Source organism: Cervus canadensis, chromosome 2 (genome assembly GCF_019320065.1).
Source record: "Cervus canadensis isolate Bull #8, Minnesota chromosome 2, ASM1932006v1, whole genome shotgun sequence".
NCBI lineage: Eukaryota > Metazoa > Chordata > Mammalia > Artiodactyla > Cervidae > Cervus > Cervus canadensis.
Window position 1 is genome coordinate 32,087,244 of NC_057387.1, and position 60,948 is coordinate 32,148,191.

The 60,948-nt window shown below is 51.5% G+C and overlaps 1 protein-coding gene across 2 annotated transcripts; it reads right to left on the minus strand.

Moving 5' to 3' along the window:
* Positions 1 to 6,244: 6,244 nt before the first annotated feature.
* On the minus strand, positions 6,245 to 60,647 carry SLC6A17 (solute carrier family 6 member 17). Of its 2 annotated transcripts, none has more exons than XM_043460382.1 (12): positions 60,234 to 60,647; positions 44,259 to 44,632; positions 39,188 to 39,345; positions 37,411 to 37,537; positions 36,252 to 36,433; positions 34,503 to 34,613; positions 15,270 to 15,511; positions 14,797 to 14,989; positions 12,729 to 12,921; positions 12,008 to 12,167; positions 10,631 to 10,793; positions 6,245 to 10,138 (listed from the first exon to the last, which is right to left on the minus strand). In XM_043460382.1, the coding sequence occupies exons 2-12, from the start codon at positions 44,542 to 44,544 to the stop codon at positions 9,770 to 9,772; spliced, it is 2,184 nt and encodes a 727-aa protein (XP_043316317.1). In that variant the 5' UTR covers positions 44,545 to 44,632; positions 60,234 to 60,647; the 3' UTR covers positions 6,245 to 9,769. The 2 variants fall into 2 exon arrangements, with proteins under 2 accessions (XP_043316317.1, XP_043316318.1); XM_043460383.1 differs by lacking the exon at positions 60,234 to 60,647 and adding an exon at positions 59,926 to 60,108.
* Between the last annotated feature and the right edge of the window lie 301 nt (positions 60,648 to 60,948).

The following is a 60,948-nucleotide window of genomic DNA, read 5'->3' on the forward strand; positions in this document are numbered from 1 at the left end:
TGCCAGCATCCCACTCCTAAGTCACTTGTTCATTCAATAAATATTTCTTGAATATCGACTATGTCCCAGAAGCTATTCCAGGCACTGGAAATCAATGAACAAAACATAGACCCTCCAACCTTGCCCCGGTACATCTCTGCTCTCTTGGTGTTTCCACACTGCAGGGTGTGTAGATGGTGAGAAGCCTGTGGGGAGATGGGTGGAGGAAGAAAGCTACCAGAGAAAAAGGAGGCCTGGAGATCAGAAAACTGGGGTGGGGGTAGGGAAACCCAGAAGAACCGAAAACAGAGGGCCTAGCCTGAGAGAGGCAGTGGGGAGAAAGAGAACTGGGTGGAGGGCCTCTGTCGCAGCATACCGCCCAGCTCCTGGAGTAGGGGACTCTGCCTCAGGCCAGAGGCCTCCAGAGAAGACCTCGCCACTTGCTTAAGGTTTTATCCTAGAGCTCTGGGCTAATCTGTTACCTGAGCCTCTCTGAAATTTTCTGGAGAATTCAGTATGTGGCAGTTGGCCTCATAGGGCTTGTCTCCCTTTATTCTGTGTTTATGAGGACCTCCTATTTCCTCAGAGCTCAGAATCCAGGAAGGAGAGAGCCCCCTGCTCAACCCACCACGTGACCACATGCTGTGGATGGGTAGGTGCTGCCCCCTGGTGGTGCTAGGATGCCATGCTCCAGACCTCACTTGGCTGTGGCCCTGGGAGAAAAAGGGGCCATCAATTCCAGGACCTCAGGTTCTCTTTCCCATCTGGGACTCAGCTTGCTCTCTCCCTTTTCCTTTGCTCCAAGACCTTGATAACCAACAGTTTTCAGCAAGACCACAAAGCAGTCACAGTTGGAAATTCTCAATTCCACAAACTTCTTTCCCTTCATTACCACCTTTTCTCCACTTTCCTTCCCGGGATGCTCAGGTTTCTTCTGGCTATCTGGAAATGACATCCATCTGGGAGCCAGTTCATGCTTAAGTGTCAGCCACCGTGTGTTTTCCTCAGTAGAAATAAAGGTATGGTAAATAAAAAGAAAAGAGAGTAGTGTTTGATCCCAGAGTGGCCTGGATGAGGGGTGTCGGCTCTGGAATGGCCCCTCAAATAAGGCCTTTCCTCTCCTAGGGCTGAAGCTGATCCAGAAGGCTTGAAAGCCTGACATCAAAGCTATTTACACTTCCGGATTTCCTACTTGGTGCAGGACTCAACCACTTTGGGATGACATGAGACACCCAGTCTCCTCTCCATTTTTTTCTTTGGACTCTGCTTGTTTTGAGGGGCTCCAGACCTAGCAACAGGCCTGTGGGTTCCAAGCCAAGGGCCTAACCATTGCTATTCACTTATCTCTATTTTGGTATTCCAGCTCTAGCCAAGGACTGACCTCTCTTCCCTCAGATACAGGTCAAGGAGCCAGCATCCTCTCCCAGCCTTCCCTGCTTTCAGACTGGTTAATTGAATTGCTTTATCAGCCATCATCACTGAGGCAGAGGGTGATAGAGCTTTTCCCCTTGTGGAGGGAGAGTAGGGCGGACGAGTGGAGGCTGAAACCTCCTCTGTGCTTATCGCTTCACTTTATCCTGCCTCCCACCCCCACCCCCAAGCAGCCTGCAGAGACTTGCAGGCTCCAAATCAAATGCTGATAGCCTTCCCAGGAGGGATCTGGGAAGAACCTAGACATTAGGACAGCCCACCAGGCCTTGCAGAGGTCAACTGGAAGGGCTCTGCACAAGGGCTGAAGACAGGGCTGGGTTGCAGTGAAAATCCTAATGAAGGTGTATCTGGGGCCCCAGGGGAATTCCAAAGATGGCCTTTTGGTGGCCCAGCTCTTAAAGGGAAAGGACCAGAAGGGTGTAGACTACAAGCTCAGTCCTAGCCAGGACTGAGAGTATCATAAACCATGAACTTGGAGTCAAAAGGCTGGAAGGGACCTGGGTGTCAACTCACAGGCATATTCTCCTTGAGAGATTCCAGGCCTGAGGAGCAGCAGTGATTGCTGGGAGACTGCACTGGGTCTGGGGTTGCGCCAAGGGTCAAGAAGGACCTGGGGTCCATGTGGCTTCTGCAGGCAGAACAGTGTTCATGGGAAGCACAGGATCGGAAGCTAAGTGGACCCCCAGAGCCCTCCTGGCTCAAGGATGCTGAGGTAGAGACCTAGCCTGGGGGTGGACAGCGAGAGTGCCCATGCACACACAGGAGCTCAGGGCCCAGCTGGTAAGACTCCTTGGCACTCAGCGCTTCTCCATCTAGAAGAGTACAGATTATTCCCCCTTGGGCCGAATTCCAGCAAAACTGGTTTATTCCATTAGTGTATTCATTAGTCCTGATGGGCCCGGTCCCCTCTAGCAGGGTCTTGGGGAAAGGAAAGCGGTGTCTGGAGAGGCAGAAAAAACTTTGGCTCCTCTTGGATGCTCATGAAGCCTAGGGGTCCTTCCCTGCTTGGTCAGCTCTGGGAAGAGCAGATAGACCTAGAAGGCAGCCAGCTCTGAATCAGGGAGCCAAGGGCGGAGGGGCACCATGGCTCACATGGAGTAATCCTAATAATGGCTGGGTGCTTGTTGAGTGACAGACATGGTCTTCTCCCCATTTCCCAGGGTTTATTCCCACTATGTAAGTAAATGCAGGAGAGTCCCTAGCACTGGTGAATATAACAGGGACAGGACATGCCAAGTCAGATTATTATTGCTTCTACAAAGCAGGGACCCCTGCCTGATCCTTCTTTGTATATACTCAGTGCTTAGCACAGTCCCAGGTGCTCAGAACATTTGGTTTATGTTTGATGGATGGAATTAAAGAGGCAGTGGGATGAGGGTAGGAGAGGCCGGAGCCCTCCCTGTCAGCATCTTGCTATCCTGGAGGGTGCACTGGATTGGGAGAAACCCAGTCTTTGGCCTCAGTTTTGCCCCCACTTGATTGGCACTCGGGTCCCTTTCAGCCCTTTGACTAACTCCATGGTTCATGAGGCTCTGATTTCCGGGCTCTGAATTCTCTGATTGCTGGGCCTCCGTTTCCCTGACTGTTCTATGAGAAAGTTGGGCCAGATCAGCACTAAGGTTCATACTCTGGTTACTATTGCTGTGAAACAAATTACCCAGATTTCATGGTGTAAATCCAACAAGCTTTGTATTTTGCTCATGATTTTATGGGTCAGGAGTTAGGAAAGACTGTTGGACAGCCCTTGCTTAGAGCTCCTCATACAGCCGCAAGCAGATGTGTCAGTCAGGGCTGCAGACATCTGAAGCTCAGCTGGGCTGGATGTTCACCACGATGCGTCCATGTGGCTGGCAGTTGATGCTGGCTGTTGGCTGGGAGCTTGGCTGAAGCTGTCAACAGAACACCTGCAAACACATGTCCTCTCTGGCACAGGCTGGTCTCAGGATAGTTGCACTTCTTAGAAGGTGGCTGGGTTTCCCCAGAACTCCCAGTGGGAGTGGCATAACCTATTCTAATCTAGACTCAGAAGTCATGTAACATCACTTCCACCATATTCTATTGGTCAAAGGAAGACTTTGCCCACCAGATTCCAGGGGTGGAGCATAGACTCCACTCCCTTGAAGTGTTAAAGAATTTGAGGCCTTAAAAAAAAACATGCCACCACATGCCTATGGTCTGTAGAAGCCTTCTCCTTCTGTCCAAGGCCCTGGGGGTGGGGCTGGGTGAGGCTGTATGGCTGGTTATGATTGTTGGGGGGCAGGAAGGTGTGTGGGATTGGTGAGACCTCCACACTTTGATACTCCCTTTCCTTCAAATGATGCCTTCTCTCCCCTCCTTCCTTGATTTCATTGAGTTTTAGGCTGAGATTGGCCTTTCTGAATAGCTCTGGGAGAATGACTCGCTGCAAGGGGGACGGGGGCCCTGGAATGAAGCAGGCCCATGAATGTACTCTGGTCGCAAGAAGAAAGGAAGCTAATATTTAATGAACTCCGATTCTATTCCAGTTTAGAAAGAATTCTATACTGGATTCCGGCAGGTTTACTACGAGGAGTTCATCTTCCCTTCCCCATGTCTCTGTGAGGAAGGGATGGTCTCCCCGCTTCAGAAAGCGGAGGTCTGGGGGCTCAGGGACTTGCCGCGTGCAGCAGGGTTGACGGCAGAGCCATGGCTCAGACCCACCTCACGCCGCCCGCCCGGGCAAACGCGCGGCGAAAGAAGCTGTCTCCCATGGCCCCTGCCCGCCTGCTCCCGCATCCTCCCTGTCTGCTCCCAGGGCAGGGCCCGAGCTTAACCATTCACCTCCCTGTGAGGACTCACTTGTTTGTGCCCCACTCAGATGCCAATGACTGAAGATCTCCGCATCCTGCACTAGGCCACGAATCCTTTGGTTCCCCTCCCATCAACTGGCGAGGTCTGTATGCCCTTCCACTAACTCGGGGCAGATGCTGTGGCCCACGGAGGACAGCTGAAGCGACACTGTGCCATTTTCCAGGCCCAGGCCTTCAGAATTGGCAGCTTCCACCTCCTGTCTCTTGAAATGGTCTCTCTGGGTAACCTGAGCCATCGCAGACAAGTCTGGCCACCCGGGTGTGAACTGTGCTGTGGAGTCTAGTTGTCTGGGGCGTGCGTGAGCTTAGCCTGCCAACCGTTCTCACTGAGGCACCAGTCATTTGAATGAATGTGAGTGAGCCTGCCTTGGGCCCTCTGGACCAGCTCACCTGCTAGTTGAATACCACTGAGCAACCTCAGTTGCCACCAGAAGAGCCACACAGGTAAGCCCTGCCTGAATTCCTCACCCAAAAAACCACGCGATGTAATAAAATGGTTGTTTCAAGCCACTGAGCTTTGGAGTAAATTGATACATAACAACATGTTATCTCATTCAATCCATTCATTATTACCTATCTTACAGACTAAAATTAAAGCTCAGAGAGGTTAAATAACTTGCTCTAGTTATTCTCTCAGGAAGCAGAAGGTCTCGTTGGCATTTGAACTTGAACTTGGGAAGTCTGACTGCAACTCCCTAAAACTCAAGTATTTGTGATATTGCTTCTTAGTGAATCAATGTGTCCTTTAGGGTTGGCATTTCAACCCCAAACATTACCTCCAAACAAAGAATTGAATTAATTTTCAAGGAGTGATATTTTTAGCACCAAGACATTCCCCTGTTTGAGAGAGATTTGGAGATGGTGGGTGGGAGAGGAGGGCTCCTTTCTCCAAACTCAGGACAGTCGGTGCGTATTTATTTATCTTTGTGTATCCATAGCTGGCACAGAGTCTGTTCATGGTGGACACTTAATAAATGATTGCTCAAGAACAAATTAGCCCACCAAGGAATGAGAGATGGAGTTGGAGAAACGTTAAGTGGACTAAGGGCTGGAGAGCGATGTTGTTATGCCATCTGGTGGCTGTTCTTGGAACAACACTTTCTTCTCTGTGGCAGGAAAAGGAAATGGAAGGCTCCTTGGGGGACTTAGGCTGTGTCAGGGATCAGGCAGCCTCATTCTAGACTGGAGTGGGGTGCTGTGGGGTGGGGCCTCCCCCAGGAGCCACACCTTTTGCTTCTTCCAATGTCTGTGCTCCTTGAGAGTGAGCAAAGTAGTGCTTCCCCTACCCGCCAGCTCATTCTGTTCTTCAGAGCCGAGCATTCAGTAGATGCTCAGTAAATACTTGAGACTGAACTTTGAGAAAACAAGCAATGTACAGTCTCATATTTCATCTCCACCTTCTAATGAAGTTTGCGCAAGAGACAGCTACCCTGAAGAGATGAGCCATTCCCTCAGACTTTACACCACGGCCTGCTCCTGGAGAACTCTCCAGGCCCCTGCTGCCCCTACCTGACTCCCAGGCCTCCGGACACTGGCACCTTCCCACCCCCAGCCCTCCCCACCTCCGCCCTGGCAGAGCTGACCGGCTTTCTTCCCAGCAGTAAAGCAGGGCAAGAATTTCCCCTATGACACCTTGTACACAGACACGGAACACCATCAGATGGAGCCTCATTTCCCTCACTTGGAAAAACCTGGACAACGGTGCATTTCTGAGCTGTTACTCTGTGATCACAGGAGGTTAGACGTGTGAACTACTTGGAATCCATAAGGCCTGCTGCCAGTGTATGTGCTGTCAACCATTCTGGATAATTCCTAGGGAAATGAATGCATGCCCTTCCTCATGCCCCTGGCTCCTCAACTGGACAGCCAGGCAGCTTCCAGACTCCCACAGTGGTCCTCGCCCACCCCACCCCAAATCCAGGCATTCACCCCAAAGCTGTCCTCAGGATCTGTGACCTCCCCCACCCCCTCTCCCTGATCCCGGAGCAGGTCAGAAAGGCGAGGGGTTTGGTAAGAACAGACACTTTATTGTACACCATGTGGGGAGCAGAGAGGAAGGAGGGGCTTCAGGGGTGACAATGCCTCATCCCCTCCCCTGGCCGAGTGTCCTTGACCCAGGGTTCTGACCAGTGTGGGACATGTGGACTGGAATCACTCTGAACTTAAGCCAGACTGAAAGGGCTGCTGGCCGTGTGTGCTTGGGTCTGTACAAAGCAGTGCCTGCGATGAGAAGGGACTCTGGGCCCTCCTTCTCCACCCCTAGTCACTAGGCTCCAGTGAAGGTGCAGCAGGCCCGTTTCGGGGCCAGGTGGGGGCTCAGGGTGTCAAACGTGTCCCAACCTGTATTCCGGTGGCAAGGGATGGGGGTAGTGAGGCTGAGAAGAAGGGCAGAGGGCAGCCCCCTGCCTGTAACACTGCAGGCCTGCTCGGGCCCGGGACCATGCAGGTTCTGACCCCTAGCCTCACATCCTATAGGCTGACTTGAGGGATCTCTTCCTGGTACTAGGAAAGCAGCAGTCCCCACGGACTTGTTGCTCAAGGGCACAAGTCAGTCTGGTGGGCATCAACCTGTGTGCCCACCCGTCCACCCCACATGGGTCTCACTCAGGCTTCAGGTTGCCTCAGCGGAGGGGGCTCCCTGAGCAAGAAGCTGGTGATGGGGGCTGGGGGCCAAGCAGAGGTGGGACCAGGGACCAGGGACTCCTTCAGGGACACCCCTGCCCCACCCCGCCCCACCCTGCCCAGGAGTCTGCTCTGTTCCCTGTGGACGCTGCATGGACAGCACCAAAGTGAGCCACCTGGGGACTCTGTGCAGGAACACAGGGGCCCGGCCCTCTCTGGCCACCTCCTGCTCCTCCAGAGAATGTAGGGCTGGCTCTTACCTGTCAGATGCCCCACTTACTCTTGACCCCACTGGGCCTGCCCACTCCCAGCTCCCCGAGAGTGAGCACAGAGGTGTATGTGTCAGAAACACAGAGGAAGGGCAGGCGTCTTCTCTGAGCACTGTCAGGGATGTCTCAAGGGCAAACACAGGACAGAGGCGCTCTGAGATGATGCCCTCTTGGGGCCTCAGCATCTTCAGAAACCCAGCACTTTCCCCGGGGATGAAGAGCTTGTGACGCCAGTGGGCACAGCCAGAAGTCTGGCTGGAAAATAAATGTGCAGGCTTCTCCCACCCCTTAAGACCCCTCATTTCCTGTTTCTGGCAAGCCTGATGGTGTGAAGGCAGTAAGTCACCAGCAAGAGGCATATGCTTTTCTCACAGGCTTCCCACAAGACTCTACCCTGAGGCCTTGCCTAACGTAGCTGAGAGGAGGAGGCAGCGTGGTCTTCAGGAACGTGAACACTAGGAGTCATAGATCAGCACCCTACGCACACCCACATATGTGCACACACATACACACGCACACACACACACACACACCAAGCTCCGGGCCTTATGTCTAATGGCAGAGACACAACAGGATGGGCCCAGCCTACGGCAGCAGCTATAAGCACTACCAAGCCCACAGGACCAAGCAGACGGCCCCAGCTCAGCCACCCTGTCACAGGCTGGCACGATAGGGCCTGGTCCAGCCACACGCTACAAAATTAAAAATATATCAAATATACAATGAAAATAGATCTGTACAGCACTGAGGATGAAAATAGTCCACCAGCCACAGTATAATATTGGGTTTGTCATTTAACAGCATTTACACCCACATGTACAGATTGAATATACAATAGAAATAGAATATATAGAAGAGTATATATAGTAGTGTCTCTCCTGGGGCTTTGCTTTTCCTGTTGCTATTTCTGCTCAGGGTTAGGCACAGGGCCAGGTAGGAGGTGCTGTCAGGTGAGGGGGTGCCTAAGGCGGGATGTTGTGCCCCCAAAGCTCATGTCTTTGTGTAGATGTGGATCCCCCCTCCCTTCATACTCTCAGGAAGGACAGGTGGGGCTGAGAAGGCTAGAAATGGGAGCATGTGTGGGGAAGGGATGAGGAAGAGAGATGGCGAGTGGACCCCAAGTGGGATGGGGGAAGCCAATCTGGGGCTACTGTGCCCCTCCCAGTGCTGAGAGCACTCAGAGGCACAAGAGTGACTCAGGCCAAGCACCATGGCCTGTCCCTGCCGTGCGCACCACGGCTCTCAGAGATGGAGGTCTGCTGTCCCAGCCAGTCTTGCTCCCTCCCTCTGTCCCTTCTCTCCCTCCTTCCATCCATCCATCCTTGCATCCTTTCATCAGTCCATTCATCGCTCTGCACACTTCTGACCTCTGATCAGATCCTAATCCTCTTAACCTACACTCTGAGGACAGCCCTATCCTGGGGGAGTGAAGGTAAGCGTGGGTGGGGATGCTTCAAGGCTGGGACCCAGGACAGAGTCCAGGCCCCCGCCCTGGGCAGCTTCCGTGTCCCCAGCGCTGCATGCGGCCCTCCCTGCCACTGGCCAGGCAGCCTGGGAAAGGCTTCTGAGGTGTCCACACATGCCGGGTGGCTGTGCTTATCCAAGGAGAGTGGCGGTGGCCTGGAGGGACAGTGAAATTACCACTTTCTCCGGGTGTGAGCCCCTGAACTCCAGGGACCCCTGTTCCAGGAGAGAAGCTGCCACTAGCAAGAGAGTCAGGCCCTGGGCGAGAGGGGAGGGGTGTGCTTCACAATTGTGCTCCAGATCATCTGAATTGTGCTGTGAACCATCAGGTGTGCCCTGGAAACCTCTCCTCTCCGAGGGCAGAGGCAGAGGCACCACGCTGGGCTCCAGGACAGGGGTGGGAGGGGGGGCAGGCTCAGCCCTAAGGGAGGTGGGAATGGTTCTGGGGCCAACCATCGCCCTCTCAGGCAGGATGTGGGAGCACTCCCCACACACCCCAGGCAAGGCCGAGGACACTGGAGGGTCCATCTTGAGCTGGGTGCTAAGGTGCCAAGGAGCCCGCTCATCTCACCACGTCTGCTGCCATGGTTCACGCTCAAACCAGAGGAAGCCATCTGCCTCACCAAACCGAGCTTGGGGATTTCTGCAGACTCCATCCCCAAGTCAGAGCCCTGAGTCCTGGCACCTCTGTCCCATCACTAACCTTCAGTCGGGCATCTCTGGGACAGGACACCCTGCCCAACCCGTCCCGATGCCTCTCGCCAGAGCCACGACCTGGCAGCACAGACCTCAGGGGCCCCGAGACCTAAGAGCTGCAGGTACAGGAGGAGTGGGAAGGAGGAACCAACTCCAGAGTAGCCACTTGGAGACTCCCCTGTGCCAGGAATCGGGACTGCTGGGTGGTTCCAGTTACTCAGCTGCAATTTGGTAAGATGATCTCGGAAGGTTAGCTGGGTTGGGGGCTTAGTTCAGGGGACAGAGCTTCTCCCAACCCCCACTCAGATCTACGGAGCAGAAGTCGGCTGGGACGGGGTGGGGGATGAGACAGGGCAGAGCCCCACTCCTTGGGCCTTGGGCCTGGCCTGGAAGGAGAGGCCAGATGGGGACACGTGGGCTGGCTGGGTGTGTGTGTGTGTGTGTGTGGCAGGGAGTGAGGTGGGCAGGGCAGGGCAGTGGTCACAGCTCCGACTCAGGGGTGCCGGCCAGGAGGTAGCCGCTTCCGTAGCGTCCATTGGGGTTGCCGCTGGTCTCTAAGGGTGATGTGCTGCCAGGCCCTAGATAGGAGCGGTGAGTGGGCATGGGGGAGGGCGCCTCACTGGGCACCTTGCTGAGGATGAAGCGGGTCTCATCGTTCTCCTCCAGGTTGGAGATGTCCTTCATCATGCGGCCCTTCTTGTAGGACACGGAGAGGGTGTTGGAGCCGTCGGAGAGCAGGTGGAAGTGCCGCAGGACGAATACCACGGGGATGGGCAGGACGGCCACGACAATGAGCGTGATCAGGATGGCCATGGCCCAGTTGGGGAAATACAGGTAGCGCTCGGCAGCCTAGGGGCGCACACAGGTGAGCCCTGCTGCCTGCCTCGCTCTGCAGCAGCCTCACCCTCTCAGGCTCCTCCTGCCCACTCCCATCCCCCACCCCCCGCCACTGCCCAGGCACTGGCAGAATTGGGGTCATCAGGCGCTGATCCTCGGGTCCGCTGGTCCCCTTGGCTAAGGGCTGAGGCTCACCAGATCTCAGTTTCTACACTTGTATAAAGCTGGGCTGGTAACAGAGTCATCCGCAGGGAGGGGAAACATGGCTTAGAAAGACTGGACGAGTGCATTCACCTTTCTGCCTGTTTTCCCATTTGTGTGATAGCAATAAAACCACCTCTCTCTTTGGGCTGTTGAAAAGGTTACAGATCAGATGTGCAGAGCCCCTAGTGGGGTCTGACACCAAGTAGTTGCCCTGTAAGGGTTCATTTCTATTACTTGTTGTATTAAGGGCCTGGGAAGATGCCACCCCAGATCCCTGGGGTTTCGGGTCCCCACTCTCACCTCCTCCCTGATCCAGGCGCTGTAGCCCGGGGGCGTGACCCCAAGCTGGATGATGCTGGCCGTGGTGAGCACAGCCATGCACAGCGGAGACACGAACTTCCACATGTAGAAATAGAAGCGGTAGGGCTGGAAGCCCAGCATCTCCGTCAGCTCCTGCATGAACCTGCCAGGAGCAGCAGAGAGTGCAGAAGTTGGCACCCCCACAGCACTTGCCCAATGCCCCCAGACTCCTCCTCCAAAGCCTTCACTCACCAGTCCCTTCTGTCCAGGCTCTTCCATTCTTCACATTCAGTACATTATTCTGTGGCCCTGCTGGCCTCTGAAAAGCCTCTGCTGACCTCCTCTAGCTTACTCTGACTATGTCACATCACATCTCACGCAGGGAAAGGGTACAGGCCACAGGACCCGCCCTGGTCGTGTGGATAGGCTCCAGAGGGCTTTCCTGGGCACCCAACCCCACTCACACTGACCTGGCTCGAGACTCCCCCTGCTGGAAGGGAGGTAGAAGTACCTGTCCCTAGCGTCCTAAGGCAGAAGGGGTTTCTAACCATTGGGCCCATGGCTGGAATTCGGGAGACTGGCAGACTATGTACATGAATGGCATTTAAAAAATCATCTTTACCTCAGTAACACCTAACTGAACTCTTGTGTTTCTTTCTATTACAAGTGCAAGCAATGACAGCAGTATTATCAAGTACCCATGAGGCTGTAAGGAATTGATTAAATCACAGATATTTTATCACATTACAATTGAGATACCTACAAACATCATTTATGCTCATCACTACTTAGAAATTACCATTGTTATTAGACCCACAGCTAGATCTTGTAACTTAATGCAGTAAGAATAAAGCACACATGTATTACTATATCACAGATTTAAAATATTATTTTGCTAATATTCAGTATAAATTTTAGGGGTTCTCTGGCGGCTCAGTGGTTAAGAATCCGCCTGCCAATGCAGGAGACACGAGTTCGGTCCCTGGTCCGGGAAGATCCCACATGTCTCAGGGCAACTAAGCCCATACAACACAATTGCTAAGCCTGTGCTCTAGAGCCTGAGAACCACAACCACTGAGCCTGCATGCCTAGAGCCCATGCTCTGCCACAAAAGAAGCCACTGCAATGAGAAACCCATGCACCGCAACTAGAAAGTGGTCTTCACTCCAGCCCAGTGGCCTTGGGCAATCGTGTCCTCTCTGAGACTTGGTTTCCCTGAATGATCTGTAGGGGGGCACTTTCTGGCTAACATTCTAACTCTGTGACCTCCTGCCTAAATCACAAGCAGCCCTGGAAACACAGCACTCTCCAGGGAGTCATGAGGGGACGGACCTCTCCTCCTGTTCCCTACCTCTCCCCACGCCCCCTCCCCCTTACTTCTTGGTCCCATAGATCCAGGCCACCGCGACATTCTCGAGGATGACGATGACGGTGAGCGGCAGGGTGGCCGAGTAGTCATCAAACATGGTGACGAAATAGTTTCCGGAGCGCTGGACGAACAACAGCCCCACGAAGAATGCAAAGACACAGCAGCCCACTACAGAGAGCCGGAGGCCAGTGTGGGGGCAAAGGCGCAGGGTGGGCAGGGCCTGGGGTGTCTTCAGGGCTCCCCGGTTCCTCCCATCCCAGCCCTCTCCCACGCAGGCCTGCAGCTCACCCTCCAGAAGGCCCAGCCCTGCATGGAGTGGGGGAGGGGGTCCAGATGCCCAGGTTCTGAGCTCCCACTCTACTAGGTGGGGAGCACCCTGGAGCTGGGAGCGATCAGGATGAAACAGGATGCAGGGTTGACAAGGAGGGAGGCCATCCTGCCCAGACACCTCAGCAGGCCCTTGGGGAGAGGGGTGAGTGAACCAAGAAAGAGGCCTATCTCCCAGCCCAGGTTTGACACAGATTCCCAAATAGCCTTCTCCCTTCTGGCTCTGAAGTGCTCTTCTTGAGGTGGTTCCAGCTGCATCCCGGGTTAAGCTTTCTAAGTATGGAGTCATGAATAACCCAGTGGGAACCCAATCTTTCTAAAGTCAGAGCCACCACCTGACCGCTTCCCCCCGCCCTCCTGGGGCAGCCCACAAGGCCAGTGGGGACCGCTGGGAGGAGTTACCTGTGAACATCTCCTTGGGCACCTTGAAAGTGTCAATGATGGGTGTGGTGATGCCCGCCATGGTGCCAATCATACTGCCCAGGCCCAGGTTGATGAGCATCAGGAAGAACATGACAGACCAGAATGGGGAGGCGGGGAAGTGCGTCATGGCCTCGGTGAACGCAATGAAGGCCAGGCCTGTGCCCTGCACAGACTGGGGGGGGGGGGGCGGAGGTGGGGGCTCAGTGGGGGCCGTGCCCCCCTGGGAGCCTCCTGCTTCCTTCTCTTTGCCCTTGGAGCTTTAGGAATAACGGTTCCCTCTTTTCCAGTGATCCCTGCCCACCACCTAAATTCTCTTGTTTCTGGCCAGTGGGTCTCAAACTTGAGTGGGCATCAGAATACACCCCAGGGAGTAAAACACTAATTCAGCACTTCACCTGTGAGACCTGGAATCTACACATTGTCCAAGGACCCCCAGCGATTCACATGAAGATGCTCTCTTTTAGAAACAGCCAGTTCAAGACTCTCCTCTGAGCAGTGCAGCCACCCCCAGCTCTGAATACCAGACCTTACCGTAGTGGTCTCAGCCTTTGCTGCCCAGTGGACTCACACTGGAGCCTTTAAAAAACACTGATGCCTGAGTCTCTCCCCAAGGGCAATGATCTTCTTGGCTTAGGGGTAAAGCTGGATATTAAGGTTTTATAAAGCCCCCAGGGGGACTCTGATGGGCAGCCAAGGTAGAGAACCACTGCTGCAACGTTGGGGCCCCTGCTCGTGGGGAACTGACCACACACTGTCCACTGACATCACTTCTGTGCTCTCCTCATAGTGTCGGGGTTCGGTCAGGGAACACCCACCCCAACTGTGTGAGAGTAGCTCTTGTCATTTGGTTGTTATCAAGATTGTATTATATTAAAAAGAATCCTACTTCTATCCAGAGAACCAGGCCCCACCTGTGAGAATGGGGCAGGGTTTCAAGGAAGGGGACCGACTGTCCTTTATACTGTCTGTTATCTGTGGAAGAAACCAGGGCAGGGGAGCCTAGACAGGGCCTTTTAGCTCTTGGTCACATGGGAAGAGGTCACAGGGGACTCAGTCCCTGAGCATTAGGTTGGTGCCAGTAGAATGCAGCTAACTTTTAAACTATTCATGGGGTTCTTGATGTTTGAACAAACTCCAGGAGATAGTGAAGGACAGGGAAGCCCGGCGTGCTGCAGGCAGGGTTGCAAAGAGTCAGATGTGACTGAGCAATTGAAAAATGACTTTTTAACAAGCAGGGGAAGCTTCACCATGCCTGGCTCCATGGAGAAGGGCAGGGTTGGCAGAGGCTGACAGACGGGAGCTGGTGCAGCCCCCGCTGAGGCCTGGCATGAGCTGGGATCCCAGGACCCCATGGCATGTCTGTCTCCTGTCACCCCTCCTCACAGAACAGTCACTTTGAAAGTCTCGGCTGTGCAAACGGGGACAGAAGCAGAGTGTCTAAGCTTGGGCCTGCTTGTCAATGAAGGGCAGCATATCCCTGCCCTCCCCAGGGGCTAAAGGTCATTGTGGCCATGGGAGTGGGGCAGGGGCAGAAGCATCAAGACTTGAACCCTGGCTCCCCAACTTCCTAGCTGTGAGATCTCGAGCAGGGTCCCAACGTAAAGGCTGCTCGCCTGTAAAATAGGAGACAGCGTTAACACTCAGCTCACAGCACTGTCATGAGGGCCCGGAGGGACAGGCAGCAAAGGGCAGATGCTAATGTAAACACTCACCTTCTATGTGCCGTGTCTAAGGCACAGTTCCCAGTGTGCAATGATGGGTGCACAGGAAACCCATTCAGGACACAGGAGAGCTGTCCCGTTCCCTGTGATTTTGGGGATGTGTGTGTCTGTCTTGTCTTCTCAGTGAAACTCAGCGTGCCTCAGGGCAGGGGTTTTGGCCAGTACCTTTCTCTCTGGGCACATAGTAGATCCTCACTCATCAAGCAAAAGAAGGAGTCGCTGGTGGCTTTCTGCAGCCAAGCTCCAGGCACCCATAGCCTATCTCTGGGCTCTGCACTCCCACATCTGCCTTCCTGCCTGTCCTGGAAGGACAGCCTCCCCCATACCTTATCTAGCTCGTCCTCCAGAAGGCAGGGATCGAGGCCCAGTGCTGAGAAATGGTCCTCCTTCACGGTCTTGATGACCTTGTACATCTCTGCATAGTCCTTGGTGGTGAGGTGGGAGAAGTTGACGTGGGGAGGGATGAGGGCCCGGCTCAGGACGTCGTTGTTGAGGTACCCCAGGATTTTCTCAGCATTCCTGGAGCACGAAAGAGAGAGCAAAGTAAAAACATTAAAAAAAAAAGTTTAAAAAAAAGTGCAGGTAAAAAGGCAGGACTGGGCCCCAACCAGGGTACCTCGCAGACACCCAGGGAGGTCACTGAAGACCATGGTCCCAGACATCTCTGAAGCTGGCCCTGTGGTCCAGGGCTGAGGACAGAGAGCTGCTCTGACCTCCATCCCCCAGCCCGGGTGGAGGGGGGATCTCCCAGGGGAAGGTGGACTGGAGCAGAGAGGACAGGAGGAGAGGTGCCACCTACTCGACCACACACTTCTCGTTCATGATGTTGGCCTTGAAGCCCAGCACAGCGAACACCACAAGGGTGGCCAGCACCGAGGTGAAGAAGTTGATGAAGGACACCAGGGCAGCGTCAAAGTGGCAGTTGTTGTCCTGCTTGTTGTAGCTGGAGAAGGCTATGACGCCCCCGAAGCCCAGCCCCAGAGCGAAGAAGACCTGTGTGGCTGCCTCCCGCCACACCTGGGGGTCCAACATCTTGTCCAGCTGCCGTAGGGGAGAGGGAGCCATGCAGGGCAAAGAAAAGAGACACAGAGATATCGGCTTTAGCGAATGCCCTGGCAGCCCAGTGATCAGGACTCGGCACTTCCACTGCCGTGGCCTGGCTTCCGTTCCTGATGGGGGAACTAAGATCCCACAAGCCGCGTGGGGCAGCCAGAAAAAGAAAAAAAGAGCTTTATTCACCTGCAGTAGAATTTCCACCACACCCCCTCTCCTCAACCTCACAGAGGCAGCGTGGCACAGTGGTAAAGAACTGTGGTTGTGTGACCTCAGGCAACTCCCCTGACCCCCTGAGCCTCAGGTTCCCCACAGGTAAACACAGAAAACAAGAGTGTCAGGAATCTAAACAAATACAATGAACTGGTGAATATTACAAAAAAGAAACAGACTCACAGACACAGAAAACAAAGTAGTGGTTACCAGTGGGGAGAAGGAGGTGGGGAAGGGCAACATAGGAGTAGGGTATGAAGAGGTACAAACTGTTAGGTTTCAAATAAACTGCAAGGATATATTGTACCTCACAGGGAACACAGCCAATGTTTTATAATAACTATAAATGGAGTATAACCTTTAAACATTGTGAATTACTATATTGTACTCCTGTAAATTTAATAATATTGTACGAAAACTATGTGTGTGCATGTGTGTGTGTGTGCCCGTGCGTGTGCTCAGTCATGTCCAGCTCTTTGTGACCCCATGAACTGTAGCCTGCCAGGCTCCTCTGTCCATGGAATTTTCCAGGCAAGAATCCTGGAGCAGGTGGCCATTTCCTCCTCCAGGGGATCTTCCTGACCCAGGATTGAACTCGCATCTCTTGCATCTTCTGCATTGGCTGGCAGATTCTTAACCACTGAGCCACCTGGGAAGTCTATACATCAACTACTATACTTTAAAAAAAAAATAGTATCAACTTCAGATGATTGCTGGGAGGCCTAGGTAAGATAAAATAAATGCTGTGTGCTTAATAAAGATAAAATAAATGCTGTGTGCTTAATAAAGATAAAATAAATGCTGTGTGCTTAATAAAGATAAAATAAATGCTGTGTGCTTAAATAGTAAGTTCCAAGTTAATTTTAACTGCTATCACTGCTTACCATGGAGCTATCATATCAAGGAACACCTTCAAGGGTATCAGCAGTGATGTGTAGGGCAAACTCTAGGGAGTGTCACTCCCTTAGACTACAGTGTGAGTGGTGCCTCCTGGGGCCGGGCAGCATGTAGCCTGCACAATAGGACAAGACAAGTAAGAACACCGGTATCTCCCTGATACCTCCTCCGCCTCCAACCATGAAAAAGACACCAACTTCTCCCTCATGCTCACCTGAACTCCCTTTTCCAAAAAAGACCTAAAGTTCATCTGCACACGTCCTAGATCACAGGAGAACCACTCCCTCAGCTCACCCAACTTGAAGCACAGAACTCAGACACTTCTTAGAGAGGGGATCCCTTGCCGGACCCTCCATTTGTCCTCAGACGCGAGAGGAGCCAGGACCTCCTCAGCATCGAGAGGGCACGGGGTAACTTCCAAACGCTTTTCATGTCTGTTTTCCTTTTACTGTTTGTTCCTCAAGGCAGGGACTAGGGCTTGGGCCCAGCGTAGGATTTTAGAGTCAGACAGACCCAGATCTAAGTCTGACTCCCTCTTGAAATTGTTGAGAAGACTTAGGCAAGTGACAGTGCCTGTTTTATGAGCTTCTGTTTTCTCAGCTGAAAAATGGGAATAATAATAAAGTCTTCCTCCCAAAAGGCCAAAGAATGTTCTACCATACGACTGCACTCATTTCACATGCTACCAAGGTAATGCTCAAAATCCTTCAAGTTAGGCTTTAATAGTACATGAACCAAGAACTTCCAGATGTACAAGCTGGATTTTAAAAAGGCAGAGGAACCAGAGACCAAATTGCCAACATCTGTGGGATCATAGAAAAAGCAAGGGAATTCCACAAAAACATCTACTTCTGCTTCATTACCATGCTACAGCTTTTGACTGTGTTGATCACAACAAACTGTGGAAAGTTCTTAAGGAGATGGGAATACCAGATCACCTTACCTGTCTCCTGAGAAACATATCCAGGTCACAAAGCAACAGTCAGAATGAGACATGAAACAACAGACTGGTTCAAAGTTGGGAAAGGAGTATGTCAAGGCTATATATTATCACCTGTTATTTAACTTATGCAGAGTACATCATGTGAAATGCCAGGCTGGATGAATCATAAGCTGGAATCAAGATTGCTGGGAGAAATATCAAGAACCTCAGATATGCAGATGATACCACTCTCCTGACAGAAAGCAAAGAGGAACTAAAGACCCTCTTGATGAGGGTGAAAGAGGAAAGTGAAAAAGCTGACTTAAAACTCAACATTCAAAAAACAAAGATCATGGCATCTGGTCCTATCACTTCATTGCAAATAGATGGGGGAAAAGTGGAAACAATGGCAGATTTTATTTTCCTGGGCTCCAAAATCACTGTGGACGATGACTGCAGCCATGAAATTAAAACACACTTGCTCCTTGGAAGAAAAGGTATGACAAACCTAGACAGCATGTTAAAAAGCAGAGACAATCACTTTGCTGACAAAGGTCCATATAGCCAAAGCTATGATTTTTCCATTAAGCATGTACGGACATGAGAGTTAGACCATAAAGAAGGCCGAGTGCCAAAGAATTGATGCTTTTGAACTGCGGTGTTGGAGAAGACTCTTGAGAGTCCCTTGGACAGCAAGAAGACCAAACCAGTCAATCCTAAAGAAAATCAAACCTGAATGTTCGTTGGAAGGACTGATGCTGAAGCTGAAGCTCCAATACTTTGGCCACCTGATGTGAAAAGATGACTCAATGGAAAAGACCCTGATGCTGGGAAAGATTGAGGGCAGGAGGAGAAGGGGATGGCAGAGGATGAGATGGTTGGATGGCATCACCGACTCAATGGACATGAATTTGAGCAAGCTCCAGGACACAGTGAAGGACAGGGAAGCCTGGCCTGCTGCAGTCCACAGGGTTGCAGAGTTGGACACGACTTAGCGACTGAACAACAACTCCCTCCCAAAGTGATTGTGAAGATCAAATGTACAGTCTCAAGCAGTGCCTTGTGCAGAGGATCATTTAATCCTGACAAGATGCCTCTGACCAAGTCAGGCCAGGGGTGGGCTTTCGGTTTTTGCGGGTGTTTGGGGGAAATTTTTTGATGGAGGGGAAGGAGTTGTTATTCATATTTGGAAAGAGTAAACTAAGAACAAAGATGAAATAACTCACTCAAGGTACTGGAGCCAGCCCACTGAGACTCAGGAGTTATTAAATACAGATTGTCTGACACGAGGCAGCGGCATCCTCCCAGCTCCATCTCCTGACACAGCTGGCCTGCAGCTACACTCCTCTGACCACTTTCCCCTTGGACCTCTGCTGCTGAGGCTGACCAAAGTGACTTCACTCCAGACAGATGAGGAAGGCAAGGAGCGAACTAGGAAATCTGCCTCTCCTGTGGGGACAGCCCCGCATGGTCCTGGGCCGGCTGCCCCTTGCTGCGTGCCTGTGAGGGAGTCTGTTCCTTGTGCACACAGTAAAGTGATGGGCTTGGGTTCTTCCAGCTCTGATATTTCAGCCCTAACACTGAGGGCAGAAGCTCAGCATCGCAGCAGCTTCCCAGGCATGTCTGAGCATCAGGAGTCCCTCCCCAGCTGAGAAGGTGGCGGCATGCTTGGAGGCCAGCAGAATGATGGGCTCAGGAAGGAGGAGGGGGAGGAAGAGGGAGAGGAGGAAGGTGACAGTAGAGCTTTCTGGCTTCGGGTCCTGTACACAGGTGGAGGCCCAGGAGCACTGCCTCGCTGGCTAGTATTCGAATTCCAGGGAGATTGCAGTCCCCCACCCTGTGCAGAAGAGGTAAAGCCATCTTTGGCCCACCAAGAAAGCCCAGAGTGCAGCCCTTAAGTAGCCAAGAGCCCCTCGGCACACATGAGGAGGTGACATCCTCCCACCCCCTCTCTCGCTGTACTCTCAACAGCTATAGCTGGGGGCTCCCTGTGGATACGACAGGCAGCCACTCACTCAGCAAACCCTGTGGACCAGGCCTGGTCCACAGCAGGTAAGCTCCCAGCTCTCGTGGAGCTGACGTTCTAGTTGGAGAGACGGACATTGGTCAGATGAGCCCATAAACAGATGCTAAGTTCCTAAAGTGACAAGGGCTGAGAAAGCCAAGTACCTAATTCTAGGAGAGCATGTGATGGGGGATTTGAGTTAAGTCAGGGAAGGCTTCCAGAGGAAGAGACCTTTTTTTAAAACTAATTTATTTTTGGTTGCACTGGGTCTTCATTGCTGCGCTAGGGCTTTCTCGGATCGCAGCAGGTGGGGGGTTCCTCTTTGTGGCAGTGCACAGGCTTTCTCAGTACGGTAGCCTCTCTTGTTGTGAAGCATGGGCTCTAGGTGCACAGGCCTCAGCAGTTGCAGCACGCAGGCTCAGTAGCTGTGGCACGTGGTGGCATGTGGAATCTACCCAGACCAGGGATTGAACCCGTGTCTCCTGCACTGGCGGACCGATTCTTATCCACTGTGCCACCAGGGAGTCCAGGAAGGGATGTTTGAGCTGCCCTCACTAACGGGAGGGAAGAGCACTCAGACAGAGAGGTACAGAGTGTGCAGAGGCCCTGGGTGGGGGGGGCGGGGGAAGGAAGGACACCCTTTTCACACGGGGTGTGTGAAAGGAGGGAAGTGGAGGAGGCCAGCCTGATTGGAGTGCTGAGGACAAGGCGGGAGTGGAACAGGAGAGGCTGGGAGAGTCAGAGGAGTCTGAGCAAAGGAACGTGAGGATCCTGTCTTGATCCTAAAAAAGCACTTAACAGGGAAAGCAGTAAAGGGTGTGAAAGAGGAGGGAAACAATCAGGTGGGCATTTCTAGAAGAAGCCAGTGAATGCAGCAGACCTGCAAGGAAACACTTTCCGGGGCCCAGGTGGGAGATTATGGTGGCATTGTCTGGGGTCAGCGAGGCACAGATGGAGAGACTATAGCAGGAAAAACCAAGCCTACGTTAGCGACGGACTGCCGATGGGGGGCGCTGGAGGGAGAGATGCCAGGGTGACGGCCACATCTCTGGCCTGCAGACCCTAGTGGGTGGAGATGGAAACAGTGGAAGAGAAGCAGGACTCGATGGGGTCTGAACAGGGAAGATCCAAACATCCCTTCTAGAAATGTTGAGTTTAATGTGTCCTTAAGATCTCTACAAGGAGATATCAAGCCAGCAGTCAGACAAACGAGTCTGGAGCTTCGAGGGGAGCACAGAGCTGGAGGTATGATGTGTGAGGAGCAGATGGATCAGCAGGGACTGCAGCTGAGGCTGTGGGTAGAGCGAGAAAGAGGCAAGAGCCTGGGGCCAAGTCAAGGTCTGCAAGTTTAAAACAGGAAAGAGGGGACGTCCCTGGTCCAGGAGTTAGGAGTTACCTGCCAGTGCAGGGGACACGGGTTCAATCCCTGGTCTGGGAAGATCCCACATGACGCAGGGCAACTAAACCTGTGTGCCACAACTACTGAGCCCGTGTTCCAGAGCCTGTGCTCTGTAACGGGAGAAGCCACCGCTATGAGAAGCCCACGCACCGCAACTAGGGAGTAGCCCCTGCCCACCGCAACTAGTGTAGCCAAAAAAACAAGCAGGGAAGAAGCTCAGACAAGGGAAGGAGAGGAGCGGCAGCAGTGGAGGCAGGAGGAAAAGCAACAGAGGATCATGGAGGCCGTGGGGAGAAAGCCCAGCAGAGACCAGGGGGACCCGTGCCACGGAGTGGAAGATGCTATGGCCACGGGAGCATGGGTGAGCATGGGTGCAGTGGAGATGTTCAGGGAGTCATGAGGCCAGAAGACAAGTAGGAATGAGGAGAACTGAGAAACAGAGGGGAAGAAAAGGTGGACACTCGGTGGGGAAGCTAGGCTGGGAATGAAAGACAGAGCAGTAGCGGGGGAAGGCTAAGAAATCACTGGAGGATCGCTTTTAGATGTGTTGTTTCGTTTTTGTTTTTAATGCAGGGACTTGACAGCTGATGGAGAGCAGGGGATCTAGAGGAGAGAAGGGGAGCTGTCATCCATAGGAGATGAGGGAAGCAGGACAGCGTGGGGCAGCTGTGGATAAGCTTGTATATCCCGCTTCTGTCTCTGTCATCTAAGGGAGTTGCTGTCTTGGTGGCCCCTGTTTTTCCCATAAAGCAGGAGGCCAAATCATCTGTTGGGGGTGAGGTGTAGTAGGAAGAGAGGTCAGAAGGTTCAGACAGTGGAAGCGGTTTAAAATGTTCACCATGGAACCCGGGAGAGAAAGATGGCCAGAGAAAGGGCACAGGGTCATCCCACACTGTTGAGGGCCTGCTCTGCTTGCCGGGTCACCTTCTTCACAAAGGTAATACAGACCTGCATCTTCTCATCTAAAAACTTTAAGGCCACACTGGTTTGGGAAGTCAGGCTTTGTTTCTAATTTTATTTTAGAAGGGTAATATGGTGTGTATACCACATAATTGCATGACACCCCCTGTAGGGTCTGAGGCAGCACCCTTAATCAGATACATTTGTATTTCTGAAGCAGAATATGAAAATTCACACCAAGTGAATAAAGACTATAAATAGCCTCGCATCTGTTCAGGTCATTTACTGCCAAATGAGTTATGGGAGAAAGAATAAACATTTTTTCTGTATTTCAGGGCAATTCAGATTTTGGCATTGTGAGTAAAGACATAGGAACCTATACATGCTCCTAACAGAAATTTGGAGATTATTTTTAAAATAAAATAATCATAGTCTCAGTGGGAAAGAGCTTGGGTACCTCCCTTCTCCTGCATGGCTTTTTTTTTTTTTTTTTTTAATGATCCTCTCAGCCTGACTCTTTGCAACGCCATGGACTATAGCCTGCCAAGCTTCTCCATCCATGGGATTCTTCAGGCAAGGATACTGGAGTGGGTAGCCACTCCCTTCTCCAGGGGATCCTCCTGACCCAGCATCTGAACCTGGGTCTCCTGCATCGCAGGCAGATTTTTTATCATCTAGTACACCAGGGAAGCCCGGTGGGTGGATTACCTATGCTCAGAAGGCATGCCGTCTAAGTTCATGGGTGTCAGTCATGACTGTCCTACCAAGCTGCTTGAGCCTCAGGCTAGAAACCAAGATGGAATGGGAGGGCTCTGGGTAGTTCGGACAGTTCCAACCAGGAAGGAGCACACAATTTTGTAAGACAGGACCAGTTGAGACAGACACAGCTCTGGTCATGTCATTTGCATGTTGAAGTATCTTTAACAGTTCCCCGCTATCTGCTGGGGTTTTCCTGGTGGCTCATTGGGTGAAGAATCCCCCTGCAACGCAGGAGATGTGGGAGATGAGTGTTCGATCCCTGGATCAGGAAGATCCCCTGGAGGAGGGCATGGCAGCCCGCTCCAGTACTCTAGCCTGAAAAATCCCACGGATGGAGGAGCCTGGCAGGCTACAGTCCATGGAGTCACAAAGAGAGGGACACGACCAAGCAAGATGGTCAAGCGGCAGCAATGTCTGCTGGAAATCTGTTTCCATCCTATGTTCTGAACCTACGAAGTACTCTTCAAAAGCATCATGACCTTATAGTCTGGTCTTTGCCCGGGCTGTTTCCTCTGCCTGGAATTCCCTTGCACCTATTCACTTTCTGGTGAACACCCATTTCTCTCTCAAAACCCAGTACAAATATCACCTGCTCTTTAAGCTTTTCCTGACTGCCTCTGGCAGAGCTAGTCGTGGTCCCCAGGCTCTCACAGCTCGTGTCAACAGCCCCATGACAGGTTTATGTGCCTGTCTTCCTTTCCACACTCTGTGCTTCTTAGGGGTGGAGCCCATCTCCTGTTCATCTTTGTGTGAGCAGTGCCTGGCACACGGGAGAGAAGGGAAAAGTGGATGGAGGGCGAGAAAGAGACAGACAGAGGCTGACCTGTATCCTGGAGGTAAGCTGAGCAGGAAGGACCAGATCAGGGGCTATGAAGTGCCAGCCCTTTGGTGCTAAGATCCAGTCTTCTAGGACAAGAAGATCCTTAGGATTTAAATTTCTACTTTATAAAACAAGGCTATTTCCAAGCTGGCTTCCTTTCATTCTCTTTACTCCTCTCTCTTTCTAAAGTAATTCTTTCCTTTTTGATCTAGTTCAGTCATTACTAGGTTTCCCTGGTGGCCCAGCAGTAAAGAATCTGCTTGCCAATGCAGGAGACTCGGGTTTGATTCCTGGGTTGGGAAGATCCCCTGGAGGAGGAAATGGCAACCCACTCCAGTATTCTTGCCTGGAGAATCCTATGGACAGAGGAGCCTGAAGGGCTACAGTCCATGGGGTTGCAAAGAGATGGACAAGATTTAGCAACTGAACAACAACAGTCATTACTAAAGTTTTTACAAAAAGGTCTGGGCCATGTGTGAGACCTAAACACATGTCATCATTAGGATTTTCACCATCCCCTAAGCCTAAAACTAAGATGTGGATAAATTCCTAGGCCACCATCAGGGCCAACTCTCAAAAAGGGAGGCAGCCACCTAGAGGAGGACACCATCATCCCAAACTACCAACAGAGCTGGCTCTATGGTGTGTGGGATTTCTCGGAGGAGGTATAAAGAAACTGTCTGCCAATGCAGGAGACACAAGAGGTGCGGGTTTGATCCCTGGGTCGGGAAGATGCCCTGGAGTAGGAAATGGCAACCCACTCCAGTATTCTTGCCTGGAAAACCCAATGGACAGAGGAGCACGGCAGGCTGCAGTCTATCGGGTCGCAAAGAGTCAGATGTGACAGCATGCGCACACACGAGGTAGGTCTGTCTTGCATGCAAGGATTTTGGATAGAAACAAAAACTGGTTTGTGTTTGTTTTGTATATTAAGATTGTATCTATTTGCTGTTCTTATTCCATTTTTAAAAACTATGAGACATTGATTATATAATGCACAAAAGTGGAAAGGATAGTGTCATGAACTGCTATGTACCTATCGCCCAGCTTCAGCGATTATCAACACATGGCCACTCTTGCTTCCTCTGTATCCCAACCCTCCCTCCTCCCCCTCCCACCTCTAGATTACTCTGAAGTACAGTAGTGGATCCAAATCTGACATTAATAAGCCCCCCAGGAAAGCAGCCGAGAGAGCCAAAGCTTGGCCTCTGTGTGAGTGGTCCCTGGGCATCCCTGCTACCAGCCTGCAGCATGGAGGGGCACTCTTGCCAGTGGAGATGGCCAGATGCCCAGTGCTCATCTGGGGATAAACAGGCACCTTCGCCATTGAATGCCTGTGTTCCTTGAATTTAAAGGTGCTCTTTCAGGATTTCAGGGATCATGATGCCTGATTTCAACAAGGTCCTGATCATACTGTTCGGAAGATGAGCTCACAGCCAGAGCTCAGAAAGCCCAGTGTCCTTTCCAGACGTCAGGACGTGACTGCAAGAGGAGAGGTGGGAAAAGGGCTTTCCTCACTGAAATCAAGGCTCGAACCTGCCTCTGGGTGCCCTCCCTGAAACAGAGGACAGCTTCCTACTGTTTGCTAGGCACACAGCTGAGTCACTTCCTGGTGCAGGGAGCAAGGTGCTCCACGGCTTTTGACTCAGCGGCATGAAGATGCTTTTTGAATCGACAAGCAGCTGATGAGCCCTCGCCTGGACTGGTGCAAGAGAGAAGCGCGTGCCCTTGCTTCAGCACAGATGGGCCCACAGACACCAGATGGCACCGAGGCACTGGGTTCCCGCTGCCCAAGAACAGTGTCACCTTCACGATGGACGAGAAGAAATACTAGCTAACGCTCACCACACCGCCTCTGCACCCCGGGACAGTCCTACATGCTCTCCTGGTGGTGCTGTGAGCAAGCTGCCATGGATCCCCCTATCTAGCAGCTGAGGAAACTGAGGCCCCAAGGGGACAAGGAACTAGTCTTCCCATGACTGAGTGATAAGCTGGGCTTGGAACCAGACGGTCCGACTCCAAAGCCCACCCCTGGGAGCAAGGCTGCCTTACCATCCTGCTCAGAAGTCTGACTCTAATTGTGGGGATCACCAAGTTCCTCCACGAACTGCTATGCCTGGGCCTTTGCAGGGAACCCACTTCTCTTCTCTAGGGGTTACCATACACCCTTGACCCTGCGGCCCATCCTCATCAGGCAGAACCGTTCACTCGTCTCGTCCAGAGGCCACAAAGCAGATGCCCGAAGCTCCTGCCTGGCTCAGGTTGAGCCAGGCCACAGCCCTTAAAAACTGGTGCGGCTTCTGTCATGACTGATTAATAGGTAAAGGGGTTACATGGTTTGAAACGGAAAAGGCACAAAAGGGTATTCACCCCTGTATTCCAGACACCTAACTCCTCTTCCCTAAGTGTAACCACGGTACCAGTCTCTTGCCTACCTTTTCAGTGATATTTCATGTGTATATCAATGACATATATTGAGTTGCCCAAAAAGTTCATTCAGGTTTTTTTGATAAAGATGTTATGGAAAAAGCCAAATGAACTTTTGTCCAACTATTAAGGGGCTTCCCTGGTGGGTCAGCAGTAAAGAATCCACCTGCAATGCAGAAGACTCAGGTTCAATCCCTGGGTTGGGAAGATCCCCAAGGAAATGGCAACCCGCTATAGTATTCTTGCCTGGAGAATCCCATGGACAGAGGAGCCTGGCGGGTTACAGTCCCAAAGAGTCAGACACAACTTAGCAACTACACTACCATCACCATAAATATTATACACACACACCACACACATGCATATGTATTGTTTTTCTCCCCATATTTTCCCTACTGTCCACTGGAGATGTCACCCCCAATTTCAACACTCTCCCATCCTGCAGAGTTGGGAATCCACAGGGTTCCAGGGCTCCTGCCAAGCTGCCCCTTCTACCCCTGCCCGCTCGTGCCCTCATCCCCACAGTCAGACTCTGAAACCACCAGGCCAGGTCCTTGGTCCCAGGGCCCAGTTTAGCTCGGCTGCTGCAAGATGCCCATGACTCCTGGGTCATTCTTCACAGAGACTTCAACCCCGGGGTGGCCAGGTCTGAGCCTGCTCTGACTAGAGCCTCCATGCCCACCTCCAACTGCCTGCACCCTACCACCGGGCCCTGTCATCAGCACAGTCCCCCACTGCTGCAACCCATCTCTGGACGTTCTCTTCACCTTCAGCAGCTCAGAGCAGAATCATTTGGGGAGCCCTGACAATCTGCTTCCATCTGGACCCCACCCCCAGCAATCCTGAGCAACGAGTCTGCTTGCTGGATTCTGGTTAGCCAGGGTGGGCCTGAGCACTGGTAGCTCTGCCTGGTTCTTACAGCTCCCAGGGGAGCCTGATACGCAGGGAAGGGCTGAGCACATGACCCTAAGGCCGAGGTGGCCCCGGCAGCCTCTCAGGTGAAGGCTGTTTTCTCGCACCTTTGGGACCCCTGGGCCTGGGTGGACAGGGTGCTGCCCGCTCTCCTGTCCACTCCCCCACATTCCCCTGCACACTGCCTCTCCTCCCAACACTATTGCAGCCATCATCTGAGTGAGTTCCGTATCTCCATCAATGTCTCCTCCAACAACCTGCCCCTGGGTCCCTTTTCCTCCTCCCTTCTGAGACAGGAGGGAAGGGGGCAGGCACAGCCATTAAGAGAATGACAGAGCTGTTGAGGATACAACAAAAACTGGTTAGAGCCAGTTAGGCCCAAGATGGCTGGAGATTTCACTTTCAGTGGACCTTGAACCTCCTTATATGCTCACTGTAATATATTAGCTACATGACATATACCCACAGACACCAGGACAGTTCCCAGACAGCACGAAAGACCAAAAGTGGGTGATGACCTCATTTCTCAAAATCCCCACCCTCTTCCCCAAAATAGTTGCCTATGAGATTACCCAGCCCATAAAAACTAACCACCCTCTATTTGGGGGCCACTTGAACTTTCCATTCCCTGGGTCTGCTCTTGCCTCTGACACAGACTGCATTCTACCTTTGTGTAACTTAATAAACCTGCTTTCACTTACTCATTCATGGCTCATTCTTGAATTCTTCCTGAGGGAAGCCAAGAACCCTAACTTGGTAGTCCATCAGAGGGACTCACCTGAGATCTGGAACATAACCATCCTCTGGCATCCCATTTTCCCGCAACCTTCCCCCACTCTTGTCCTTCCCCCCACTTCTATAGTCACACCATGGCCTTTGTCATGACTAGCAGCTGTGCTCCAGGTAAACCTTAATTTTAAGGATCCCATCTTCCAAAGCACCCAGGTTTTTCGCTCACCTCTAGTATCTAGACTCTACAACATTCTTCAGCCTTGCTGGGAACTCCAGCCCTTTGGCCTCCCTCCATTTCACTGCCCTTCACCCTGTTTGGATCCTAACTTCCCTTCATCACTGGCTTAGTCAATGTCCACCCTTTTCCTACTCCTTCCTCACAGTCTCACCTGCTCAGCCATCTCTCCATTGTCACCCTGATAAGCTTCTGACCCGGGTGATGTCCAGCCTCCCTCTACTCTGGGCCGTCCCCAGGCAGCAGTGCTGGACACAATGTAAACCTTGGGCCCTGACACACCAGACCTTGGACTCACTATTTAACTTCTCTGTGCTTCAGTTTCCCCAGCTGGAAAACAGGGATAACAATAATACTTTGGGACCTTGCTAGCAGTCCGGTGGTTAAAACTCTGCACTGCCAGTGCGGGGGGAGTGGGGTTGATGCCTGGTCAGGGAACTCAGATCCCACATGTTGTGTGGCGAGGCAAAAAAGATTTTTTAAAAAATCTTTTTAACAATAAAACTTTTAGAATCATTATGAATTTAAATGAGTTAATATACATAAGATGCCTCACATAGTAAATACTGTCTGCTGGAAAACATGATTGGTTTAACTGCTTCACTGTAGCAGCAGCCTGCCTTCAGAGCTGGTAAAATGTGAATAGCTGTCCACCATGGAACTGGAACCACACTTGCTATCTTCACCGCGGCGCTTGACCCTTAACCTCCATCGTCCCCCACCCACCCTGCATGAACACACTCCCCATCTCGTGCACAATTACATCACACTCACCCCTCCTTAGGCCTCCAACCCCATGCCCCCCCACCATCTCTCCTCTCAGCTGATGACCTTGCTGCCCACTTCACATCAAAAAATGACCCAATGAGAAGAGAGTTCCCACACTGAGCAGCTTCTGGCCAGCGCTTCTCAGCTGACAGCATCTGTGCCTTAGGCTGGCTGGCCGGCCCGACGCTCCTGCTTCTGGGGGACAACGTCTGCTCTGAGCTAAGACCAACCCCTCCACCTGGGCGCTGGGTCCCATATCTCCTGCTTATTCAAGGACTTGTTCCCTCCTCTCCCATAGCATCAATTTCCCTTTTTTTATTTTTTATTTTCAAAAAAGCACACAATACAATGGTTTTTAGTGTATCACAGGACTGCACAACCATTCCCACAATCAATTTTAGAACATCATCACTCCAAAAAGAACGCCCATATCCATTAACCATTGCTCTCCATTTGCCCTCCAACCTGCCAGAAGCCCAGTCCTAAGCGACCACTTGTCTGTTTTCAGTCTCTATAGAGTCCCCTATTCTGGACATTTTGTACAAATAGATTCACATAATAAGTGGTCTTTTGTGACTGGCTTCTTTCCCTCAGCATAATGTCTTCAAGGATGAAATCATCCATGCTGTGGCACGTACTTCACTCCTTTGTATGGCCAGCCAATATTCCATTGTATGAATATACTACCTTTTACTTTTCCATTCATCAGTTGATGGACATTTGGGTTCTGTCTACTTCTGGCTATTATGAATAATGCTGCTAGGAACACTTGTGCACAAGTTTTTGAACATATGTTTTCAGTTCTCTTGGACATGTGCCTAGGAGTGGAATTGCTTGGGTCACATGCTAACTCTGTCTAACCTTCTGAGGAACTGCCAGACTGTTTTCCAAAGCGGCTACACTATTTTACATTCCCACTAGTAATATATGAGGGGTTATTTTTATCATCAGAATTCATAACATTCTGAAATAACACCTTTGATCTCACAGTTCTCTTCTGGTTACCACTGCATTTTCCATTCCTCTGCTCCCCTTACAGCAAAACTCCTGAAAATAACTGGTCTTTATTACTTGTCTCCAGTTCCTCCCCTCCTACTTTCCCTTGAACCCACTGATACTAGACTTTGCCCCCAACACGCCACCAAAACAGCTCTTGTCAAAGCACTAGTGATCCTGCTGCTGCCAAATGCCTTGGCCATTTCTCAGTCCTCATCATCTGACCTTTCAGCAGCTTTGGACTTGATCCTCCTTCTTAAAGCACTTTCTCCACTTGGATGGAATTCTCTCCATCTCTCTCTCTCTCTCTCTGTGTGTCTCTATCTCCCTCTCTTCTCCGCCTCCCTCATTGACTATCTCTCCCCCAACCTCTACAAGCTGGGACCCCACTGTTCAGTGTTCAGTCCTTTTCTCTATGTTGGCTCTCCAAGTGACTATGACCAGTCACAACTTTAAATTCTCTAACTCCCAAATTTATACTTCTGCCATGTTCCAAAAGTACTCTCAGAGAATCAAACCTGCTCTCCCCACCATCTTCCCCCATATATATAAATGTCAACCCCCTCCTTCTAGTTGGTCAGGCAAAAGGCTTTGCAGTTTTCCTTGTCGTCCCTCTCTCTCACACCTCACATCCAATCCAGCAGCAAATACTGACGACTCTACTTTCTAAATATATCCTCAATCTGACTACTTCTCATCACTTCCATTGATGTCACCTGGGCTCCCTCCATAGTCACCTCCCATCTGGATGAATTCTGGCACCTGGATGGAGCCTTCTAGCAGGTCTTCCTATTTTACCCTTGCCCCCTCAGACGTCTATGGCAATCAGAATGACTCTAGGAAGATGGAAGCCAGATCATGTCACTACTCTGCTCAGAACTTTCCAATAGGCCCCACGACACCCTGAGTAAACAGCAGAGTCCTCACCTGGCCTGGCTCCTCATTGCCCCCCTTGACCGGTCCTATCTCTCTCCCCTCCCACTCCAGCCACAACAGCCTCCCTCAGAATGCCAGACTTGTCCAATCTCAAGGGCTTTTCATTTACTGTTTTATCTTGGAATGGAATGTGCTCCTTCCAAATATCCACATGCTCTGCTCCCTCACCTCCAACAGGTCTTCACTCAAATGTCACTTTCTCAGGGAGGCCTTCCTTGAGCTCACTAGCTATGCAGCCCTCTCCCCAGTGCCCCGAATCTTTCTTTCTCTGCTTTTTCTTTTTCTCCTTAGCAACATCACCCAACAACTCTTTTATCTTGTATTAGCTATCTCCCTTCACTAAAATATAAGCTCCTTCAGGGCCAGAAAGTTTATCTGTTTTGTTCACTGCTGGATCACAGGACCCACAACAGTGCCCAGAACATAACAAGAATTCAGTGAACAGTTGTAATTTTGATAAACATTCCCTGGAGGTTTTGGTGGTTAGATAATCTATTCTAATCCATTGTATATTGGGCAACTCACATAATTTAATGTATGGTACCCCATACTGACTTGGGTTTTTAACTGGATGGAGAGAAGCAGCCCAAAGAGTTCAAGAAGTTCATTAGCCACTAACATGAGGGACTGTTCCATCAAAGGTGCTAGTGGCTCATCATGGTATCCTGGCTACGCTGCATTCATCACACCCAGTAACAGCTTGAAAACGTGGATTGAAAGTCCAGGTCCTCTAGCTTGGATTATTTCTGATGTTGGAAGACTGTATAGGAGGGGGCATCCTCCTGATTATTCAGTACACCCATGGAGGGCCTATGCTTTGTTAAGGTTGATTCTGAGATGCCCTGGCCAGAAATCTTGGACTCGCCCACCACTGCCAGATGGCATAACCCTTGGTGATGTCATTTACACTGTGCTTGATCTGCATGAAGCAGTGGACAGACGGGGCAGCTGTGTGCAGCCACCCTGGCACTCTATAGCACTCTACTAGAGCAAGGACTTGAAATGCCTTCCAGTTCCCCATATCTCACCAGGCCCATGCTGAAATAGTCCCAGACGTGCAACAGCAGTTTGCCATGTACAGACAGACATTTGTGTCTGAGCACGGGTCCACATTTTTTGCAGATGGTTGGAAAGTTTTGTAATAAATAGGAACTTCACCCCAGCTATCACCAGTGAGCCTCACTTGCCTAAAACAAATGATGGCACAGACTTTGAAGGAGATCCTTGATCCTTTGACCTCTGAGGCCCTCAAGCCTCCCCTTCCCTGCTCAATTCATCCCTCCAGTGTCAAAGGTAGGAGCTTCCTGCTCAAGGTCTCTAGATGCACCGCCCCCCAGGTTCTGTGCATACTTGAAACTCCCAAGAGCTAGATGGACCAGGTCCAACACCTGCTGGTTCTTGACCTGGTTCCTCTAGAGCCTTTCAGATTGTATTTCTTTAAGCTTCACCTCATGAAGACTCTGGGCCTCTACAAATGCTAAAGTGGGACCACACTGTTCTCTGAATATCCCAGAAAAGCTGTGGGAAAGGAGCACTCCTAGTATTCAAAGTGCACATCAACTTTTTGCATCCATCTGATTGGCAAAACTCAGATGTACACTGCAATTGGCCAAAATTGCAGCGTAACAAATGTGGAGCAACTGGGACTCCCATATACAACTGGTGGGAGTGATAATAGATGCAACCACTTTGGACAGCAATTCAGCCAACATCCAATAAAATTGAAGACACGCATACCCTCTGAGACATCAATTCTATTGCAAAACATATACACCCTAGAGAAACGTGTACTCATGAACATCTGTGTCATATGTTTACTAACATTAGTAGCAATGGTGAGAATTGAAAACAACTTAAATGATCATCAACTGGTCATGTAATGAATAAATTCATTACAGTGAATACAATAAAGTCATGAAAATGGATACATGTAATGGAGTTACATGTATCAATACAGCTAAAATCTCAAAAAAGAGTATTTTGCAAAAATAAAAGCAAGCTGCAGAAGGTTGTATATAATGCATTTTATACAAAAATTTAAAGTATGCACATATGTTATATTTTGTTTAAGGATACACATATATATATTACAAAATTTTAAAAATGAATTAGTAGACTAAACCCCAAATTCAAGATAGTGGTTATTTCAGGGAAAGGGAAACGAATGGGAAGAGAATGGATACTTGCTATTGTTTCTGTAGAGTTGCTAAGCTGTGTCTGACACTTTTGCAATCCCATGGACAGCTGCCCACCAGGGGGCTTCCCAGGCAAGAATACTGGAGTGGGCTGCTATTTCCTTCTCCAGGGGCACTTTTATGGCATCTGTAATGTTTCATTTAAGAATGTTTATTACATTATTATATGTGTGTTTATATGTCTGAGATGTTTCACTTAAAAAGATGTTTTAAAGAGTGCTAAATCAGTGAATCAGAAGGGAACAGTATTGTATGTGTTGGGCCTGGTAGCTAATCTTATGAATCGGTTCCACTGGCTTTCGGAGTTAAGTCCCAGGCTCTCCTACCACCACCCAGGGGCCCATTAGACCTGTGTGAATCTCCACATTTATGATCATCTCCAGAGTATATAATTTTCTCATAAAATTCAACAAAGTATAACGGAAAGTCTCAAGTGAACACAGTAGACTGATCACGATTCTAGAAATACAGTTGAATTCATTCATAAAAACCACTGACTTTCTTCTCACGGCTGTTTTCCCCCAAAGAACCCAGGTTTGCATTTTTCTCTTCTTTGTCAGACATCACATGTTCACAACAACATACCCCAGCCAGGTGGCTCCAGAGTCACACTCACGCCTCAGGAGATTCACTAAGCGCTTCATAGAGCAGACCTCTGTGCTCGTTCACACAGAAATCTCAGATGTTACATCCAAGAATGCCGAGGGCCAGTCATTCCTGTCTGATGAATATAGAAGGGTGTGTGTCCTGCATCTTGTTACCCACCCCCAAACATCAGCAGTTTGGAGCTTCAGAGCAGGAGAACTGGGAGGGAATGGGGCTTTCAGACTCCACTAGATCTGGGTTCTTCTCCCTGTCATTTGTACGGACCGCCTGTGTAATCATTCGTGTGTGTGTGTTTACCCAAACACATGTGTGAGACAGCACTATTACGGGACAAAGTCAAGGCACAGGACTGGACACGGTCCGGTCTGCAGGCACAGGGCCAGAGCCCTGCCAGGCCAGACTGAAGCTTCACCAGGCCCCTGATATTGCTACTGATCAGCTGGCATTTGGAACTGAACTTTCTAGCCTGCCCACCAGGGCAACTAATGTACTTCATGCCCTTGAAGGGCATGCCAATCTGCATTTGAAATTCTCTTATTCCTCAGTGGACCGGTGCATGCCAGCTGTGCCTAGTGGTCTGAAGAGCAACAGAGAGACAGGGCCACCTGGTGGGCAGAGACCATGCTTAGGAAACTGGGTGTCCACCTTCAGAACATTTATGCCCCTGAGGCAGCCCTGGGAGCCATGCACCATGATCCTGCTCTTCCCTCACTGGGCTATCGGGAGGAATAAATGAGAGAGACGTGGCTGGCTTCAGTAAGGGTAAAATCATGATTCACGTGGTCTTTTACCTTTAATAAAATAGTAACCCCATTCCCCTGATTTGGGTACAAGCTGGGATTCTCAGGGAGCTTTCTTCTCTTAGGCATCTTCTTGGTACCTACTGTCAACAGATTCACTCAATGAACCCCCACCCCCACCCCCACAGTCCGGCCAAACCTGACTCTCCCCTCTGGCCTTAAGCATGTCCAGTGTCTTTCCACACTCGTGCATATAGCTCCGTTGAAATCCTATCTGCTCCCCGAGGCTGTTTCAGACGTCACCTCCTCCCTGAAGCTTCGGATTTCACCCATACTGAGGCGCCGTCTCTCTCCTTGGAGCCGTGCATGCCGGGCCCGTGCTCCCTTCCCTGGTGCCTCCGTCCAGCAACCGACAGAGAGCCCGCCACCCAGCGGGCCCGCAGCGAGTGTTACACTGCATGGAACAGATGAGGCCCAGCAGAGCGGTCCATGTTCCCCAGGAGCCTGCGACCCTTACCTTGGGAGTGAACATATGTAGGATGCCGTCGATGGCCCCCCGCAGCAGCAGCCCCCGGACCAGGAAGCAGGCCAGCACCACGTAGGGGAAGAGGGAGCTGAAGTACATCACCTGCAGAGAGAACAGGGACCCACTGTGGGGCACAGCCCCTCCTGCAGCTGGCAACCCCTCCCTGCTCCCAGCTGGGGTGCACGAGCCGCCTCTGATGGCGGCAGAAAGCAGAGCCCCAGGACCCCCCGGGCATGCTGCCAAACCCACTGCATGTCTGGCGCTGAGCCACGGCAGAAGCAGGCACACAGACAGGCTGGAGTCAGCATGGCTGTGCCTGAGGCTTGTTTTTCCCTTTCAAGGGTTGGGGGGGCTGGGCCCGCAGCCTCGCCACCCCCAAGGGCTGCCACTGGGGTGAGGAACCCTTTGCTCTTCCCTCTTCATTTTTTTAATGTCTTCATGTCAGCTTTTCTGTCCCTGACTCCAGGGGACTCCCTAAGGATCTCCCCTGTCCTTGGAGCTCCTCTGACAGAAAGCATCCAGGAGGGTACAGGCACGGCTTCCAAACAAAAGCATCAGAAGAAGGTCCTGCCTCTTGTGATTATAAAGTATATGTTATTTTCTAGCACATGCATTTCTTGAACATTTCTATATCCCCATGTGCCTGGCACAGAGCCACCCACAAAGGAGATGCTTACAAAAAGTTTACTGTGCTGAAACAAACCATGAGGGCTGTTTGGGGAGGATGGTGTAAAGGTTAAAAGAACGCATCTCCAGAGTTAGACCACCTGAGTTCTGATCCCAGTTCTACCATTTTCCAACCATGTGACCTTGAGCTATTTATTTAAACTTGGGGTGCCTCCATTTCTTCATCTATAAAATGGGTATAATGATTCCTAACTCCAAAGGTTGTTGTGGTCCAAATGCACTCATAAATGTGGCAGTGTGTGATCAGTGACATGAAGTGCTAGCTACTAGTCTGGCCTTTGGAGAGAAAAGAGGCAGTGGCTGAGATAACATTACCTTTCCAGGGCTTAGCTTCCCTGCTCATCATATCCACCGAAGAACCTGAAGCCTTAGACAGACAAACAAGGTTCTAGTTTGAGCCCTGGGGCTGACTAGCTGGCTGTCTGATCATGGGTGAGATTTTTTTTCCCTTTTCCAAGCCTCAGTTTCCTCATTTGTAAAATGGGTAGGTTGAGCTATAGGATTTCTAACATCTTTTCCAGCCCTGGAAGTCCATGAATATTGATACATGACAAGAAAGGGTCCTTATTTGAAGGGAAAATGACCTGCTGGGAGAAGGTGTGTGGGGTTGTGCTGGTCTGCATCCTCAGAGGCTCTCAAAGTCCCCTTCACTCAGAGCACCCACCTATTCACAGAGCCCATTAGTTAGATATACAGTGAACTGTTAGTTTTCACCAAAAATTATTGAGTAGGCTTTTCTAGGATTTTTGCTAGGGAAGCTGAGGGGCAAGGGTCTAGCCAAACATTCTAGTTCAATACTCCTGGTTTTTTTTTTTCCTTAAAGTTTGCAGAGCAGTCCTGAGTTATCTGAGCATGAAGGCAGCTGGGGTCATGGCAATGATCTTCCACAAACCCACGTGGTGGGCTGGCCACAGGGACCAATACTACAGCAGTGACACTCCCATCTCGGACCTTTCACGGGCGACCCAGAGTTCTCCGCCCCTGCATTCCACACTTTTTTGCAGCACCCTCTCCCCGAGTAAGTGTGGGTGCCCCGGCCCCCTGGCCACTCACCTTCCCCGAGGACTGGATGCCCTTGACGACAGCCATGCCCACGATGCTCCAGGCCACGAGGAGGCAGAGAGTCATCTTCCAGTTGAGGCCCCCGCTCTCCGAGATGGAGTTGGAGATGTCCAAGGCCTCTCGGTACCAGAAGTAGGTAGTGGCTGAGCTCTTCTCACACTCTGCCTCCACCACTGAAATGGCAGCAAAGGCCACAAGGGGCCTGTGGGACCACCTCCTCGGCTGGACCCCCAATCCAGCGCAGCTGAGCATGGTAGCAGGAAGGGATTGTATTGTTCTGGGCTAGCCAGGATCTGGCAGATCCTGAGGACTCCTGGGCTCCTGAGGGGCCTGGGAGGCTTTAGGACACACTGATCTAACTGAACTCCCACTCATGCCATCCTCCTGCCCATGTCCATCAATGGAGAGCAGGAAGGATTAGGCAGAACTGGCCTCAAGTTCCTTGGGAAAGGTCCTGACCTAGGAGCCAGACACCTGGGTTCTCATCCTAGATCCTTAGCGAAATCAGTGGTGTGACCATGGGAAAGTTGTTTCTGAGCCTCAGTTTACCCATTTATGAGGTGGCATAAATCATCCAGCCCTTTATAGGACTGGCATGTAAATATAGATTGTTTCCAGACAGAACAGTGCTAGAGTAACATGGGGTAGTTAATAATAACTAAACAAAACTCACAATTTCCAGAGTTACTCCTACACTCACTATTTCATTCAACCCCTATAAGAACTCTGTGGGACAGGCTGGCAAGAGATCATCATAAGGGGACATGAGGGGACTTCCATGGTGGTCTAATGGTCAAGACTCCATGCTTCCAATGCAGGGGGGAAGGGTTCAATCCCTGGGTGGGGAAACAGATCCCACATGCTGCATGGCCGAAAGAAAAAGAAAGTGGGAGAGATGAGGATCAGAGAGGGTAGGTGGCTTATCCAAGGTGGCATAGCAAGTCAACGAAATCCCAAAATCTGCAGGGAAGGAATGGAGACTCAGATGTAGAAAATGGATTTGTGGACACAGTGGGGGAAGGAGCGAGTGGGATGAATGGAGAAAGTAGCATCAACAGCCTAAGCCTCCCCTCTTAGGCTCTGTGGATTCCTTCCTGGGACAGAGCTAGCTGGCATCCCCAGGTGGGTTCCTCAAAAGAACCATACTTGCCTGCCACGGTCCCATTCCTGGAGACAGGGCACTCACTCCAGGGCAGTGGGTACTGGAAAGACTTGAAGAAGTAGAAGATGCTCCACCCGATGATCACATTATAGTACAGCCCCACAAAGAGGCAGACCTGCAGACGGGGTCCACGGGCATCACAGAGGCTGCAGGCAGCTCCGCCCCTTCCCCTCCCCCATGCACAGCCTTGAAGGAGGAAGAGGAGAGCCGGGCTGGTGGCCACAGAGGGCCTGCTCCCAATCCTCCGCTCATCTGTTATTTGGGGAATCCACAAAGGAATGCTTCAGATATTAAAGTTCTCTCCTTTAAGCAACGAAGTCTTAAAATGTTAATCCTTTCCAGTTTGAAATTCCTCTAAGATGCTTGAAGCACTTCCCCATCATTTCCTGATGACTCAGGATTATAATTGCAGAACTGCCCTATGGGGCTATGGAGGCATGCCCAGTTATCGCTGCCACAGTAAATGGCCCCAGACAGCTGTGCTTATTGAGGTTTTGTAGATGCTTCTTATTGGCTCCCCATGTCCTTCCTTCTCTCAGGATGCTGCTTTCTCTTTGGTACTGTCAGAAGCCTGCCTCTAGAAAGACACGACTTCTCATTTTTTGGAACATGATAACCAACCTTGATAGAACTGTATTTAAAACAGAAGCACATGGATTCTGACTGAGGGTCAAAGGGGTTTCCTTTGAAAGCAATGCTTCTACATGTAGAGATTTTCTGCATCCACTTAGGGTGCAGAGACCCCTGCCTATAGCCAGAGACCCCCTCTCTCTCCAGGGGCCTGGCTATCTGATGTATGTGACACTGCTGGGCAGTGTGAGGGCTGAGAGACCCTGGCTTCATCAATTTTGTCTGAGCCCTGGTATGCATGAGCAGACACTCCTATAACATACCTTACATGTGTGGGAATATAGCGGCAGAGATACCCACTGCCTTTACTGGAATACTTACAGTCCAAGGAGGAGACCCCACTCACACTCATGCACATACACAAGGCCAGCCCCAGCGGAGGGCGCTGTATTCGGTCGTGTCAACCTGTGCAGAGGTGATCTCTCCCAGTCTCTGCCTGAGGCAGGTTTGGGCTGGCCCTGTTGCCAGGCCAGACAGATCCTTCCAGAGGCAGATTCCAGTTTTTATCCCTGGTGTGAGCATGGCACCTGCAGGCTTTGCTCTTAAGGGAGGCTCGGTTTCCCCACCTGGAGAGCTAAGCAGGGCCTCATCTGCAGCCCCGTGGATCAGCCTGGAGCCCTCATGGAGCGTCCCCGTCCAGGCCAGTGGGGTCTCCCCATCCCCCACTGTCCCAAAGCCACACCCCTCCTGGGTCAGCCACAGGCCCCTGAGGCCTTCTTCAGCTCTGCTCATGCGCACAGCAAACTGGAAAGGAGACACCATACCCCAAGGCTGCCTTTTCTCACTTAGCCAAATAAAATACCCTCTAACCCAGGAGAAAGGACGGGCCTCCCTCACAGAGTGCTGATGGGCTGGTAAGCAGAGCGGGTATCTGGGATGGTTCACGTGTCCCCAGAGAACTCTGGCTGAGATGTCCCAGGCCTTTCCTCCTTCATAATAATCCCAAATATTACATCATTCAGGCAGTGGTGCCCACTTCCAGTTTAGGAAGTATGTGGTCCTGAGACCACAGTACTCAGGATGAGGGTCTCCCTCACTGCCCTTCACCCCTCCCAGGACTCTGGGCTGTAAGCCCTGTGCCCCAGAGCAGCCCCTCTGCCTCCCGGCCTGTGCCCGCCACCGGCCCCCAACTCACTATGCAGCTGGAGAAGCCGATGCCGCCCAGGCGGGGGCACACGTAGTGCCACACGCCGATGCTGCCGCGGCGGATCCTCTGGCCCACGGCCAGCTCCAGGAAGAAGAGCGGGATCCCAATGATGATCAGCAGCACCAGGTAGGGCACCAGGTAGGCACCTGGGGAGGAGGGAGGGATGTGGGAGGACGTCTGGAGCACGGCAGCCAGGTCAGGGAGGCGTGGCAGCCAGGTCCTACAGCCTCAGCCACATCTCCAATCATCCTCAAACTGCCCCAGGCCCTGTGCTCCTCCTCCAGGAACGCTCTGGCTTACACATGCAACTTACCACACACTGGCTGCCCAGACCTCCTTCTCCCCCTTGGCTCCACTGACCCAAAACACAAAGGGAGGAGCCAGATGGATGTCAACGCCTAATATCCACAAGGCTGGACTCAGAGGCAGACATCCCTACCTCCTGACGCATTCTGTGGACACCTGTTCACACCCGCTCCCCCCCACAGAGGAGCAGCCCCCACTCACTGGCCCCTCAGAGGCACAGACCCTGGGGCACCGTCCTCCCCAAGTCTGGGGGACCAGATGCTGACACAGCAGACTGGACAGCTCCAGGGAAGCAACGCTTGGAAGCTCTCCAGGGACACAGGGTCTGACAAGCATCGCCATTAATCTACAGCTAATTGGGAGGAACGGAAGAGAAATTAGCAGTTTAGGAAAGCATAGCCAGGAGGATCATAAAGGATAGAATGGATCTCGCTAAAGATTCCAGACAATAAATTTAGCTCGCTGTCTCAGGTCTCACTGCAGACACAATCTCGATTCCAAGTGACAGGGCATTTAGCAGAGGAATTAAAACCATGTCTGGACACAGACAATTGACCCCGGTGGAGAGCTGTGCCAACAACCCAGTCCTGCGAGCGGTGCTATTGGCACAGCCCTGCCTGTCTGTTAAAGGTGTCTCCAGTGCCCAACATCCCCAGACAATCCCCTGCAAGCTGGGAGCCTCCAGAAGACCCCCCAGCCACACTGCTCTGTTCCCCATAATGCAACATCCCAACATGTGTAATAAACCCAGGAGTCAGGCACCTCTGGGGCCCATGACTCGGCACTTGGCAACAGCTCATCGTTAGCTATTCTGTACCAGGGTGTGCAGTGGGGCTATCTGGGCCTCAGAAGGCACCGACAGTATCCCAGGAGAGCTGGTGGGACCCTGGGGTTCACCTGAGCACTGTCAGCACGTGCACACACATCACACACGATCAACTGAGCATATACATGCTGAGGGAGGGGCGTGGGTCCAATGGAGCTAGTCAGAAAAGGCGCCCAGGGGAGCAACCCCCCGCAACTTATATAAGAGCATCTAATTCATGCAACACACACGTGCACATGGTCACATGAACGCATCAATTTAACTTGTCACTAACGAGCCTCTGCATCCTGTTATAAAAGGAGAGGGGCCTGAAGGACCCCTGGTTCTGTCTTGTAACCCAGCTCTATCTCGTGGTCTCCAGCTCTGGGAAACGGAAGAGGAGAGGAGTGATCTGAAGGACAGCACAGGGACACAGGCTCCCTGGTTTTGTATTTCACCCACGAGTCCTCAGGTCGGGGAAGATGTGCAGGGAGACAGGTCTCAAGGGTCAGAGAAGTAGGACAGCATCTTCTGTGGATGCTTTTCTCCTCTTCCCAAGGAACTAAGGAGAGTCTCCAGGTAATTGCTGTCCAAAGACAGGTCCTGCTGCAAAGACTTGGCCCCCACCAGCCACCACTCAGGCCCCAGGACTCTGACTGACTGGAAGTTTCTTCAACACACTGAGGTCTAGCTAACAGGGCTCAGGGGACTGCAGGCTGGATGAGCAGCATTCTGCCTGGGTTCATCACAGGTGCTTTTTCCATATCAACTCTTATTTATTAAAATCATTTGGACATGCACCCTCCTCTACCTTAGAAAATACAACTGGGGACACATCAGAATTTACTTTGATGGTTCAGTGGTTTTTGGGGCCTCAGGTCATCAGTCTAAACAGCTGGAAGCACTGTTCAGGGAGTTATAAAATTTAGCAGAACATGGCTACAGAGAGTTAGATTCTGGGATCTCTGAGGCTTCCTGGATCTCTAGCATGTCTTGCTATTAATAGCAAACCCCAAGGTGGGCTTTGAAAGACCACCTTGATCTCAGCCTGTTGAGATGCATGCTGAGTGAGGGTTGAGATCCAGACCCTTAAGTCAGACCTTCTGGGCTCAAGTCCTGGTTCCACCGCTTACTGGCTCTGTGACTTTGGGCAAATTGCTTGATCCCTCTGTGCCACTGTTTTCTTATCTATGTAAAGAGGATGAAAATATTAAGTAGAATCATATGAAATTGCTGATATTTGATCCTTTTTTACTTACGAAGATGCCCAGTTCATACACTTCAACTGTACATCTATTGCACAGGGCTTCCATGAGGATTAAATGAGTGACTTACCCAGAGTAAGCACTTGATGACCATTTGCCTACTTCTCATAAAAATAAAGAGGAAAACAAGCAAACTGCGAGGATGAAGAATAAAGAAACTGTCAACATCTGGTGGAGCTAAGCGGAGTTTTGGAGTTTCCATCCAAAATTAAGCAGTTCTCACTGGATCACTCAGGGCTCAAAACCAGAGTTTTGACTCTCAGACCAACCATCTCCTGTGACAATCTGCCTCCTTCCAAAACACATTTAAGATGACTAAAATGTTTACGATGACTATAAAAACCAGTAAAATGTAGGAGTTAAAGGTAGAGATAAAGAGGGATTCCAGGAATTAGAAAGGATGGGAAATGAAGGTAGGAGCATGGAATGGGGAGTATCAGAGTCCTGAGACCTGAAAATGCTTTTCTTTTGGGGGTTGTTCGTGATGTCTAGTGCCATGGCAACGGTCTGGTGACACTGGGAACTAAAGACTTTGGCAAGAATGCTCCCTGGGGGCAGGGGGGTGGTGGAATGTGTGGCGGGGAGGACTCTGTGATTCAGCACTGAGTGCTCAGGCAGACTGATTATCTCAGCCATGGAGGATATGGCTGGAGGCTGCCAGCCGAAGCCCCTAATGCAACGCGCCCTCTGAAGTCATTTTGGGTACTCTGAGCTTTTAACATCTCACAGCACTTGAGGGAATCACACACTTCCCTTTGTATCTTTGCTTTGGGCAGGCCTTATATCAACTCAGTGACTTGGGCCTAGCCATTGCCATATAGGGGCTTTCCTGGTAGCTCAGTTGGTAAAGAATCTGTGTGCAATGCAGGAGACTCTGGTTTGATTCTTGGATCAGGAAGATCCCCTGGAGAAGGGATAGGCTACCCACTACAGTATTCTTGGGCTTCCCTGGTGGCTCAGACCGTAAAGAATTCTCCTGCAATGTGGGAGACCTTGGTTTGATCCCTGGGTTGGGAAGATCCCCTGGAGGAGGGCAGGGCAACCCACTCCAGTGTTCTTGCCTGGAGAATCCCCATGGACAGAGGAGCCTGGTGGGCTACAGTCTACGGGGTCACAAAGAGTCGGACACGACTGAGCGACTAAGCACAGCACATGGCATACCACACAGATTGAAAGCTCTGATCGGCAGCTATTTATTGGGTGAGTAAAAATAAAGATCTTCAAAGCAAGGAGCGTACAGAGGGAAGAGACTGTGCCCTGGTGGCAAGATGGAGGTTTCTGGCCATAAGTCAGGTGGGTATTCTCACTCCCTGCCCTTCAACAGAACCGGCAAAGTAGGAGAAATCTCCAGCCAGGCTCTGACTTCTGGACCAGGGAGAGCATCCCAGAGGGGAGGGAGGGACTCTGAATAGGGCTGCATCTCTGCGGGAGCCCACAGGGCAGATCCATGGGGCAGGGAGGGAAGGGACAGGGCTAAAAAGCCTATAGAGCTGGGGCCACACCTTCAGGCTGGAGCGTGGCAGTCCCAGGGCATAGGGACCCAGGGGCAAGAAAGTTTTTTGCTGGCTCCATCACTTTCCCATGACCAGAGGTCTGAGCTTGGAATTGTCAAAGTCCACTGGGTATTTTTTTTTTGCTTATTTTTGGTTCATTTTCCCCTGGTTTCAAAGCAAATTGCCTTTGGAACATTCCAGGCTACCTCAGAGGTGCTAGGGGATAAGGCCTGGGGGCTTCAACCCACCCCAGGAGCTAGAATAGTGAGTATAAATGGTCTGATACCAGGGGCAAGATCTTCTGGGGGAAATGAATCCCCCTCTGGAGGGGCAGCCCGAGGGCCCCTCCAACCTGTCAGGCAGCAGGTGTAGTGATTAAGGGTTCAGGCTCTGGGGCAAAGCTGTCCAGGTTTGAATCCTGACTTTATCACCAGCTGTGTGACCTTGAACAAGTGATCTAACCTCTCGTTGCCTCAAGTAACAGCCTCTAATATGAGGATGATAATAACTTTTCCTCACATAGGTTTTTGGGGACAATATGATGGTTGAACCATATGAAATTGGTGCTTTGGCTGTTCCAAGATGCAGTTTCATGCGTTTCAGCCTAATATCCAGGGAGAGCTTATGATAGTGCCTGGCATGTATAAGCATTTAATAATAATGGCCAACAGCTGCCCATTACTGTGTGTCAGATATGTGCTTAGACGCTTCTGTTGTGTCCAACTCTCTGCAATGCTATAGACTGTAGCCCACCAGGCTCCTCCTGTCATGGGATTCTCCAGGCAAGAATACTGGAGTGAATTGCCATGCCCTCCTCCAGGGGATCTTTCTGATCCAGGAATTGAACTCACGTCCCTTATGTCTCCTGCATTGGCAGGTGGATTCTTTACCACTAGCACCCCCTAAGAAGCCTCATCAGATATAGTGGTAAGCATTCTATTAATAAATATAACTGGCTCCCCTGGGACTTGAATCCAGGCTGTCCAGGGCCAGAGCCCACATTTTCTCCTCAGGCTTGCAGCCTCTTGAGAGCTGTTAGCCATTCCTGGGGAAGAGTCTCAGTTCTCACTCTGGAGTCCTGAGTACCAGCCTACAAGGGCCCTGGTTCTACCTCATAGACGGGTGTTTCTTTTCTCCCCTCAGCCCAGCCCACATGCAAGGCACTCCGGGACAGCAGGGCTGCCCCTTACCTCCTCCGTTTTTCTGGCACAGGTAAGGGAACCTCCAGATGTTGCCAAGACCCACAGAGAAGCCAATCTGGGCCAGGATGTACTGCAGCTTGCTGTTCCAGGCTGGCCGGTCCTCCGCGTCCAGCTCCTCCTCCGCCGCCTTCTGCTTACCGCCTGCCTCGCCGGCCACGTTCAGGACACTCTGCTTGTAGTCCACGGGCTCCTCCAGGGCCAGCAGGTCGGCCACCGACTCTGTGACGTGCTCATTGCTCTGCTCGCGCTGGGTCACCTTGCTGTTCTTCGGCATTGGGCCCCCTGGATGGCGCAGCCCTGCTTCCCAGCACGTGGAGAAGGTGGGACTCAGCTGCTGTCAGCTCCTTCTCATCCAGGGACCTCTGAAACCAAAAGATCAGGAGAGGGTTTGCTGACCACACCAGAGAGGTGGGGAGCCCAAGTGGACACAACCCAATCGACTCCCTGTCACACACTCAGAAGCTGGTCAGGGGCCTTGAACTTCAAGCTTGCCTTCTTCCCCAGCGAGGGCCACTGAAGACCTCAAGGTCTACACCCTCAGTTTCCCCATGGCCCTTCTCAGCTGAGCATCATCAGAAAGGCAAGCCTGATGGAAGGGATAACACCATACACCAAACCCAAATAAAGGGTCATCCATCACAACACGGCCACCTTTCACCATCATAGATCCTAGAATGTTCAAGAACATTTGGAGGGCTCCACTGCCTTCCCCTCCTAGGGCAGCACAAGATGTAGCCAAGTCCTAGCCCTCTTGTGTTCTATTTAGTCAAACCACCTAGTGAACCCAGAGAAACCGGCACCTTCATTCCAAGTGCAGTTGGGGGCCAGTGGCATCAACATGCTTGTCAGTAACACAGACTCTCAGCCCCAGCCCAGACCTACTGAATAATATATTTCTACAGAAACTCCAAGTGATTCAGAGGGGCATTCATGTTTGCAAAAAAGAAAAAAATGGCTAACGCTCTTACATGGGACCCCTGGACACCAGCATTCCCTAGGCAAGAGCACTGACCAGGCTCAGCTAAAGATTCTGGCAGCAGAGACCTAGAGATGCTTGCTCAGTGCCAACAAATCCTGGGTCATCGCTCAGCAGTGACATTATCTGAAGGCCACTGCAGCCAAGAGCCAGTTCTCCATCCTTCTGTGACAGTTTTACAGCAGATAATGTCTGCACAACGCGGGCGGGGGAGGCAAAACTCTCCCCTGCTCCTGCCATTCCCCATCCATCTTTCCTGCTTTCCCTTAAACAAATAGAGCACCAAGGAAACGAGTCCTTTGAAGGATCCCAACACTCTGCTTGTATCAAAGCACCTCCTCGTTAAGGGAAGGTTGGAGGATTTAAAATTAAACCACGTACACCCTGGCCGGCAGTTGCCTTGCATCTTTCTAGGGATGTAAATCATCCTGTTCTGTCCTTACTCCACTAAGCGAAGGAGCTGCCTCTGTTCCCCTTGCATGTGCCATCTCAACACTCGGGCAAGAGCTCTGTGTGGCCAAAGGGTACACACCTGCCCCTCCTGCTGGCCTTGACCCAGACCTCCTGGCTGACTCCACCCAACACCTGACCTGAGAGGAGACCTGGCCAGCCAAATCCTATTATACACATAACGAAGCTAGGAGACCTGGCAGATGGGGACAGCTGTTCTCCCTGGCCTGTGGGGTTAGCCAGCCCTCCCCAGGCCAGGTTTTGGATCACACGAGCAAGTGACATCTTCTTGTCCTCTTCATCTAAGGGGGACAGTGATTCTTTAGTGACTGTCCCCTTCTACTCTAGGCATAGTCAGGGTCTTGGGACAGAGTCAGACTGCCTGAAAGACCTCAGAATTCCCTATAAGAAACACAGCTCTCCGTTGGGACTCTGTTTCACAGTGGGTCAGCTGAATACTCCATCATGGCCTGGAGGGTGCCCCAGGGTGGGATTGTATGTCTGTGGACGCTCCAGCCCTCAGCCTCCCCCCAAGCTGCTATGGTGCCTGTGCTACAGAAGCGAATGGTGCCCCTAGGAATTGTGCCAGGGGGAGGCCTGTGTTCTTGCCTAGGCTGCCAGGAGAAGCCCCCCAACCTCCCCAGTCATCAGGTCCTGGTCCCCAGGCCCTCAAATGGAGAACAAAACCTAAGGCACGCATGATGGCAGCTTGTCCAACTAGTCTGTCATCCCTCAGCTACGTTAGTTTTATAAAAAGCTAGAGATGGGGAGGAGGGTCAGTAGGTCCCTCCTGTGAGCACAGTCACCAGGGCTCCTGAACTCGGAGCCTCCCTGCAGGTACTCAGCCTGCAGCAGCATTAGATCAGAACAATCTGGAATGCGTTAGATATGACGTACTGTTCATCTTGTCACAACTGGAGAAGACAGGGATTCCTGCAAGTCAGCAGAATTTACCTTGAGGCTGGCCAATTCGACAACACATTTCCCCATAAATAGATTAGTGAGTGGCAGCTCTGGTCACCAGCACAAGAAGAGCGGGAGGGAAGAAGTCACCATTGTAAACTGAGAGGGCTCAAGGACAAAACTGGCACATTCTAATAAATCCAGAGAAGGGTACCCACAACAGCATCACGGAAACCACAGGCATCAGCTCAATATGAGCTTCTTCCTTCTTCCCAGGACATCACTGATGTGCATGAGCATCCTGCACCACAGGATGGGGCCCGGGGCCCTCTGGGCCATCTGCAAAGTGCTGCTGCAAACTTGCAAGCTGAGACACTGGCCGGGCTGCCATCAGGACTGGAACCTTCTGCACCCGTGAATCTGCTCGTATTAACAGGAGTCCAATGTTCAGAATACTAAAGTTTGAGGGATCCTAGGAACACTCTCATTTTATATGTGAGGAAACTGAGGCCCAGAGAGAGGGAAATAATTGCCCAAAGCCACTGAGTCAGACCCAGCAGGGGGTGGAACACAGGAAGAAGACAGTATCTTCTTTGGGGGCTTTGAAGTCAGAAAGGCCTGGATTTGAGAGCTCATTTCATTCATTCATTCATTTACTCACTCACTCATTTCACTGAGTTGACAAATATGTACTGAGTGCCTTCTCCTGGTGGCTTAGACAGCGAAGAATCTGCCTGCAATGCGGAAGACCTGAGTTCAGTCCCTGGGTTGGAAAGATCTCCTGGAGAAGGGAATGTCTACCCACTCCAGTATTCTTGCCTGGAAAATTCCATGGACAGGGGAGCCTGGTGGGCTACAGTCTATGGGGTCACAAAGAGTTGGACACAACTGATCGATTAACACTTTCACTTTCTCTGTAGCAGGTTCTGTTCTAAGTGTGAGGGATACAGCAGCAAACAAAATAATCCAGAGCTTCCTTTTGTGGAGGTTCTGTTTCTGGCGGACAGGCCAGACATTCAAAGAAATAAACATACAAAATAACCAATGGTGATTTCTACTATAATGACAAATAACATGGGATGGAGATTGAGGTGGCTGGCAAGCTGGAGGGCTGCAATGTTCCGATCTGGAAAGGCACCCCTGAGGAGGGTACACTGGAGAAGAGGCACTCAGAAAATGTGTGTCAAGTGCCTGAGTGAGTGAATGAAGCGCCTGTCTGACTTCAAAGCCCCTGCCCTCCACCCCCGACCTCCGCCACCTCTCACCTCCACCCCTCTACGCCCCCACTCCGCCAACTGTAAAGACATTGGCTGGTGCCCTGAGAGAGGTGGGCAGCCACCTCGCTTGAATTATGCAAGTGTCAGGCCCCTCCTGGGTGAAAAGGTTCTATCTGAAGACAGCTCCTGCCTCCCAGGGAGGGCTGCGTGAAGATTTCATGAGCAGATGTACGCTGAGTGCCTGGCATGGGGCTTGGTGCTAGGAAGGACCCAAAGGGTGGAGGCCGCAATCTGGAATTCTGGTTTTGTTTGTCTTTATTCATTTAAAATGAATTCATTTAAAAATATGTAAGTCCCTCTATTTATATTTCGTTACATAAATGCCCTGTTTCTCCTCAGGAAAAGCCAAAATGAGTTTGCGGGTGGAGTGGGGTAGAGGGCGGAGAGCGTTGTGAAACACCAGCAGCGCAGAGATGTCCTCTTTTGCTAGCGAGACGTAGCAGCACCCTAAAGCTGGTGGGGCAGCACCCTGCGAGGTCCAGGTCCACCCATCTGGCCCCAGGGTCAAAGGGAAGCAGGTAAGGGCCATACAGGGCCAGGCCCCAGGCCTGAAGATCAGCAATGTTATTACTGATAAAAAAAAAAAAAGCATGGCCTCACAGTAAAGCCTGGCAATATTATGAATAGAACTATAGCTCATATTTGGAATAGTTTGAAATCATTTAAAAACATGTCTTACACAGTCCATGGGCACAGTGTGAGATGGTGATTCTGCCCGAAGCCAAACTGCCTGGGTTCGAATCTTAGCTTCGCTCCTCACCAGCCACCAGCTGGCCGGGTTCTTCCCCTCCCTGAGCTGATTTCCTCAGTGCCAGTGAAGAGAGCATGACCACCGGGTAACCTCAAGGGGAGAACAGGTTGTACAGGTCTCAGGAGGGGGCCCGACCCCCAGCAAGTGCTCACAGATGTCACCTCTTCTTATCATCTCACTGGCTTCACAGCCCGGCCTGAGAAGTGCAGTGAACAGCTGTGCCCCCAGGCGGGACAGGGCACGGCCAACATCACACACCTGCCAGCACCCAGGTCTCCTCACTCCTGGGCTCTCTCCATGTCTAAAGGGGAGGCAGCAGCAGTGACTTCAAATAACCTGCCCTCTCCACAGCCCTCCAGTTCCCTGAAGCCTGGAGACCCTGTGCCGGAAAAGGTGAGCTTTCAGCCCAGGGCCCGGGAATCCAACGTGTACTCAGCGACCCTGAAGCACGGCTGGGGACAAGCACCAGAATCAGAGAAGATCCAGGCAGGTAGATTCCTCTCTGCCCTGCCTTTGCTGCCCGTGGAGCCAGAGGTGATCCAGGCAATGGGAGGCCCATTCGGTGCTGGTCTTGCTTGACCAACCACCAGCCAACTGTGCAAAGTGGCACCATCAACCCGACCTCTCTGGATCTTGCTTTCCCTGTGTGTGCAATGGGTAGGTCTGGATGGTCTCTGAGGCCCTTTCAGCTCTGCATATATCCAGGGAGTGGCCCTCCTGCACATGCATGTGAGCAAGGTGTGAACTGCCCCAGCACAGACACTGCAGGTCCTTGCGCTTGTCCGTTAGGCCACCCTCTTCCGGACGAGAGCTCACTGGGGCACTGTGATGATGATTTGACTGCCAGCCGTCTGTTCTCGGGTTACCCCCCGTAGTAAATGGGGTGGGTTGTAAAGGTGCTTTCCCAAGAGGCACATCAGAGGACGCAGTGCCATGGTACACCCCGGAAGGATGCCTCAACTACTTAAAACACAATGCAGAGAGGCTCGAATGCCGAGAAAGCCCTCGGTTGCCAGATCTGTCACTTAGCAACAGATGCAGCTTACAGCTCAGAATAGCACATGTGAGAGAAGCAGGACGGGAGAGTGAACTGTGAATCTTCTTAAAAAGAGAAAAAAATAGTGTGACTAGGAGGCAGACAGGTAAAAATATCTCAGGGCCAGAGGGCTGATGGTTCCACAACCACCTTTCAAGCACAGCTTTCAAGTCACTCACTCATTACCGCCAGGGCGGGGGGCGGGGGGTGGCTGCTCACCCTGCAACCAAGGCCAAGCCAGGGGCTTCTCCACCCCACAGGAGCGGGGAGCGGGGGAAGGGGGACCCTCTGAGCACCTGCCTCCTGAGGTCAGTAAGGTGGTACCTGGTAACTCAAAGGACAAACTCAAAGGAGTCGGTTTCCACGTAAGACTCCCCGGTGAACTAAGTGGACAAGCTGCTATCTTGGGGAAAGAGGAGCCAAGGGGACCACAGACCCCGAGGACTGACTTCACTGAAGCCCTGGGGGTGCTCAGTGTTGCTGCCTTGGGTGGGCGGGTACTCTGGAGAGTGTTATAAGTCTGTAAATGCAAACCTCTATCACAGGGCTTCCAGGTGGCTCAGCGGCAAAGAATCCGCCTACAATACAGGAGACCTGGGTTAGACCTCTGGGTCGGGAAGATCCCCTATAGAAGGAAATGTATTCCACTCCAGTATTCTTGCCTGAAAACTCCCATGAACAGAGAAGCCTGGAGGACTGCAGTCCATGGGGTCACAAAGAGTTGGACATGACTTAGCTACTAAACCACCACCACACCACAGGGAAGCCGTGGGCCCCCAGAAGAGACGAGCAGTGGAGAACGCCCAGCTCCCTGGGCCATACAGCCAAGTCCAGCTCAGGACCAAGCAGTGCTGAGAAGGAAGTAAGGTCAGGTCCCTTCCTCTCAGGGAACTTAATAGCTTCCCGATTTCCAGGTGACAAGCCGTGGTGGCCCACACACTTTTTCTAATTACCTCAGCGCCTCTGGGCTTCCACTGAGCCCCATACAGATCAGACTGTTAGAGACCCAAGTTGTCCACCGAATTATTTTTAACTATCTTATTGGAACCTCTGGCAGTCAGCTGGTACAAACTGCTCCTGGCAGGCCCTGGCCTGGGGTGGCCGCTCATCTTGGGTTTTCTCGCCCAGGAGGCACAGCCAGGCGCCAGCACATTCCTGGCCTCTCCCTCCTCCAGCCTCCATCCCCACATCGCCCAGTCCTGTCAGTGGGTTCAGCTCTGTCCTCTCCCACCCTCGTGCTCTAAGTCAGGCCTTCTCCCCGTGGAAGGCCAGCACCAGGCGTCCAGCTCACGTCTCCTCCAGGCCGTCGGAGGAGATACCATGTCTCCCCACGCCCACGGCCATCGCACCGCCGTGGCAGCTCCTCCTGTGGGCCCCCTTCCACCTCCCTGGCCCTGGCTCCCCTCTCCTCCCCAGCCCACCTACCACTCCTCATCCTCTGCCTCCTCGACCTTCTCAGTCTTTGAAGGTCCAGCTCAAGGCCCAGCAATGACGGGACGCCTTCCACAGTTATCTAGCAAGAAAGAACATCCCCTTCTCTCCCTTCCTCAGCACATTTCTTGTAAGACTATTCGCTGCTTTTACCATCTGGCTTTTCAGTATAACTAGTTATTTAAGGCCTGATTTCTTTCCGAACCACAAGGCTCCCTGAGGGCAGGACCCAAGATGGATCAGCCCTGTGCTCCTCCCCACTGCCCCACACCCAGCAGGGCCTGGCACACAGGACAAGGCATGGTATTCACAGATGCTCCGAGGTCTCTGCCTGCCCACCCTCCAAGAGCAACGTGCTTCCCTGCTTCCTATGTTAAAATCGGAACTTCGGCCTTCTCCTTTGAAACAAAGATGTGACTGTGAAAAGCTAACAGCTCTGAGCAGAGACATGGTAAACCTACCAGAAGTCGTCTGCCCAGCCAGGGGCTCTAATCTGGTGCAGCCCTGCAGCACATGTGGGGAGGACCCTAGGCCTTGGAAGACAGATTTCTAGCCCTGACTCATTTGGAAAACAGGGAACAGCTCTTACCTACCAACTGCATCTGGTTATCATATGGATAGAAGGAGAAAGAGAAAGAAAAGCTTCCTGAAACATCAAGTCAACAGAACAGCCACTTCTGACTCCATTTCACAGATTTTCCAGCTTTGTGCTGTGGTCCCCAGTCCTTATCCCAGCTAACTGCATCTTTGCTTCTCCAAGGCCAAATTCTGGTGACCAACTACTACATGTGCTCAATAAATATGATATGAATGAAGTGAGTGAGTGAATCAATGAACTGATGTATTTTGAACTCCTCAAATTTTCTAGAATCTGATATTACTTCTCAGCTTCAAATTTTCCCATCTTCTGACATGATACTCTGATCCCAGGAGCATGTGACACCCCAAGCATCTTTTGAAACTAACATAAACTAAGAAGTCTGGCCATCGCTCAAAGACATTTTGCCTTTCATATAGGAGCCACGATCTGTGCCTCCGTGTCTCCACTTTGCAGGCAGGATTCATCCACACCACAGAGAAGAAATCGCTGGATGGCATGGTCTTGGCGTGGAGCCTTCCAGAGGCTGGCAGACCATTCCAAGCAACACACGGGCAAAGGAGCCAGTGGAATTTTCTACATCTCGTCTCACCTTCCTGTTGCATTTACTGAGCGTGCTCGCTGCAGTTGGTATTTTGTTTTCTTAGTCAAGGAGGAAGGAAAGCAGGAAAAGGGGCAGATGGTCCATGGGGGCGGGGGGGGGACTGGCACTGGAAAATATGGGAGAGGCCAGTGCCAACGAAAGCTTTTGGTTCAGTTCTACCAAGTCAAGTGAGGGGGAATGCACGCCCAGTGAGTGTGCAAGCAAGAGCAGCACTAGGGCTGCCCCACAGACCCCTGAGCCTCCCACTAGAGTTAGGTGCTGAGGGCAAAGTGGACTGTGGTGATAATGACAGTTTCAACAGCAGCACACGGACTCTTCTGATGATCCCAGTGGCTGAGACTCCATGCTTCCAATGCAGGGGGCCCAGGCTGGATCCCTGGACAGGGAACTAGATCTCATATGCCACAACTAATGATCCTGACCGCCACAACTAAAACCCAGTGCAACCATATAAATAAATAAATAGTTTTTAAAAGACCAGCAGCACACAGGCTATCCTTCTTGAGAGCTAACTATCCATAGCAGCCATTGTGTTGAACAGACAGTATTTCCTTTAACCCCACCAAAAGCTGTATGAGGCTGGTGCCACTCTTATCCCCATTTTACAGATGAAGAAGTAGAGGTTCAGAGGGGATACATTACCTGTATTTCATTGAACTTAAGACTTTTTGGTGCTGGTACTTTCTTGAGCTTACCAGAAAGGGTCCATGGAAGGTTTTCACCCAACTAGGTCACCACTCCACTTGACCAACAGCCCATCTGAGACATTGTTGACTGCACATTCTGATTTTAAGATGTGACACTGGGCAAAATTACACATCTTGGGATTGATGAAATATAGCACACAGTCAAAAAGTGGAGGCCCGGAGTCCCAACCACCAATATAAGGTGACTCCAGAATCTCTCAGCCACCACACTGTTCCGGGAAGATCATGGGATTTGGAGTCAGGGAAACCTGGGCCTGAGTCCTGCAGCCACTTGCAAGTTGTGAGTCTTTGGGAAGGTTTACAGCCTCTTTTGGCTTCAGCTTCTGGACCTGAAAAGATGGGGATGAGGCTCTGACCTCGTGGGACTGTCATGAGGATAAAATGAAATGACACAGGGAGCACACCATAAACGCCATCAGCTGCCCCTCCAAATGATAACACAGGGGAAACGGGCTCAACCAGGAACAGAGGCCCTTTCACCCATGTGCCTGCAACGTCCGGGAACCAGCATGGAACAAGCACATGGTTACCTGAGGACTTGTGGGGCTAGTGGGGGATGCAGGTGTTTGGAGCTCCAACTTATTTCCACTTCTCTCTTGAAATGAAGGAGAATGGAGCCCAGAGACTCTCATGAACTAGAGATACTACTGAAATATGGGATTCAAAAACTTCTCTATATTTGCCCTCCTTGTCCTTTATTCCCTTCAACAGATATTTACTGAACAGTAACTGAGCATCAGGCCCTGTCCTAGTACAGCAGAGAACAGAGAAAACAATGTCCCTGCTCTGGGGGATTTAGAGGACAAATAAAAATCATATATAAGAATAAGTAATATCACATGAAAGTGAAAAGTGAAAGTCGTTCAGTCGTATCCAACTCTTTGCAACCCCATGGACTATATAGTCCATGGAATTTTCCAGGTCAGAATATTGGAGTGGGTTGCCATGTCCTCCTCCAGGGTATCTTCCCAATCCAGGGACTGAACCCAGGTCTCCCGCATTGCAGGTGGATTCTTTACCAGCGAAGCCACCAGGGAAGCCCAAGAATACTGGAGTGGGTAGTCTAACCCTTCTCCAGCAGATCTTCCCAACCCAGGAATCAAACCAGGGTCCCCTGCATTGTAGGCAGATTCTTTACCAGCCGAGTTACCAGGGAATATCATATATATAGGCATAAACAATATCCAGAGTGATATCAAATAAATATATACAGGGGATAGAGTGAGGTAGGGATGCTATAATGTATAGGGGGTATTGGAAAGCAACTCTGCTAAAGACCTGATCATGTGAGAGCATAAGCCAGGATATCCTGGGGAAGCAATCATGGCAGAGGGAACAGAAAGTGCAAAGGTCCTAAGGCAGGAGCCACACAGGCCCTGTGCGTAGAGCATCCTAGGCCAGGGTAGAGTGGGATATGCTGAGACAGGAGAGTAGCTGGCAGCCTGAGCAGGCAGGACCCGTCAGCCGTGAGGAGTTTGGGTCTTCTCGAACAGAAGACTGTTTTTAAAGGGAAGGATTAGAGTACAAGTTAGAAAGCATGTGGATTAGGAGTTTGGGATTAGCAGATGCAAACTATTACCTATAGAATACATAAATGACAAGGCTCTACTGTACAGCACGGGGAACTATACTCAGCAACCTGTGATAAACCATAGTGGAAAAGAATATGAAAAAGTATGTATATGTATGTATAACTGAATCACATTGCAAACCAGCAGAAATTAATACAGCACTGTACATCAACTAAATAAATTTTAAAAAGAAAAAGCAGGTAGGTTAGAGATGGTGGTGACCTGGGCCAGGCTGTTGGATAAGGTTGAGATTTTAAAGAGAAGAAAACAGAGAACCAGGGTACTGAAATGTACACAGGACCCGAAGAGAAGACCCATGAGACTGTCCTGATTTAGAAAAAAAAATTATTTTTTAAACCAGTTTTGAAAAGAAAAAGTCAGGAGTGACAAGCGAAAGCCTGATTCCCTGCTTTTCTTACCCGTGGGAGGCCCACAGTGGCAACAGATGGGTCCTTACAACCTCTGCCCTAATCCTCTGACCTGGATTTTCTTACAGCCACTATTTCCTCTCGTTCCAGAGACAGAAGGAATCACGGGTGTCCAATTACCTGAGTTACCCACTAGACTGCCGAAGAGCACTTGAAAGAATAGTGATCAGAAATCCTTAATTACAGTCCCAACATGATGTCTCTTTCCTGAGGACCAGAAATGTTTGTGTCTCTTTCCCTACCAGCCTTCAGCACGGCTTTGTGGAGGGGTGGGCAGAAAGGCACCCCCATCAGGAGCAAGCCGGCAGCCACCTGAGATCACAGTGGAAGGAGCACATGTTTGAAGACCTACTGTCCTTCCATATGTTATTTATCCCCAAAACAACTTGGGGTAAGATGGAATACCCGTTTTACAGATGAAGAAGCCTAAGCTAAGGAAAGATAACTACCGTATACTAGATTACTGCCGTGTACTAGATTACCCAGCCAAGAAACGGAGGAGACAGAATCCAAACTGTGGTCCACCTCACTCAGTATCCGTACTCTTCCATTCTTTGGTGCTTTCCAATCTTCCACACGTGATGACACACAAGAAGAGAATACTGCCATGGCACATTGGGTAAACGGAGGAGGCTACTCCATCCTAGGCCATTCAAGGCTCTTCCAGGGGATGAAGGTGTCATTATCTCTGGGCCACATGCCACCCATCTGGGGCCCTGGCTAGGAAGTTCTCCAATGCACTGTGCCACACTGCAAAGCACACATATGAATCTCATTCAGCAAGTCAACAATGGAACAAGTCCATCTACCATCATTCCTCCTGGAGGTCAGGAACTTCCTCGCTTGGTCAGGTCCGTTCCCAAAGCTTACTGTCTCTGGCCTGACGCTTGCCCCATCCTCACTCCACAAGTGGCCTCAGAGCAAAAGCGTTTTCTGTCTCAGCTCCCAAGTTGGGGACTCAGGCTGCCCAAGCCTCATCTGACACAGGATTGTTCTCTAACAAAACATACTGGTTTTAAACATGAGAATAATTTGGTACAGTAATGCATCTTGCACCTGAGCTCACGTTCTCACATGTGAATTTTCTGTGCACAATTAATATCTAACTATTTTTTTAATAACTGAATTTATCCAGAGATGGACCATATCTTAATTTTTAAAATTACTCATGGGGGATGGGAGAGGGAATTACCCAAAGACTGTATCTCCTCAAAATGGCTGTCTATGGAGCAAGGGCTTCCAAGAAGACCTCTTTGTCCCCTGGGTGTGCTTACCTTTCAACAATCCACTCTTACTTTCAGAAACTTCCCCACCATGAACAAAGGGGGCCTGAAGATACGAGGCAGTCTAGGAGAGTAGAGACCTATTCTTCCAGGTGATTTCTCAGAGAGAGAAGAGATGGAGAAGCAGAAGCAGAGACCAAGTTTCCCAGAACAGTCAAGGACGCATGCGGTGGAGCCCCAAGGGTGAGGAGCACAGGCTCCAAGGGACGGGACCAGGAAGCAAGCAGCATCCCTCTGGGCAGCCCTTGCCACCACTGCTGCCAATGACCTTGGAGGGTTAGCAGTTTCACTCTGGGGTCTGAGACCTCACTAGAAATTGCTGCAGGTCCCTGGCACACACTCTCCAGTAGAGAAACCTGATACATCAGAGCCCACCACTGACTGGCTGTTCTTGGTACTGCAGAAGCAAAAACCCTCAGGCATCCTCACATTTGCTCTGACTCTTCCTTCACTGCTCCTAGAACCAACCCCAGACTGGGACAGACTTTACAGGAATGAGGTCAGGGTGGCAGAGATCAGGAAGAGAAAGATGGACAGGACAGTAAAGCATGAAGATGGAGCCTGAGATGTTCTTCTGGATTCCAACCAACCTGGGACCACATACTGTATTCCGCCTTAGAAACTGGGGTATGTTCATTCTCTACCAATTTCCCATTAGCGGAGGCTCATGTCCTCCTTCTCAGAGCAACAGCTTAAAGAAATAAACTCACAGGTTTAGACAACCTCATTTGGGTAAATGCCTATGTTGTCAGCAAAAATTTATTAAGAACTTATTATGGATTCACATCACATAGACATCAAGAACATGAAGTCTGGAATCTAACAGACCTGAGTGCAAATTCTCAGGTTGTCACCCACTACCGTGTGACCTTGAGCAAATTATTTAACCTCTCTGAATTCAAGTCCCACATCTGTAAATTGCTGAGAGCAATAATATGCCTCCTGGGACTCTAATGAAGGTTAAATGAGATAGTATATGAATGAAGCATTTAGCACAGTGCAGAAGTCTCAATAAAAACTTAGATATTTTCACTGTGTGCTAAACACCCAGCACCCAGCCCTCCTAAAAACAAGCCAAGCAGGCATTTCCCCACAGATGACCATCCCACCTGCGATCACTACCACAGAGCTACCCGTGGTCCTGTGCTTCTGACCTCTGGAAGTCAGAGGGGATACCAGACTGGGGAAGGCTGATGTAAAAGGAATCTATAATAACAGAATTTTTCCCTATCCTAGTGCTCCAGAAATTTTGTTGTAAGGATTTCTTGCAGCCCAGCCTGAGAGCGAGCAATAACTCAGACCTGGTTTAGGAAAAAACCAAAATCCATCTTCCTTTTAAACTGTTCTGTTGCTTATCTTAGCAGCTTTGAAGGGATTAATGATGAATCGTCCTGCTGCAGCAAATCTGGACAGGAAGGAGCACGAGGAGAAGGAAGCTGTACAGACAGAAAGAACTTGCTTCTTAGGATTCCTCTCCTCTCCTCTCTGTATTTATTGTATCATCCTTGGAATTTGCTCCCAGATCCAACTGGGAGGGCAGTGATTCCAGGGTGCATGTACCACTCACTCGCATGAGCATGCGCACATGTGCACACACACACACACACACTCACATACATGAATTTCCTTCCAGTGGCAGACTAGAGTTCCTTGAGTCAGCATGGCTTCTTTCTTGCTGTCCTGGGGGGGTGCCCTTAATTTCTTTGCTCTTGAGGTGCACACATCTTAGCTCAGCACCCAGCGGCCCCAGCACAGCTCTGCCCACCCCCTACCCATCCCCCCACCCGACTCCACGTTCCATAGCCCTGCTCTTACTCAGGCTTCCCCACTCAAGATCTCCCAGGGGACACTTGAGGGTTGGAAATAGGTCAGTTTGAAGCTGCACTGTAGGTCCTTCTCAACCACATGGAAAGCCCTGCCACTTTCATTTGTTTTCACACTCCCTCTCATACCAAGAAACAAGGACAGGAAGAGAAAGACTCACTTCTGATTAAGATCCATGAGGAAAGGGGTGCGGAACTAACATTTAATGAGCATCTGCTAGGTGTCTAGCACTGGGCTTAAAAATAAGCCTGCAGAAAAGGTACTACTGGCATCCCTGCTCTACAATGGAGGACATCGAGCCTCAGGATGTAAGGGACTTGCCCAAGGTCACCCCACACTGGCACACGGCAGAGCACTGGACCCAGTTCTCACTGAAATCACAGGGTCTCCTCCCCCCACACCCCAACCCTCTCCTCCAATCTCCCCTCTCCCAACACGGCCCTGCTCACCTTTCCCATGGGCTCACAGCTCCAGGACACTTGCCCAGTAGCCAGATCTCTGCTTAGCTCACTCCGGAGACTTGCTCACCTTTGGTCAGTGATGTCAAAACACTGGAAGCTCGGGTCCTTGCCACTCACAAGTCCCAGTAAAGAGCTTCATTCAACTCACAAATAGCTGACACAAACTCTGCATGTGACTCAGGCCAAACACTCACTCCAATCAGGCTGGTGGGCACAATCTGCCTTCTGCACTGAGTCACCCTCCAGGCTGAGCTGCAAGGATTTGCTCACCACCTACTTAGCCACAGCTGCTCCATTAGAGAAAAAGCCAGCAGAGAAGCCGAGCCTCTGATGGTCCCCATGGATGGGCCACGGCCAAGGACAAGTAGGTATGACCTCAAAGCTCTTCCTGCCCAGGTCCACCTCAGCCGATCATGCGATAATGCCAGCACAGCATGAGACACAAGAAGCCCTCTGTTAACCTCCACTCACTATGACCTTGTTCTTCAGACATCAGTCCAATACAGCATAACTAAAATTTTGGTTGAATTGGGGGCAGGGGGAGCATTTCAGGATTTTTTTAGTTCCTGAAAGTTCCCGTTAACAGGGGCAGTGCCCTCAAAACAAACTTCTTTCTCTACACCCCTGACCTATCTCCCCCACCCAACCCCACCTGCCTCGTGTTCACAGTTGAACTGCCCCAAAGGTAGCTCCAGCTAGAAATGTCTTAATCTAAACGGTCCGATAAAAATTTTCTCAAAGAACCAAAGAAGAAAGGAAACCATTTTTTTTTTTTTTTTAAACTCTCCATGACAGCGACTGGATTCCGTAAGGTGAGTGGCCTCGGGATTTCTGAACATTTGCAGCCCTGACGGGGCTGTTTGAGCCTTAAAAGGAAAGAGCAGGAGGCCGCGCCCCTGCGGGAGCGATCCTCCCTGGAGCACTACCAGAATCGCGCATCGCGGGAGAGCGCGGTGTGCACAGGTATAAACGTGCAGAGGCCTCGCTCCCGAGGCAGCGCCCCCTCCAGACCTGCACCCCGCGCACCTACGTCCGCATCTCCGCCATTCCGTTCCCAGACGCGCTTCCCTGGAGGGAGCATGGGTTCTCCGCTATCTAGCTTCGAGTTCAGCCAGGACCAGCCCCAAGACTGGGAATTAAATATTTATCTCAGGCGCGAGCGCTCTGCTTCTCTTGACAATGTTACTGTCAAGGTCATGGGCCTGAAGCCGAGTGGCTGGGGCTGGGGTCCCCAGCCGCGCAGGAGACTCCCGGTGAGAACTGCACCCTAGGCGCGCAGCTCTAGGCGGCGGTTCTTGCCGGGCCTCCTCCCCGGTCCTCCGGGTGCGCTTGCCTCTGCAGCTCTGCCCGATTACCTCAGGAGTTCTTCGGCCCTCCTGAGCCCGGGAAGGTGAAGCTGGGTGTCCAACCCGTAAGCCGGGTGTCCAACCCGTGAGCCGGGCGCAGGGCACCCGCGAAGCGCCCGAGGAGCGCGGGCCCCAAGGTTCCGTCGCCAGGCAACGGCGGATCAAGTGGCTGGGGCCCTTGCAGGGCCAGGCGGATACCCGGGCAGCGCCGCCTCGCACCTCAGTCCTTCGGCCTCCCGGGCTGGGGCGGGGCCGGAACAGCTGAAGTTGCGGCGGCTGGTCCCATAAAGCCAGGCGGGGCGCGGCCGGCGACTCACCTGTCCCGCGTGGGTCGTAGCGCGGTCTCGGCTCCTGCACTCCGACCGAGCAGCTTCGGTCCCCGACGGGTGGCGGGCGCACAGCCCCTCCCACGAGCAGTCCGAGTGTGGCGGCGACGGGCCCCGGCCGGGGCTGGGAGGAGACCCGCAGCCGCGCACGGGCGCACGCGACTCGGATCGCTCCTCGCTCCCTCCCTCGCCGCCGGTCCCGGCCGGTCTCCCGCCCGCGGCGTGTTCGGGCCTCGGGGGAGCGGTCCGGGAACCCAGGTACCGCTGCGGAGGGAGCGCGTGAGGCTGCAGGCGCCGGAGCCCAGGACCACCCTCCCTGCACTCGGGCCGCGCCGGCTCTGCGGAGCGGAACGGAGCGGGGCGGAGCGCAGCGCTGCGCGCACTGTTCCCTCGCTTTGCGAAAGGCCACCCTGACGGCGGGGCGCCGTGACGCAGGCTTGACTCACGCGCGGCCCCGCGTCAATGCGAGGTTCTGGGGCCTCTGATGGCAGACGTAGGCGGAGTGGGCCAGGAGAGGGAGGGGTCTGCCTGGGAGCAGCCTCTTGAAGCCCCCGGCCAAGGAACCCAGACCCTGGAGAAGCAGTACCAGATTCTGCCCTAAAAGAGGAATGCGACCCCCATGGCCAAGGCCCTTCTGAGCCTGGGCCTCACTTCCTTCATCTTTCCAGGCCCATCTCTTTCGGCTGTCTGGTCTGAACTCAGCACC

What these genes read in the sequence shown, in the direction of transcription:
- SLC6A17 (XM_043460382.1), bottom strand. Translation starts at nt 44,544, where the DNA reads ATGCCGAAGAACAGCAAGGTGACCCAGCGCGAGCAGAGCAATGAGCAC. An exon ending in GTGCCAGAAAAACGGAGGAG is followed by an intron (nt 39,346 to 44,258) that starts GTAAGGGGCAGC and finishes CCTCCTCCCCAG; the next exon opens with GTGCCTACCTGGTGCCCTAC. An exon ending in GCCCAAGGAGATGTTCACAG is followed by an intron (nt 12,168 to 12,728) that starts GTAACTCCTCCC and finishes GGCTCTCTGTAG; the next exon opens with TGGGCTGCTGTGTCTTTGCA.